Raw genomic sequence first — 72,089 nt, 5'->3', positions numbered from 1 at the left:
CCCATTGAATAAAAATAACTTGACTTGCTCATTTGTACAATATTGGGCCTGTTTGAAACGCGTAGCGCGCACCGTGGTTTTTCAAAGTCTCGGCGCAAGTTAGCTGAAATACCCTACATGTGTGTCCTTTTGCTTCGTTTGCTGTCAGAACTGAATGAAATCGGTGGTTTTCCCAACTCATTTTATTTCTATAGATGCAAGACACGACACAGTGGAATATTGTTTTAATCTCAAGTTTGCATACATATGGCTGCTCCGTCACCACCCGACATGCAGTTAAGGATCACGAATGACAATTCTAGGAAATTGACTCGTATTGCTCTGTTAGTGTGGTATTACAGGTTACCGGATTGTAAACTCGAAACATAGGCCTTCCACAAGTTATCATGAAGGCCAGAACGCAATTGGGGGAAATCCGTTTCAATACGACATCTTGAAACCATCTTTCGAGGTCAATTCCTGCTGAAAATTCTAGCAATCGTTTTCGCCTTCCTGTCAGAATACAGTTTTCATCGATATTAAATATATCCTTCAAGTTATCCATTACTGCCTTTTCTTCTTTTATAATATCATCTTTCAGGTCATCCACTATACTTTTCAACTCGGTTTTTCTCAGCCACAAATCGCATCCTGTGAAAACGAAGAGACAACAATTAATTGTGAAGATCGTACAGACAGTTTTGGGCGACTGGGAAAGAACTCAAACGTGCGAAAGCAAGAAATTCCAAATGAAAAGGAAAGTCAGAGGCAGCGCAGACGAGCTGGTAAAAGTGTATAATGTAAAATAAAACTTTCAGTTGTCAGTAAACTCCCTCTGCTGGGCTCTGTTTTTGGCGCGTTGTTTTTGCTTTCCTTAATCGCGTCGTGACACTAATCGTTACAAAAGGGGAACAAGCTTTAGGGAAAAAAAGTTTTTTTTTATGCTTTTATATCCCGAAATCTTGTCGTTCCACCACACGGCAAAAGAAAACATGGATATATTATTGACTGGGCATCCATTTTCTCTTGACGATGAGAGGCAAGAATAGGCATTGAATAATTTTATTTTATAATTAGAACTCAGCTGACTATTCTGGCACCGCGTTTCGTAATTAAATTTGTATAGTCTGCGAAAACATTATTTTTTCGTGTTTTTTCTTTTTCCAAGATTTATTTGTATTGTGTCTAGATATAACCAAGGCCATATACTACTGGTACACACTCATACAGACACATACACTTTCATGAAACAAACGCACAAAATAACCGATCGCAGAAAATCCGAACACCGTTGTTAGTAAATGTGGAAGGTTAGTACACCTTTAAAATCCATCTCACTCCCGAAAATGTCAACCACCGATCTCACTGCATTATAATTGCTCTGAATTCGCAAAATGGGGGAAATGAACACATGTCTTGCATGTATTGTGGAGACGGCAATTCACACGAGGGACATATGTAAATAACAGTGAAACAAGCATAGGGCAACGTATTCTGCTATGCACACTTTTACACAAAAATGCATAATCTCGCAAAATTCCGGCGCCAGTGATTGCAAGTTTAGCTGTATAACATTGAAGGCTCGTTCACAGACTTGTAACTGAGTACGACCAAGAGAGACAAGACCGGTTTTAAGCCTTTTGCGACGTCTTAGGACTGGATGCGCTGCTGCGCAGCTGGTCCTAAGACGTCGTAAGAGGCTTAAAGACCGGTCTTGTCTCTCTCGGTCGTACTCGATTATAAATGTGTGAACGGCGCTTAAAAGGACAGTGACACCCCCAAAATTGTTTTTTTTGTTAGGCGATTGAGGAGGAGTAGGGAAAGGTACTGAGGGTCACGTGTTCTCGGGGGGTGCTATAATGCGCTTTTGGACTCCCAGGAGACTAGGGAGAAAGAAGTGACGTCAACGAAACAGCAAACGCAGATTGGATGTTGACAGAAGAAAACGAAATCAACACCCAACCTGCGTTTGCTGTGTCGTTGACGTCACTTCCTTCTCCCTAGTCTCCTGGGAGCCCAAAAAGCGCAGCATAGCACCCCTGCTTGACGCTAGGCCTATAGGGAGTATTCGCTGGCGGCCATAGCCGTGTGTGCAAATGCTGAGCGCGTGCGGATGACAAGCTTCCACAGTTCTTTTGTAACGCCGTCAAGATTGCCGCGCCGTCAAGATTGCCGGTCTTAGCAGCCTATTAATTTGAGCTCGTTCTGAGCATGCGCTCTCAACAGCACTCTTCAAGTATGGCGTCCAGTGAATGCCCCCTATTCGCTCAGTTCATCGTCGACGAACGAACGACTCTTCAAGAAATCGCCGAAGTTCTCGCTATGCACTGGACTTCAGTAGGTCATGATTTTCATTCCGCGATAGCATTGATGAAAGGTGGCATTTCCACGGGACTAGTGACGGAGGCTCCGTGATTGAATTTGGCTACGCACCCGTACTCGTAGCCTCTGTACCCCGCAGAAAAGCACGCTGGACGAGGCAGCTGCGGCTTGGTTTGACTTTGAATAAAATGATTGGACACGTTTTCATTTGCGATATTCATTTTCAGGAGCATGGTGGCGCTATAAGCACGAGGAATTCTGCGACTCTGGCAAATTTAACCAAGATCATGCGAGGTGTTCACTCGGAAACGTAACGCACAACTAAAATCAGTCCAAGCGGGTCGTTTTTAGAGTACGCTATACTATTGCGTATTGCGTACGTAAGAGCCAGCAACGCTATACTAAAACTGTCTAATAATTGACACTTCGCCGACGCCTCTAACTGCTCGTTCACACTGGAACCGCTCCGCGTTCGCAAAGCGGTTGCGAACACGGGTGGATAAAGTTTCAGTACAATTGCACGCGCTTTTGATGTCATCGAGTGCGCGTGCAATTGAACTGTACCTTCATACAACCGCGTTCGCAACCGCTTTGCGAACGCGGATCCCGCTTCCAGTGTGAATGAGTGGTTAGAATGCATCATATTGTTATCGAGGTATCAAAACAATTGGTTTAGGGGGATATTTATACAGCGTGTAGTTGGTCAGCCATTAAAGTTGCGACGAGTCACACGCTGTAGATGAGCAATTTAGCCAGTGCAGTACAACCACTAGCCTGGGGTCTTTAACGTGCACCACGCAGTAGTGCTACACGACCGCACGCCGGTACGATGCTCATCCAGATCGAAACGGGCAGGGGTGGGGCTATGAAAACAATCAAATAAGACTGCCTATTACTGCCTTTACGTGAGTTTTGCAGGAGCAAAAGACCACCAATACGCACCGGCAAGAAGTTAGCGCGTTGCGAGCGTGGGTGATATTGTCACGGGTGGTGATTCGTGACCAATAAACGAGAAATAAACAGAAATAAATAAACGTTTAATGTGGCGAACTTGTGCCAAAAATAAAGAAGGAAACAGAAGAAAGCAGAGCGTCGCGGGCGTCGAAGTCGGCGTGTCAGCAGAATCGAGCGCTGGGGCGAGACTGACTCGACAAGGTCGCAGGCGGCCTCTTATCTTGAGTGCGTCGCTATCTCGAAGATTCGGCGAAAGCGGCTCGAGCGTCGCGTGATCGGGGCGAGAATGAACACGCACTTTCTAGAAAACAAAAGCAGGAATAAATGATAGAAGTTACGTGAGGTACATGATTCAACGACAACTTTCTGGAGGTTCCGGATCGAGCGTTGCTTTCTCAGCCTTGCGCGCGGCATTACTCCCCCCTTTAAAAGTGCATCGCCCCGATGCAGTGTAAAACAAATCAAAATAAAAAAGAACGATAAACTAAAGAGTCTTTTGGAGCACAAAAGGTCCACAGTCCTATCGAGCGTAGTACGGCTTCAGGCGCACGACGTGGACGGCCTCAGGTCGTGGTGGGCGGCGTGACGATGTTCGTGTTCCGTCGGGCATCACCTCGTAGTTCAGATCCCCGAGTCGGCGAAGCACTTTGTAGGGTCCAAAGTAACGTTTCAGGAGCTTCTCGCTGAGACCGCGGCGGCGAATCGGTGTCCACACCCACACCCTGTCTCCGGGCTGGAAGTGGACGTCCCGACGACGAAGGTTGTAGCGGCCAGTGTCGACACGTTGTTGAGCCTGAATCCGAAGTCTGGCGAGCTGACGGACTTCTTCTGCCCTTTGGGCAACCACCTGGGCGTCGTCACTTGCGTCGACAGCCACTTCGTGGGGTAACATAGCGTCCAGCATTGTCGTTACCTTGCGCCCATGCACCAGCTGAAAGGGTGTCATTCCGGTGGTCTCTTGTACGGCCGTGTTGTAGGCAAATGTGACGTACGGCAGCACCTCGTCCCATGTCTTGTGCTCCACGTCGACGTACATGGAGATCATGTCGGCGATGGTCTTGTTGAGTCTCTCCGTTAGCCCGTTGGTCTGCGGGTGGTACGCCGTGGTGCGGCGATGGCTGGTGTGGCTGAGACGAAGGACTTCTTGCGTCAGCTGGGCCATGAATGATGATCCACGGTCTGAGATCAGGACTTCGGGAGCGCCGTGCCGGAGGACGATGGATTCAATGAAAAACTTGGCAACTTCCACAGCAGTTCCGGAAGGAAGGGCTTTCGTTTCGGCATACCGCGTGAGATAATCTGTGGCGACGATGATCCAGCGATTTCCCGACGTCGACGGCGGAAAAGGGCCAAGTAGATCCATTCCGATCTGCTGGAAGGGTGCTGTTGGCGGAGGAATTGACTGCAAGAGTCCGGCCGGCCTCGTCGGAGGTTTCTTTCGTCGCTGGCATTCATGACATGATCGCGTGTACAGGTGGACAGTTTTGGGGAGCTTGGGCCAGTAATACTTTTCACGAATACGTGCCAGGGTCCGGCTGTAACCAAGGTGTCCGGACGTCGGGTCGTCGTGGCAGGCTTGAAAGATCTCCTCCCGAAGGTCGGTCGGGATTACCAGCAGCCATGGCGAGTTGTTGTTCCCGAAGTTCTCTTTGCAGAGTACACCTTGTCTAATGGCGAAGGTCGGCAGCGCTCGTGAAAAAACACGTGGCACGGTACTCCCGCGCCCTTCCAGGTGCTCTATTAGTGCGCGCAGCTCAGGATCGTCTCGTTGACGCCGGGCCATGTCGTCGATGTTCACTGCGCCCAGAAAACACTCGTCGTCATCGTCGTCGCTGCTGCTGGAAGGTGTTGCGACGGGAGCTCTGGACAGGCAGTCGGCGTCGCTGTGCTTGCGGCCTGACTTGTAGACGACGGTCATGTTGAACTCTTGTAGTCGGAGACTCCACCGCGCGAGGCGTCCTGACGGGTCCTTGAGGTTCGCAAGCCAGCAGAGCGAGTGGTGGTCCGTGACTACCCGGAACGGGCTCCCGTATAAGTACGGACGAAACTTCGTGATTGCCTAGACGACCGCAAGGCATTCTTTTTCAGTCGTGGAGTAATTTCTCTCCGCCTTGGTCAATGTCCGACTTGCGTAGGCGATGACTCGCTCGGTGCCTTCTTGTACTTGAACCAAAACCGCGCCAAGCCCTGCGTTACTTGCGTCCGTGTGAATCTCGGTTTCCGCATCCTGGTCGAAATGTCCAAGAACAGGAGGAGTCTGCAGTCGTCGCTTCAGCTCGTCAAATGCCTGCTGCTGTTCATCGGCCCATTCGAACTTCTCGGCGTCCTTCGTGAGGTGTGTGAGCGGTGCGGAAATTCTTGCGAAATCTCGAACGAAGCGCCGATAGTAGGCACATAGCCCAAGGAACCTTCGGACGGCCTTCTTGTCTCTTGGCGCTGGAAACGCTGCGACGGCACGAGTCTTCTCGGGGTCTGGGCGGACACCTTCGTTACTAACCACGTGGCCGAGGAACTTCAGTTCGTCATAAGCGAACCGACACTTTGACGGCTTCAGGGTGAGTCCGGCGGTCCGTATGGCTTGGAGAACTGCTCGGAGTCGTCGCAAGTGCTCTTCGAAGTCGCTGGAAAACACGACGACGTCGTCGAGGTAGACGAGACAGCTCTGCCACTTCAGTCCTGCCAGTACGGTGTCCATGACACGTTGGAAAGTTGCTGGCGCCGTGCACAGTCCGAAGGGCATCACTTTGAACTCGTACAGTCCATCCGGCGTGACGAAGGCTGTCTTTTCTCGGTCCCTTTCGTCGACTTCGATCTGCCAGTAGCCGCTCTTCAGGTCCATCGATGAGAAATATCGAGAGTGGCGCAGCCGGTCTAGAGTGTCGTCGATGCGGGGGAGTGGGTAGACGTCTTTCTTCGTCACCGTGTTCAGCTGCCTGTAGTCTACACAGAACCTAAGCGTCCCGTCTTTCTTCTTAACCAGTACGACTGGAGAGGCCCAAGGACTGCTTGAAGGTTGAATTATGTCGTCGTTCAGCATTTCTTGAACTTGCTCCTGGATCGCCTGCCTTTCCTTAACGGAGACTCTGTATGGCGATCGATGCACAGGGCGCGCGTCGTCCTCGGTAACGATGCGGTGCTTCGCAACGGTGGTTTGGCGCACCTTCGACGACGTGGCAAAGGAGTCGCGGTATTCGGCGAGAAGGTTAATCAACTGTCGTCGTTTCGGGCCCGGGAGTTTAGGGTCAATGTCGAGCTGCGCTGGCGACGCACTGTCTTGCTGAGGTGGCGAGAATTCGTCAGTAATGGCGGCGACAGCGGCGGAGTTTTGGAGTTCCTCGACCTGGCCCACGGCTGCACCTTTTGTGAGGTGTTGCGCTTCGTTTCGGAAGTTCGTGACGAGGACCACAGTGCGGCCATCCTGAAGTTCAGCAACTCCTCTTGCGACGCCTATTCCTCTTCCCAGAAGCAACTGGAGGCTTCCTTCGAGCAGAACTTCGCCGCAGAAATCTTCGGTGATCCCGACGGGTACGAAAACACTCGACCGCGGCGGTAAGTTAACGTGGCTGGCGAGGACTCGGACCGCAGATGACGTCGCTTTGGGTTCCTCCGGTGGTGAAACAGGCTTTCGCAGCGTCAACCGGTTTGCTCCGAGGTCGATGACGGCGCCATACTCGCAGAGGAAGTCCATTCCGAGGATAACGTCCCTCGAACAGTCTTGCAGAACGACGAACTTTACAGGGCACGTCTCACCGTGGATCTCGACGCGAGCGGTGCATCGCCCGATTGGTGTGATGAGGTGCCCACCGGCGGTTCGTATTTGAGGTCCATCCCACGGCGTCGTGACTTTTCGAAGGCGGCGGGACAGCCTCCCACTCAAAACTGAGTAGTCTGCTCCGGTGTCCACGAGTGCCGATGCGTCGTGGCCGTCGATGATGACGTTTAGGTTGTTGGACACCGTTTCAGGAGCGTCGTTTCGGTCTTCGGTAGCGTTCGAGTGGAGGCCCTCCGACGTTCGTGGAGGATCTTGGCGTCGGTCGTCTTCGGCAACTCCACCTCCAGGGGTTGCCGCGCCTAGTTTCCCCGGCGTGGAGCAAGGGGTGACAGGCTTTCACGTCGGGGTCGGTGCATCGGCGAAGCTGGACGTCGTGGTGAAGGCGATCGGAACTCTCGGCGGGACGCAGGCTCGGGGGACTGGGGTCGTCGCAAGTACTCCTCGATCTCCCGAGGGCGTTCACCATACCTGGGACGCGGGTCGCTTGGGTGGAATCCGCGCAGCCCGAGTCGTCGGTATGGGCATCGGCGGTACACATGGTCAGCTTCCCCGCAGTGGTAACACAGCGGGCGCCGGTCGGCCGTCCTCCAGACGTCTGTCTTCCTCGGCGCAGATCGGTCTGGGTGAACGTGCGCTTGATCTTCCTGTCGTCGGGGGTAATGCGGCGTTGGGGCGTCTCTTCGGGGTGGCGACGTGGCTTGACGGGGGGCTTGCGGCGGTCGTCGGGCCATTGCGGCGTAGCTCAACATCGGTTCCTCCGGTGCCACCGTGGTGACGGGAACCTCTGGTTGGAGCGCCCGACGCACTTCTTCGCGCACAGCCTCGGCAATGGAGAGTGTCGCTGGACGACTTGCGGCTGGCAGCAACTGGCGGAGTTCCTCCCGTACGACCTCCCGGATAATTTCGCGGATGTCCGTACCAGGAGCGTTCTCGCCGCCAAGCAGCGCGGTTGCAGCGACACTTGGACTTGGATGTCGCTGGTAGTGGGAAGCGCGCGCTTGGAGGGCGCGCTCGATGTTTGTCGCCTCGGTGACGAAGGCTTCGACGGTGCCCGGCGGGTTGCGCACGAGGCCTCCAAAGATGTCGTCTCTCACCCCGCGCATGAGGACCCGCAGCTTCTTGTCGTCTGTGGCTCGTGGGTCGGCACGGGCGCTCAGGCGGAGGACATCTTCTACGAAGCTTGTGACGCTTTCGTCGGGGCCCTGCGTTCGAATTCGGAGGAGATCTTCTGCCTTCTCCCGTCGGTGTAGGGTGGCGAACGTCCGCTGCAACTCGGCCACACAGATGTCCCACGACATAAGCGAAGCCTCGTGATTCTCGAACCAATGCCTCGCAGTACCCTCCAGCGAAAAGTAGAGGTTCTGGAGGCACTGCTCCGCAGTCCATCCGTTGTGGCGCGCCACACGCTCGTAGTGCTTGATCCAGTCTTCGACATCCTCGTGGATCTCGCCGTGGAAGGGTGTCGGCATACGGGGAGCGGCGGGCAGGTAGACGATGGCAGGAGCGGCGGGCGTCGGCGACTGGTTGGCCATCGTCGGCTTTGTTGGCTGCTTGGTCCTGGGCGGCAGAAGTTCGTGTTCCGGGGGTAGACCTCGGATGCGGCGACTTGACCGGGTCTCGATCTGGTCTTCGTCGGGTCCTCGGGAGGCTGGGTCCGGACTTGTACTGCGGGACCTCGGAGGGGTACGCGGCAGGGGCATGCGTTACCCAGCACCTCCACCAGAATGTCACGGGTGGTGATTCGTGACCAATAAACGAGAAATAAACAGAAATAAATAAACGTTTAATGTGGCGAACTTGTGCCAAAAATAAAGAAGGAAACAGAAGAAAGCAGAGCGTCGCGGGCGTCGAAGTCGGCGTGTCAGCAGAATCGAGCGCTGGGGCGAGACTGACTCGACAAGGTCGCAGGCGGCCTCTTATCTTGAGTGCGTCGCTATCTCGAAGATTCGGCGAAAGCGGCTCGAGCGTCGCGTGATCGGGGCGAGAATGAACACGCACTTTCTAGAAAACAAAAGCAGGAATAAATGATAGAAGTTACGTGAGGTACATGATTCAACGACAACTTTCTGGAGGTTCCGGATCGAGCGTTGCTTTCTCAGCCTTGCGCGCGGCAATATCCTTCATCATGGAAAACAGCGCGAAAAAAAACAAAAAAAAAAAAACGATGAGGACGTCCCGCGTGTTTCTTCTACGCCATCGTCGTTTTATTCGCGCTGTTTTTTATAATGAAGGGTATCACCCACGCTCGCACCGCGCTCACTTCTTTTCTCTGAGCATTGGTGGTCCTTTGCTCTGGCGAAACTCGCGCGAAGAAAATAATAGGCACTTTTAGTTGATTGTTTTGATACCTGAGATAACAATATTAGGCACGCGTCGTCGAAGTATCGGGTCTTGTTATCGGGGTAGTGGGAATGATCTACTAGAACGCCCTGATAAAAAAGATGACCCTAAAAATATTTATACAAGTTTTTTTTTTTTCTGCTGGCTCTTATTAGAGAGTTTTAGTAGATCGTTTCGATACCTCCTATAACCCCGATAACGATACTATGCATGCGCAAGGAAGGCGGTGGCAGAGTATCGGGTATCGTTATCGGAGTCATGGGAACGATCTACTAAAACTCTCTATTGCTAGCGAAAAATGCGTTTCGTCACTGGTGAACAGTTTCGCGGTTTCGCCGACCGTTTTTTGCTAGCAGACGACCCGGAAGTGCAGAGTGGTGCGGCGATCGCTAGAGGCGATACGTCTCGACCTCAAGGTGCACTTGTGCTTCAAAGAGCAATCGCCAGGGGGCGCTGATAGTACCGCGGGTCAGGCTGAGCAGTGTTCGCACTCATATTGATCGTGATAGTACACTCGTGGATTTCTGGATCATTCGGCGTAGAACATTCGGAACTCGGTCAGACAAGAATGTTCTCGAACTTGCGAGAAGGTCAAGTTGAAACAATAATTGAAAGGACAGTCGCCTGACTGCAGTCAAACCTACCCCTTCCGTGCAACATTCAAGCGCGGTAACCACTGGGCCACGCACGCGCTTGCTCGCCAGCGCGCGTGGCGATATGCTTTTTGTATCTTGTGGGAAGGGACTACATTGAGTTCGACGGTGTCAAAAACGAAATCCCATACCATTTAGTTCGGCGACCTATCGTGTACCACAACTGTTTTTTTTTTCAGTGATAATTGTAAAAACAATGTAAACATAGCAAAATGCTTGACAAAAATATTAGTACACCCACACCAGGTATAGAACCAGCACCCGATGCGTGTGAAGCGGACGTCTTTCCACTGAGCTACTGAAGGACCACTTTCATGCGTAATAATGCAGCCAGTCGACTGTATGTCGGAAGTTTGTTGCCGATTTCCCTTCAATACATGCACTCCCGGCTTGAAGTCGGGCAGCACCACACATAGGCCACATTCGCACCTCGTGAAGAAACCGTACGCGTGCGTATTCTACTCAAAGTACGCACTTCGTGCTTGACGCTTGAGCGAGCGATGTCTTCAGCCACGAGAAGGGACGACGGCTCGGTGACGTCGTCGTACAATCGGCTTCCTGGTCGGGCGTGTCGTACGGGATGAATAATGCCGCGAGCGAAGCTGACCAAGAAGGTAGCGCGCTCGTGGTCTAACGGTTATCGCGCGTGCTTTCCATGCTGAAAGCCAAGGTTCGATTCCTGGCCACGGAGGCGAATTTCGTTGACTCTGTAAAGTAATGTTCTGGTAAATTCGAGAAACATGTTGCTTGTTCGAGGTCAGAATGGTTCTACGCGCCGAACCTTCTACGCCGAACGATCCATAAACCCACGAGGGTACATAAGGGATTCCGCATGGCGAGCGGAGTCAGTTTTCGCCTCAGCGTTCGACTCTGCTGCAACGCCGACTTCGACGCCCGCGACGCTCTGTTATTATCTTTTGTACCCTTTTATTTTTGGCACAATTTCGCCACATTAAACGTTTATTTATTCCTGTTTATTTCTTGTTTTTTTTTTATCACTACCCGTGACATTTTGGTGGAGGTGCAGGGTACCGCATGCCCGTGCAGCGTTCCCCTCCCAGGGCCCGCAGTGCAAGCCCGATTCCAAGCCCTGTGAGAAGACCACTCAACGCGGAACCTGAAACTCGGACCAGTCGCCGCACCTAGATTATACACCCGGAATACGGACTTCTGCCACCCAGGACCTGGCAGCCAACGAGGCCGACGATGGACGATTAGCAATCGCAGTCCCCGACCGCCGCCACCGTCATCTGCCTGCCTGTTGCCCAGCGAACCCCAACGACCTTCCATGGCGAGACCCACGAAGACGTAGAGGACTGGCTTCTGCACTACGAACGTATAGCACGCCGTATTGGATGGACCACGGAGAAGCGCCTCCAAAACCTCTACTTCTTCTTGGAGGGTACTGCGAGGCAGTGGTTCGAAAACCACGAGGCGTCGCTTACGTCGTGGGACACCTGTTTTGCTGGCCTGAAGGAGACATTCACGAACCAGACACGACCACAGCGAGCGGAAGACCTCCTTCAAGTACGAACTCAAGGGCCCAACGAAACGGTCACCGGCTTCGTTGAATCGTCATCCGCCTGAGCAGCCGCGCCGATCCTCAGTCCACCGAGGAGAAGAAGCTGCGCGTCTTGATGAGAGGAGTGAGGAGTGACATCTTCGGTGGCCTTGTTCGCAACCCACCAACTACTGTCGATGAATTCGTCGCCGAGGCATCTAACATCGAGCGGGCCCAGTCAATCCGAGCCACCCACGACAAGCGACTCGCCGGCACGCCTGCTGCTTCGAGGCTGACGTCTTCCCGAATCGACGAGGGCGGCATCAGCGCTGACACTCTTCGTGCGCCTCCTCACTCCTCAGGAAGCTGCTGCCTGCTGCCAACCAGCCGGCTTCGCTGTCGATAGCCGAAGTGGTACGCGAAGAAGTTCAGCGGGCAATTCAACCGGAGACTCCTGCCAGCGTGGCCGCAGCCAATGAGCCGACAATGACCTACGCCGCAGTGGCCCGACGACCGCCGCCAACTGCTCAACATTACCCGGTCGCGCCACGATGAGACCCATCAACGCAGGTGTACCCCCGACGCAACGACGAAGTACGTCACTACGACCGCCGAGAACAGCCGGCGTCAAGAAAAACCGACGTGTGGAGGGCAGCGGATTGACGACCCATCTGCTACCACTGCGGGGAGGCCGACCATATCCACCGCCGTTGTCTTTACTGGCAAATGGGCCTGCGTGGGTTCCGCCCGAACGACCCACGCCCGAGGTACGGCGAACGCCCTCGCGATATCGAGGAGTACCTCCGACGCTCGCCCTCCCCAGTGTCGTCTCCCCGCCGTGAAGCCCGCTCCCCATCGCCACGACAATCAGCGTCCCCAGTGTCACGACCCCGCCGAGAAAGCGTGTCTCGCCTGTGTCGCCGGGAAAACGAAGCGCGGCAACGCCTGGAGGTGGCGTTGCTGAAGACGACCATAGTAAAGAGCCTCCAAGAACGACGGAGCGCTCGACGCTACGGATCACAACAACGTCCCCGCATCGGTGTCCAACAACCTCAACGTTATAATCGACCGCCACGACGCATCGGCACTTGTGGACACCGAGCAGACTACTCAGTCTTGAGTGGGAGGCTCTCTCGCCGCCTGCGAAAAGTCATGACGCCGTGGGATGGACCCCAAATACGAACCGCCGAAGGACATCTCATCACTCCAGTCGGGAGATGCACTGCTCGCGTCGAGATCCACGGTGAAACGTGCCCTGTGAAGTTCGTCGTTCTGCAAGACTGTTTGAGGGACGTTATCCTCAGAATGGACTTTCTCTGCGAGAATGACGCCGTCATCGACCTTGGGGCAAATTAGTTGACGCTGCGAAAACCTATTTTACCGCCGGTGGAGACCAACACGACGTCAACCGCGATCCGAATTATCACCGACCATGTGAACCTACCGCCGCGGTCGAGTGTTTTCGTCAATGTTATAACCGACGCAGCCGTGCACGGTGAAGCTCTTCTGGAAGGCAGCGTCCAACTGCTCCTCGAAAAAGGAATTGGTGTCGCAAGAGGCGTAACGGATCTCCAAGAAAGACGTACAACTGTTCTTGTGACGAACTTTCGAGAGGAGCCGCAGCACTTAAAGGGAAGATGGGGCACTTCTACATTTGAGAAAAAACGCTTGAATTGCGTTCATTTGGCCTTTAGAATAACAGATATCAAAATTATATTTCAATGCGACGCGCCGGAGAGCCACAAGAGCAATTTCAAAATAGGGCTGAAGCCCCGCCTCCCTAGCCTTGGGCAGCCAAAAGAGCCGTCGATGACGTCACGGACAGCGACTGTCTTTCGCGTTTTTCTCGCGTTTAACAATACTTGCGCAGCAAATGGTTTGGGTATTCGGGTTCACGGGGTAAAAATACACTAGAATTCACTTCTAACTCATTTTTTCCAAGAAGCTCCGTAGCTTCCCTTTAACGAAGGGTACCACCGTGGGCCACGTCGGGGAGCTTCAGGCGCCAGCCGTGGTCACCGCAATCTCCGAGGAAACCTCGTCGCCACTGCAGAAGAGCACGACGCCGCCGCCGCTCGACATCAACCTCGAGCTCCCAGCTACGAAGCGCCGGCAATTGGTTGATCTCCTTGCCGAATACAGTGACTGTTTTGCCACGAAATCGAAGATTCGCCAAACACCAATGGCGAAACATCGCATTGTTACCGACGGCGACGTACTTCCTGTCCACCAGTCGCCGTATCGGGTCTCCTTAAAGGAAAGGAAAGTGATTCAAGATCAAGTCCTGGAGATGCTCGACGACGGCATCATTCAACCCTCAAGGAGCCCATGAGCGTCCCCAGTCGCCCTTGTAAAGAAGAAGGACAGAACCCTGCGGTTCTGCGTGGACTATCGTCGACTGAACGCTGTGACGAAGAAGGACGTCTATCCGCTCCCCCGCATCGACGATACGTTAGACCGACTGCGCCACTCCCGATATTTTTCTTGGATGGACCTGAAAGTGGTTACTGGCAGATTGAACTCGACGAACATGACCGGGAGAAAAGCTGCCTTCGTCACTCCTGACGGACTGTACGAATTCAAAGTGATGCCATTCGGACTTTGTACAGCACCAGCCACCTTCCAGCGCGTCATGGACAACGTGCTGGCAGGTCTGAAATGGCAGAGCTGCCTCGTCTACCTGGACGATGTCATGGTATTGTCACGAGATTTCGACGAGCACCTCAGACGACTTCGAGCCGTGCTTCAAGCCATCAAGACCGCCGGCCTGTCACTCAAGCCAACAAAGTGTCGGTTCGCCTATGGGGAACTAAAGTTCCTTGGCCATGTCGTGAACAACAAGGGTGTTCTACCTGACCCCGACAAGACCCGCGCCGTAGCTGCATTTACGCCGCCGTCTGACACGAAGGCCGTGAGAAGATTTCTCGGACTCTGTGCCTACTACAGGCGCTTTGTTCGAGACTTCGTCAAGCTATCCGTGCCGCTGACACACCTCACGAAGGACGCCGTAAAGGTCGAGTGGACAGAAGAACACCAGAGGTCATTCGGCGAGCTCAAACGAAGATTCCAGACGCCCCCGATTCTTGGCCATTTCGACCAGTTTGCTTAAACCGAGATCCACACCGACGCCAGTAACACCGGACTGGGTGCAGTACTCGTCCAAGTGCAGGACGGAGCAGAGCGAGTTATCGCATACGCAAGTCGGACGCTGTCTAACGCGGAGAAGAACTATTCAACGACTGAAAAGGAGTGCCTCGCTGTCGTATGGGCAATAACAAAGTTTCAACCATATTTGTATGGAAATTCTTTACGCGTGGTGACAGACCACCACTCGCTCTGCTGGCTGGCGAATCTCAAGGACCCCTCCGGACGCCTCGCTCGATGAAGCCTACGACTGCAGGAGTTCGACATGACCTTGGTGTAAAAGTCCGCCCGGAAGCACAATGACGACGACTGCCTGTCAGGCCCCAGTGGAGGCCGGTCCTGCCTGCATCAAAAAGGACGACGATGATTGTTTCCTCGGCGCTCTGAATGTCAGCGACATGGCAGCACTCCAACAAGACGACCCTGAGCTGCGAGCAGTCATCGAGCACCTAGAGGGACAAGGAAGCACCGTTCCCCGCGGTTTTGTACGAACACTGCCAAACTTCTCCATCCGACAAGGCGTACTGTACAAGGAGAACTTCAGCGACAACAACACGGCGTGGCTGTTGGTGACCTCTTCCAGTCTTCGAAAAGAAATGTTTCAAGCCTGCCACGATGACCCGACGGCGGGACACCTTGGTTACAGCAGGACTCTTGCAAGGATACGCGAAAAGTACTACTAGCCCAAACTTGCGAAGAGTGTACACCACTACACCCGATCTTGCCACGAGTGTCAACGACGGAAGAAGCCACCGATGAGACCAGCAGGTCTTCTTCAGCCTATTGCGCCGCCATCTGCCCCATTCCAGCAAATCGGTATGGATTTACTCGGACCTCTCCCACTGTCGACGCGAGAAAACCGATGGATAATCGTCGCAACCGATTATCTCACGCGGTACGCCGAGACAAAAGCCCTTCCATCAGGAACGTCTGTTGAAGTCACCAAGTTTTTCATTGAGTCCATTGTCCTCCGGCACGGCGCTCCCGAAGTCCTGATCTCAGACCGTGGATCATCATTCATGGCCCAGCTGACGCAAGAAGTCCTTCGTCTCAGCCACACCAGCCATCGTCGCACCACGGCGTACAACCCGCAGACCAACAAGCTGACGGAGACACTCAACAAAACCATCGCAGACATGATCTCCATGTACGTAGACGTGGAGTACAAGACATGGCACGAGGTGTTGCCGTTCGTCACATTTGCCCACAACACGGCCGTACAAGAGACCACCGGAGTGACACCCTTTCAACTGGTGCATGGGCGCAAGGTAACGACAATGTTGGACGCTATGTTGCCCCACGAACCGGCTGTCAACGTAAGCGACGACGCCCAGGTGGTTGCCGAAAGGGCAGAAGAGGTCCGTCAGCTCGCCAGACTCCGGATTAAAGCCCAACAACGCGTCGACACTGGCCGCTACAACCTTCGTCGTCGGGACGTCCACTTCCAGCCCGGAGACAGGGTTTGGGTCTGGACTCCCATTTGTCGCCGTGATCTCAGCGAAAAGGTTCTCAAATGCTACTTCGGACCCTACAAAATCATCCGACGCCTCGGCGATCTGAACTACGAAGTTCTACCCGACGGAACGCGCCCATCCGCAAGGCGCCAGCCACGACCCGAGGTGGTGCACATCGTCCTGCTCAAGCCGTATTACGAACGATAGAACTCTGGACATTCGTCAAAGAGTGAACTGTTAAGTGCGACTCGCGAGTCTTCTATCCTTTTGCTGTGGATCTGTGTTTTCGCTTTGTGCTGCATCGGGACGATGCACTTTTTTAAAGGGGGGGGGGAGGGGGTAATGCCGCGAGCGCAGCTGACCAAGTAGGCAATGCGCTCGTGGTCTAACGGTTATCGCGGCTTGAAAGCCAGGGTTCGATTCCTGGCCGCGGAGGCGAATTTTTGTTGACTCTGTAAAGCAATCTTTTGGTAAATTCGAGAAACACATTGCTTGTTCGAGGTCAGAATGATTCTACGCGCCGAACCTTCTACGCCGAACGATCCAGAAACCCACGAGGGTACGTAAGGGATTCCGCAAGGCGAGCGGAGTCAGTTTTCGCCTCAGCGTTCGACTCTGCTGCAACGCCGACTTCGACGCCCGCGACGCTGTGTTATTATCTTTTCTACCCTTTTATTTTTCGCACAAGCTCGCCACATCAAACGATTATTTATTCCTGTTTATTACTTGTTTTTTTGGTCACTACCCGTGACAATATCAGATCTTTTGATCGCTCCAAAATTTCTCTTTCGAAGGACGATAGAATTCGCCAGTACTGTGAAGGAAAATTCTGAAGTGGAGGTCCAACGCCTGTGGTCCGCTGCTATCCGCTAGTCCCACGATACGCGAAACGACACCATGGCGAGAATTGTGCAGTGAACCAAGTGAACGCGCAGAATGCTTCGGTTTTTCTGTGCTACCATTTTTTTCAATCAACGTATTTGCAGCTTTAAAAGCCTAACAAAATGGGTTTCATATCTTTTCTATTTTTAATATTGACTGTGCGTCTTCAATAACCAACGACTTTGATTAAATTTGGTGGTTGTCAAAACCTTAGAAAATGGCCCGTGACCACAGAAAAGAGAGTGAGCGCGACTCAAACCGGCCAGTTCTCGATCGGCGGTTTTCGGGCGTAAGGAAACCGAATTTCGAGCGGCCAATTCTGTTGTAGGTAGTTGGACTCTCATATGTCACGTACAAGTAAGAACCTCGGCGAGCATAAATACCCCGTCAGTGTCCCTTTAAAACGTCGTAAGAGGCTTGAAAACCGGTCTTCTATCTCTCCGTCCTACTCAGTCGCAAGTGTGTGAACGGCGCTAAAGAGTTCAGGAAAAAACGCCCCCCCCCCCCCCCCCTCTTTTCACTTCAGCTGAGTGATGGCAAGGAGTTGACCTCCTCTCCAGCGTTCGCTGTGCTGAAGGAAAAAGAGTTGGGAGGAGCTTCTTCTGCAGGCCGTTTGAAACTGCAACGCCGAACAATAGTTACGAACGCACAATAGAGGCGTGAAACCTAACGAGACATGAAAGCTCTTTAAAAGGGCGGGTTAAAGGTTGTACAAACAGGATACTTCACAACTAGTAAAGCAACACTTCTTCGCCATATGAGGTGGAAGTTGAAGTCCGGCCATCCGTCTTCTGTTTGTATACGAATTCATCTCTGTTACGTCGCTCCGCGGTGGTGTTGCGTCGGGCGCACTTCCGGTCCAGGCTGTGGGCGGAAGTCACCATGGGCGACGTGCATTCCTGTGTTACTTTGGAAGAAACAGGACAAAACCCTGCCTTCTCGTCTAATTGCCGCCGCTGGGGCTGTACCAAAAGAGTCGGGAAATGTTTGAAGGTCAGTTTTCTTGCGTTTTCTGCCTGCTCGGTTCGTCCAAGAACGTGAATGGGGGTCGTGAAAAAGGAAACACAGACGCCGTCGGACCACGATTGCTTGGGCGGGAAGCACTTTGGATTGAATTGAAGGATACTTGTGGTCGTCAGATTTATTTGTTTTGTTCCAACATGAACGCGGGAAAACGCCTTTTGCACGGACCACCTGCGGACTACGTTCAGTGCGTCATCGAGTTCACGCGGCCCCCTCATCGTTCGAGTTGTCGCCTACTTCCTCAAACGTTTCTGCCTGTGGTCTGCTCGTTCAAACGACAGTGGCCCGTAGACCAAACGTTGACTCGGTAATTGCGATAAGAAGTGCAGACCTTAAAAGACGTTTAAGTTTGAAGGGTGCTTCGCGTAAGTAGGCTCGGTGTAAACAATAGATTTAAGGAGATGTTGACAATTGTTACCAGTGACCATCACCCACTTGTTATGCCTGATTCAATCGGTCCGATTCTGCTTGCAATTTTCAGCATCGACTTCGACATCTGAGCTGCGGTTCAGGCTTTTGCAGCCTGAGCGACGCCATGACTGCAAATAGCGAGCAGAACCTCACATTGTGAATCAGGTTTTAGCGTCCGTTCTGCGGCGTCCGCGTGGAATGAATCGTCGCATGTTACGCCAAGCTTTGCGGTGTAACAAGCCTGTTTAATTTCGCTGAGGCTGCTCAAGTGGTCAGACATTGCCAGGAAGACGTCGAATCAACAATTTCAACGCGAAAAAGAGGACGGGGACTCACACCGACGCTGACAATATCCCATTACAATGGTTTGTTTTACGGGTGGCGGCGAGCTTCCTGCCCACACCCCCATCGCGCATGCGCGGCGTCGGTGGTGTCCGCTAGGGGCGCTCCGGTTTGTTTGTAAACATGAGCTGGTGTGTACATACACCAAGCAAACATCACGGCTTTCCTCCCCGCCTCATCCGCTTTCCTGTGACGTCGGCGCCTGTCCATCTGTTTCTGCTGCGCCCTCGTAACCTTCCCTTTCCTGCTTTTGGGATAAGACTTAACAGCAGCGGAGGCCTTGGGCGATTGACCGACTGTCAACAGAGAATGCCCGTGAATGTTCGAACCCACATGATGAGCATGCACTATGCCTCCGTCAAGGAGACAAGCGGACAGTAGCAAAAACAAACTTTCATCTCGACAAAAAAAAAAAAAAAAAAAAAAAAAACAAGCAAAGAGACGGATGGCGGAGAAGTACGTTTCGCGCGTCCTGGAATTTTCGTGTTTGGGCAGTATTTTATACGCAAAAACAAACCCAAAAGTCGCAAGCAAGAACTAACTAAATTTAACTCATAATTAATAAAACTAAGAGATTAATCATTATAAACCCGTAAGTCAGGTAAATATTCCCCTCGCAGTGATTCATTGTCTAGTTTATAAAAAAACAAATAAATAAAAAGGCGCACGATTATTTTGTTATGAAGGGATAAAAAGTGTTTTTTTTTTCTTATTGTTTAGACGTAATTTTTGTAGAACCCTGCATAATAAGATAGAAGATATTTCCTCCTGCAGCTGGCAATCAACATGGGATTGAATCCGTTTGAATATCTTGATATCATCAGGGAACTGAAGCAATTTTAAATGTTTTACACAAAGAGAGTGATTAATGGTAAAAATGTTAACAAGTAAGGGTCCGAGAACAGAACTCCGAGGAGCGCCAGATGATATATATGATCTCGATAACCCTTAAATATATGACTGAAACCACAAACCTACCGGCCAACGCGACCTTCCGATAGCTTGTGCACTAAAAAGTAATGGGGCCCAGGGTCAAATAGATTACTCAAGTCAAAATAAATGGCGTCGACCAGGCCACGGTTGGCGACAATGGGGCCAGAAATACTTTTAGTTTCAACAGTTTTACTTTTAAGAAAACCATGTTGTGATTCATTTAATATTTATATGAAATAACTAGAAAGGTACACTTCTACCACGCTCTCAATCAGTTTTCAGAATGCGGTCAGTATGCATGATATTTTGATTTTAACTCGAACAAACTTATGTAAACCAAAAAAAAAAAAAAAAAACGTAAAAGGTGCACTAATGCTGCTTGTGGGGATGAGTTCTAAAACTATGGGGCTCATATTATGGTGGGCTAAACGTCACAACAAGTCAGATAATCAACTGAAACTTGTTAGGTAGCTTTTTAGTAAGTTATTATGAAAGTATGCTTCAAATTAGAAACCTGCAGAGCTTCATCAAAAACTACTAAATTATGAAAACTGATGGACGTATTGCATAATTAAAGTGCGTGGCTTCGCTAAAGTCACCACCTGTGCAACAGCTGTAAGGCTGGCGGTGCGAAGCGTGGGTGATTATCATCTGCGAAGCCCAGCAACAAACTGTATTATTCATTGTTTCACCTTGGCTTGTCGCAGAGCGAAAACTACGGCACCTTCGAACCAATCAGAGTGATGGTTGTGAAGATTGACAGCCCTTAAAGGCCGACGTACCGCCTTAGTTCCATGCAGGGAAATTGATCCTCTTAGCCTCATACTCTCGAAAACTGCGAGGGGTGCCATGTTGGGGCATGTTGCATAAGGTAGACTGGATACGGGAAAGGAGGTAGCGATAACAAGTAGAAAGCGCGAAGTGCACGTCGGCGTTTAACAAAAACACGGGGGCGAGTGCGTAACCGAAGCAGATGAAGAAGAGGGGAAGGAGGAACTGCCTTCTTAAAGGGTAACTGCAAAGAAAAAAAAGTTTTTTTTTAAACAGCCTAATTGGGACAAGCAGGTCACCAAACAAATGTTCCGCGAAAAAAATGATGTTTTTTATCAATATTTACGCCACAGGACGTAATTTAGTAGCGTCAAAACCTCTCCATATTTGAAACTCCCGCTCTTTCGACCCCCGCGGAAGAGGATACGCCCCGCCCCTCACTCTCCTTGCGTTGCGGAGTTGAACCAACACCTCCTAGAGAAGAAGGCCAGAGCGCTCTGAGCGGTTACGTCACAATGGCGGAGGAAGGAAGTCCATGGCGCAACTACGTGAGAATACGCTATCGACGTGAAAACAATGTCCCTCGACAAGCGGCGCGGTGGTGTTCGTTCATGCGCGTTTATCCGACATTAATATACGTTTTAAAGGCGCAGTCTTGTACAATTTATTATATATATAATATAAACGTATTATATAACGCGCTACCAAGGTTGAGAGTACCAAAATTATATTTATGAGTATTCCCGTAACCGCGGGACTACGTGCAGTTCCGCAGCACCCCACATTTTTCGAAAGGACCGGCTGAACCGGCTGCGATGCTGCTGATCCCACATGGCTCCGATTCTGGTAAATTTACGTTGTGTGTGAGCTGCTGACTGTCTGAAAAGGAACGCTGAGACATCTCAGAAGGGAAGCAAACCGAAAAGAAATCCAGTCGTTGTCGCAGGGAGCGCACACCAGCAAGAGATGGGTCGACAACGTTAAGCCTTTCGTCGCCGCTGCTCTCGTGTGTGGTACTTTCGAGACTTGTTTCCCGTCGTATTTCTGTCATCACCGTAGTCTCGGGTAGTTTTTTTTTTTTTTTTTTTTTTTTTTTTTGTGTTCGCTTGATACTACGGCATTTACGTGCATTCGTGAAACAAGTCCTGCTACGGTTTGAGTGACGTGTGACAACTAGCCAACGAAGGCTCTGGTCGACTAATCGATAGACCTCTCTCTCGACAAAGAGAGGCTTCTTGGAGTTCGTGTTCAAATGTGTTCGTCACGGATATTGTGGGACGTATGGATACGATCGACAGGTGAGAAACAACTTATTTACGGGCTTTCTTGTTCATGTAGGACGCAAGTAAGATGCTGCAATCGTTTTTTTTAATCGCTTGATAAATTGCAATTTTGTTCCTTGTCATTATTCGTATGCAGTTGCGTCGACATTTGTAAATATGCGCGCTAATCTAGTTTTCACTGGAAGATGAAAATCAAGTTTGTGTGATTATTGAAAGTGAGTTGTTTGTGGTTCTGTGTTTATTTATACTGAAGTTATTTTATTGCCTTTTCCGCGTTTATACTAGAATCTTAACAGTATTAAGGTGATAGTATTATTATATACAAAATAAGTTATGTTTTGTTCTAAGGCAGCTCGAGCCCATAAGGAGAAGTAAATTAGTAGACTGAGTAGTAGGTTTAGTACCCCTGCCACAGGGAAACGTTAATATATTTTCATTCGGTGATATAGGATTTAATCAGCTCGCGGTCTTGAGTGATTATACGAGCGCCGCAAGCGGATTTGTAGACCCTATAATGTCATTCGATCGAAATCACATTAATTTTGCCATGTGGCCGGGGTATGATGCAAGAATTCAGTGACTGCACGCGATAACGTCGCTTACATGATCGTGAGAAACGCTTGTCTTGCCTTGTCGGCGTTGACTATGTCTACCTGATTTTTAACTGGTCTGTTTTGCTGTTTCAAAATAACTGCGTGTCTCGCCATTTTGTCAAAGTATTTCTGTATAAAATATGCATTCCTACAACAATAATTGCATGACTCAAGGTTTTCGACTTAAAACAATCACATTTTTCGATAGACGTCTTGTACGCGTACCTCGTGCCATTTCGTACCGATATTTAGCGGTGTAATATTTTGCTCGTGTAATAAAATGTTTTCTAGACCCGTTGCTATCTGCAGCTTTCATTTTAGCTAATATGACACGCGTATGTGACTAAAAACGCTTTACGACGGTCGATCTACGCGCGTTCCATTCGCTTCGACGCGCGCCCCCGATGGCCTTCCTTTGCGACGTCACGAGAAGAGCACTACGGCCTTGTCTTCTAGGAGGTGTTGGTTGAACTGGTTGAACGACGCAGCGTCTCGACTTCCGGCAAGATCTGGCAACTACGCCAGGCCGCGGTATTTTTGGTCGTGTAGTTGGTATTGTTTTGGTTTGACGCGGTTTGCGAGCACATGTAGCGAAGACGTGACCGGAGAAGTGCCCCTGTGATGTTCCCGGAAGACGAAAAGTATCGTTCGTAATCGTCGTGCGCGCTTTGAAAGCGAAGGAAGTCACAGAATTCACGAGTGCGCAACCACAAGCCAAGGTTCACGACAGCGCTGCGTTGGTTTCGGCGATCTCGTTCTGTTTGGTGCTACACGGCGATGCGACAAAGAGCTGAAACGTTCGTGGTGTGTGTAATGCGGTGCCAACACGGAGCGCAAATTGGTTGTTGTGGGGTTGACGTTCAACCAGTTAAGTCCCGTCGTCGTCAGCTGATCCAGTCAAACTGGTCCGGGAGGACGCTGGGAGCGTTTTTAAAAGTAAATCTGCCTCGTTCTGTTTCAAAATGTGGAAGTTTCCCGACGCATACCGTGAGTAAAAAGCTGCGGGTGTTTTCAACAAAATTACGTCGTTTTAATTGAACAATGGACTCCGAATTGTTGTCCTAACTCTGCCGTTTTTATGCTTCGTGTTGGACTGCGTTTGCACTGCGACGTGTTGCATCGTGCGGTGTGAATAAATTTGGGCACGATTTCGTACCTGCCTACAGATGCATGAACTGAGACCATTTTTACGTAGTGGACATAGTGCTTTTTTATTTTCTGTCTAGTCGCGGTCGTTAGATGCACACGGGGCGAATCTCGACGGCCTCCAGAGCGATATGACGAGAACGTAACTAGACACGTTGGTCGCTACGCGAACGCCCGATTGCCTCCAGCCAAATAGTATTCCTTTCGGGGCGACATGGCTGCTGGAAGGCTCACTGTCGGGATCACGCATCTGACATCTCCGAAAAGTCAGCATTTGCACGCGCAAACAAGCAAAACAAAAAACAAAAAAATACGCTAAGCAAGCAAAGAGGAAAACGAAAGAACCGCGCTATGAAAGCCAAAACCCCGCGTCGCTTCCTATCACTAACACCTGCGACAGCTGCTAAACACACACTACTTCACTTCAAGAAGTCTCACTCAAGCACCTGGGTCAGCACGAAACGACGAAACACTGATCACTTCGGCGAAACGATTAGTCGAGGTAGGCGAGACAGACGGGAGCAGAGACTTCGGCGGCCATGAAAGAATGGCGAAGCTTTTGTTTGTATGAATCCAAACGGAAGTGCCCGTCTTGTAAACCTTTTGTAAAGAATAATAACTCTCATCACATGGGTTATTCTTTAAACGTAAAAATATGCGGCTCAAAAGGAAATTGCAACATATAAGAAAGGTTTAACAACCAAGATCTAAGCTGTCAATCAAACTCTTAGCCAATGAGAACCTTTTGGGATTGACGTCACATAATCACAACTTCGTGGCGCGCGATTTAAAACGGACGAAATAGCCGCAAACTAAAATGAGTCTCACGCAATAAATATTGCTGTAAAAAATGAATTTTCTCGCGGAAAAATTGTTTTTTGACATGCTTGTCCCAATTAGGCTATTTAAAAAAATCTTTTTTTTCTTTGCAGTTACCCTTTAAGTCGAACCCTCTTGTGTGTCCCAGACGTCACTGTGGTCGCCCGCGGAGATCAGCCCGTTACTCAAAATTTGTTCAAAAGCGGCTTTTTTCTCTCTCCTGCTCATGGCCTTGACAGCACTGCGCGCAACTAAAGACTAGCAACTTGTATAGTCACGTGTCGGGCTTCACGCGCTGATTGGTTCACTCGGACCTTAGCCTACACCGTTTGTCAACGTGCGGTGAGACGATGTATAGTTGCAGATTTTTCGAACGCCTGGAGGCTACGATGGCGGAAGGTGTTTCTTCATAGAATAAATCTACATGTTATCGCCTACACGGGATTTTCAGTTTTAGGTGTTTATTGGCAGAGGCGATGCATAAAACATCTATTTTTCTGCACTAGTGCCTACCTGTCATTATCAATCAAATGTAAATCATTCGGAGAGGCCTTTTTTACTTGCGAGTCTCCAACTTAGCATCAAATTACGTTCAAATTAGGTAGCACTGAACTTATTTTATTAAAAATCACACACGATACCAGCAGCGTAAGACGTTTCATTGCAGTACTGAGAATTTACATTTTTGTCCAGATTAAACAAATGTTGATTGTGCACGAAACTAGGCACTGTTTGGAACACTCCTTTTTAGTTGGAACAAAACTTTGGTGCCAAGAGTGCCCCTGTTTTCGTGGACGTACCAATGGATATAAGCCTTCGAGACACCGACGATTACCAGCGAATTTAGAGCACGACCTCAGTAAACTGAACATGCCACATAACTTATGGTTTATCGTACACACATAGTACGTGTCTACGTTGCAATATAAATAAAAGCAACGCCAAATAAATCTGTCGAAATACGCCTCTTATGCAGCTTGTTTTATTCTAGATTCCTGTGTTAGGCTACTTCGATTGATCTGTATTTTCTTCCGCCAAAAAGCAAACTGTACTGCTTTTCTTACCACTTAAAGTAGCGGAAAACAAGACAATGTCACATTAACCTTCATGAAGATTTAATGTCCTTACCTCCCAGGGCTGCGGGACTCCTGAGAATGTAACATTGCGGCTCGCTGTATACCACATACATGTCTATATACTGAGGATCTTCCTGAGAACGGAAGAGGCTGTCGAGGATACTTTCGGTTGAATGAGATTCTGCTGTACGCGACTGAGGCTTCGCAGCAACACCTGCGTGGGAAAATAATTTTTGCAATGAAACTGGTAAATACCACAAAAACAAAAATGCTCCACGTTTGTCGAGCATGAAACCTTAACTTACCCCTATCAGGAAATGGAGTACCTATGGAATAGCAGGTGGAGTTATCACACTCCACGTACGTGTAGCTTCCTGGGGGAACTGGAGTAGCACTCGGGAGTGTTCCTGGTTTTCGGGTACAAAAACATTGTATCGCACTTTCAAAATAGTTTAGACGGTTACGCAGCTAAAATCTTCAAGACTGCACACTAATACTGACCTGGCAGTGAAGCAAATCCGCAAAGTAACTAATTACAACTATGTACGTTACTGTAATTGGTAACATCTTTCTAAACTAAATAAGCTAGAATAAATTGTTCGTAACTATAGCGATAACTTCGTTATAACTTGTAACTTGGCATAGTTACATTTAATTTCCGAATTTTCACTTTTGAGCAACATCGCCGAACACTTTAAATCCGGAGAAGCACCTGTTGGTGAGAATGCTTGACTTATTACTAGATTCATTTTATTTGACCATCGAATTTTGTTAATATTTAGTGATAAATAAAAAGCCTGACTTGACTGAAAATGACAATACAATATTATTGCGGAGCCTCGTGGTCATTACTTTTAAAATTGAAGCAATCGGTTGCCACTTTCAGAAATTTGACTCATGCGACGATTGTCTGAAACAGGCTAAGATATAACCACAGTGCAGTAAGTACAGTAAGTACGAAGATGTTGAACAAGACCCGCTAAAGCTTCTTCGCTGCAGGTGTTCTCCAGTGCAGAACAAAATGACAGAACATATTTAGATTCAAATAGAGCGAATCTGAACAAGTTGTAATTCAAGGGTGCCAGCGAGCTGCTTAAGAGCTGCCATGTTTAACCCTAGAGAGTTGGGAAACAGAAAAACAGGACAACACGAATCTCCAAACACAGCTAAAGTTTATTTTACGAAACACAACCTTCAATTCACAAACAAGAGACAGGAAACCAAGCAGACCAAAGGAAGACATGAAGGATAGCGATGACGTCAGGCGTAACTAACCGGAATACACGTATCCAAAGAGGGCACACATCAGCCTCCAAACCAGATTCCGCAACAAAGAGACGATAGACTGCACCGTGCGACGGACAGAAACTGAGGACATAGTCAAAGTGAATAACCCAATGATCACGAAGCAAGAGAAGGAATGAGGACAACCAACTACCACTGAAACCAGAATGAAACGGCTGTAATTAAGGGATGCTTTCATGCAGTTGTCTAGAGAAACGAACATGTCGCTAAAACAACAAGCGTGCCCATGAATCATCAACGACTATTTCACTGAACGTTTGTAACAGTCCCTTTCCCTGTGGAGCACTTCAGTATTTTTCCAAACAACGACGCAATTGCTTCGGAAGATAGATGATTCGCTAATTGTGAACCTTCGGTTTTGTTTTTTACCGTTCGTTTGTGTTAAATTGAGTTGTGATTAAAAAACGTAGCCTTCTGACCCACGTAGCAAGAACCATACTTCACGGGAGTATTTTACATTACACCCAGATCGCAATCCGCCGTAGGGTCCCTGATTTTTGTTACAACCTGCCTTCTGTGACGAAAAAAGTGCAAGCCGGTCGAGCCGAAAATCTGGTTTAAAAACATCTGTGGCACAAAACGTCCGCGCTGGTGCTTTAGGTTATGGGAGACATGCAAATAAGACAAGCAACCCTGCTTTTCTCTGCTAGGACGCATTTCGGCAAGTTAGAATTTGTCAGCAAACGATGGATGACCGAAGACACGAACTTCCTGCTGTAGTCAGTGAAGAACTATATTGTCACGAATGGCGAGGTGACGAAACAAAGGATAACTGAGGAAACTTATATGTTTAATGGGGCGGAATTGTGCCCAAAACAAAAAGGAAACTCAAGATAACAACAGAGCGCCGCGGGCGTCGAAGTCGGCGTGACAGCAGGATCGAACGCATGTGACGAGACTGACTGCGGCTTGCCACTCAGAGCTCCTTTTGTACGCGCGTGGGCTTCGGGAACAATCACCGTAGAAGGTTCGTCGCGTAGAACATTCTAACCTCGAATCATCAACATGGCTTCCAAATTTACCAGAACACCGCATTACAGTGTCAACACACATGTGTACCCGCGGCCAGGCATCGAAACATGGCTTTTTGCGTGGAAGGCAAGCCCGATAACCGCTAGGCCACGAGTGACTTTCTTTTGGCCGGTCTAGATATCTATATTACAAAAGGATCACACTGATAAATTCACTTTATGAATATCATTTATGCGCTATCGTAAAATATAAAATTCTTTCAAGGTCTCAAGCACGTCGAAATTGACACCCAATCAGGCGCACAAACCAAATTGGCGTATAGAGATTATAGTGTGCAGATATATTCTATGAAATACATACGTACGGGCCGGGCATCCTAGGCCACGAGCGCGCTGCCTACTTGGTCAGCTACTCGCGCGGCAATGTACGAAGCTGCTTTTTCAAACCGGCGCCCAAACGGTGAGGACAAGGAAACCTGAATGGGTTTGTTAGCACCAGACTTGACAACTCCCCGCCTTACTGAATGACAACCTAATCTAAAGTGTAATGGCTCCCCCTCCGTTTCCCCACTCTCCAGGGTTATGGTCCCCTCTGAGCAGACAGGTTTTTGAGAACTAAACGGCGCGTCGGCCATCACAGCACTTTTGGCCGTACATCATGGGGTTGCTTACAAGAAACCGCAATGTAAAAAGGAGCCTCCGGTAAGCCTAAGCAGAGCGGCAACCGACGTTCTATTAGGGGCCTAGATTGTTCAGGGTCTCTTGGTTTCACATATGGTACCTGAAACGAGTCTCTGACTGGTCTCTCTAGCGTCCTTTCTAGCCCATACATATGAAGTGGTGCCGAAGTGGACACAAATAACGTTACAGAAGCCGGAGTGTCTTGCTGTCAGATGTCGCGATCCTGGTGGTTGATCGTAGAAAAGCTGGCAAAAAGCACGAGCGAACGCGAGCACCACTGTCGTCGCGGCGTCCCAACTTCTGGCTACCGAAGCTTCCATTGGCTGCCACATTGGAGGGCGATCTGCAATAGAACAGGCGACTGTCACGTCCGCCACCGCTGCTGGGACATTTCCAGGATCGGGGCCGGCGAAAGCATGACACTTGTATGAGGTTATCAGGCGGAAATCGAGGGACCACTTTTTTGGACGTGGTAAACACACCATTCTGAGACGTGTTCCAAACACCGTTGTTTCACTGGATATCCGAGTGAAACGGTGACTGCTGCTCTGCTTAGGCCTACCGGAGGCTCCATTTCAACTTTGTGCTAGCTTCGGACAAAAGTGCGCTTCGGGTGTAACTGCGATGTAATTTGGTTAACAATAGTGAATTTACGGGTAGTTGGTTGTTGACCGACATGATAAAAGAGTAGCAGAAAAAAGGCGAGACACAGATGAAGCAAAGCACAAGACGATGTGGCGTTTTCGAGGTGACGATCTCAGGTGCGAAAACAGGATTCGGGGATGTGGCTCACTGAACGCGTAGCCCCGAAGAAACAGACCTGGAATGGGATTTCTGAATTATAACTTTTATGTACAGACTAAATATACAGATGGCATGGTCGACTGGTTAATCGGCATCTTCGGGCTTTCTGAGGCCATGTAATATAGTCCTCCGAGGTCGGGAAGGCCCGCTGAGTGAGAGGAGCCTTCCCCGGAGTTCAAGTGTTCACGTAATGTTCGAATTGCGGGGGTGGCTGATGCTATTGCCCTGTGTTCTTTCAACGAGGTACAAATGAAGCATGCCGTAGCCGCTCTTTTCATGTTGCGGTGTCTGATTCAAGGTGTCGACGCTTTGCCGTTCGAACTAAAACACAACACCGACATACCCACACATACACACACAGACAAACACACGCACACCGGCGTTTCTCCTTGCAAGGGCTGGCGTTCACGATCCTCTCGTGGCTTCCGGAAGACTTTCTTTTTGTGTTTAAAGCCCTCAGAGAGGGCCACACCGGCCCGGTGTCTCAAGGGCTGGTTTCGGGGATCTGAGCGTGATTCTGCCTAGCGTCGTTGGCCCACGCCAAGCCGAACGCGGTAAGGAGCTTTGCTGCCGTTGACGACAAGTGAAGGCCAACTCCAGGACTTAGCCAGGAAGGTAGTCGCAACAACGAGCGCTAACTTGCAACTAAAAGGCTCACTGAAAAATTGCCCCGTGCAAACGTATGGCACGGATGTCACAGCTAGCTTGAAGAGTAAAAACTACCCAGCGTCCATGCAAAAACCGACAAACTTTCGTAATTAAAGGCGGAAATAGAAATAATGTCATGATTAATGCACGTGCACTGCAGATTAAACAGCATCATGACATAACGGGAAGGGTGCATAAAGTTCATGAAAAATAACCCGGTATATAGAAACATTTTTGGTTACCCTACGCAACCAAAATACACAAAGGGCTAAACCCCACCGATAAAATTGTACTTTTTTATCAAATGAAAAGATGCGATTTAATACACGAGCCTTGTTCACAATGGTGTATCAGAGCCGCTACTAGCATCTACTTTTCTACACCCGGTCAAATACACGTCGTTGAAAAGAGGTCAACATCCACAACTTTGCCATGAATTTGCAGCTCTGAACCAAAATCATTGGTAAGTGAGGCCGCGTGTTCTCGCAATCTGTCATTAAGAAAGCATTCGATTTGAGCTATATACACCCTGCCACACCTGAAATGGATTTTATAAACTGCTTCAGTCGCACAGGGCAATGTTACTGGTTGGGACCCAAAACAGGGCTTTCGATTGGTCCTGCCCGGTGACGTGGTATTGTGTTATTTTCAGCAGTGCCCTTTTGACAGAATCTTACACTTCAAATCAGGCTGGTACTCTGCTGCCCTCCTTCGGCGTCGTTTGCCTCTTTGTTCTCGGCAGTTTATCTGTCGTGGCTTGCGTGGTAGCAGAGATAGTGTGCTCACAAAAAACGAAAGCTGGTATTTATTGCCAAAGAGATAATGAAGTCTCAAAGAGGGAGGTGTTACCTATGCTCCAGGTGAATTTTGCAGGCTTGGCATTTATAGAAAATAGAAAAACCTAAGGTTGAAACATCATATGCATTTCTGTTCTAATTTACTTTTTGGCAGAAAATTTTGTGCGAGAAAATGTATTTTTTAACGTTGAAATGTTTTTGTTATTTTGATGTGTAATTGTATTGTCTATAGAATTGCCTTTTCTCGATATCTAGCTTAACTTGCCGTATGGGCATTCGACATCACATTAATAGACAACATTTGCGGATCGCAATTATAATATTTCTTTAAAACTTTTTTTAATGAAGTCACTTTTTTTAGAAACTTAGGAAACGCAGGATACTATAGAATTGGTCTATAAGGCTGAGGCTTTGAATTTATTCATTTCTAATGGGGGGCATAAATCGCCCTAGAAATTGGAATCACCTTGGATGAGGGGTTAAAAAGTTTACACTCCCAAGCCGTATCCCCCCTCCCCTTCCGAGTGTTACGTACCTTTCAAGTTTGCCCGTATAACGTTTTCAAGCGGGTAGTCAGTTTGACTTAGAGCTCTCACTTGTATTGTGGCATTCTCGCTGAAATGTAAAGAAAAAATATTTACGAGAAAATTAAATTTCAAAATGTATGTAGGGTCAGCGCCTCGTTTTAACGCACGAATTTCGGTCGCAGCCGGACTAGAACATTGGTTCTCTCCCTGTTCTAACGTCCCTCTCTTTCTCAGCCAGTGTTTCTTTGCAATACGAGCTAGATGACTAGGCCTGTATCTTTCCCGACATACGTCATCACCAGTGGCCCCACGCAATGCCGCTTGCCTCGAGTGAGCATCACCTCCAGCGCCGCTTGCAGTATCTCACAACGAGCGCACCCTAGCACGCGATGACGGCCTAAGATGGATCCATCTGGCGCCCTGCGGCGAGAGCGTCAGCGTATTTGCCGCCTAGGGAGGCTCGGGGGTCCACAGTGACGTAGTGCGCCGGCGTTGTCTTCTTGTTCCACGTGGTATTGCTCTTTCGGCACGTCGAGCAAGCGCATACATATACTCAGCGCATTGCCGCTTCTCTTAGGCTATCTCCTCCTCGTGCAGCCTGCTCCTTCCTCTTGAGAGGCGTTGTGAAGACTACGGCGCACTGAGTGGGCGCCTCCTAGCGCAACCCGCGGATGTGTGCGATAAGGAGACGAAGACAAGAGGTGTACCTCGCTCTCCTGCTCATGTTCACGTCCTTCCATTTATTCGCCGCGATTTAGTGATGGGTGAATGAAAAAAAATTAAAGCCGTTTACAGCTCCCTGTAACACCTGCAGCAGTTGAGGAGGAGGATGGAAGAGTACTGAGGGGACGGTATACCCCTCCTCCCTACTCCTCACCCCGTCATCCTGCCTGCTACTCCGCCACAAGGGACACGTGGCCTCACGTGGCCCACGCGACCCCCGTGAGGTCACGTGACCCTCCATAGGTTAAGTGACCCCCTTGAGGTCACGCGGCCCCCGCGAGGTTACGTGACCTCAGGGCGGTCACGTGATCTCAGGCCGGGGGGGGGGGGGGTCACGTGACCTCACAGTTACGCCGACGCCGCTCAAGCCAGAAACGGGCGCCTAAGAGCTGCGCTCCAATATACCTCGCTGTAGACGTTTGCAAGTACGGCCACTAGCGCCGCCATCTTGCTGCTGGTGTGGGCATATCGACTGATGGTCAAGCACTGCTGAGGCGTTTCCGCGGTTTCCAGACTGGTTGCCCAACAAGATGCATGGATGAATGCTATCGGATGTTCCCTTCATTTTGGGCGGTACCTTGCGCCATGCGCCACCTAACTGAGAAGTTAAGACCCAAAAGCATGATTTCTTCCCTTCGCCAATTTGCTTTGTTTCTGCAATTTCGTAACTCTCACCAGACGATGTGGCATATCAACAAGGCGTTTTCCATCCACCGTGGCCAGACTAGCTTTCGAAGCATGGCCGGTTGCAAACGTCTATATCACGCGCTACTTGTTCGGCCGAATGAATTATTTCTGACTGCCTGACAGAACTATCATGTTTTTTGCTCTTAGGCGCCCCTTTCCGGCTTGAGCAGCGCTGCCGTCGCCTTCGGTGTAGCCAAGGTCACCCCAAGGTCACGTGACCCCCCAGATCATGTGACAGCAAGGTCACGCGACCCCGCCCAAAGTCACGTGACTTCTCCCAAGGTCCCGTGACCCCCCCTCCCCGGGGCCACGTGACCCCCCGAAGTCACGTGACTCCCCTGAAGTAACGTGACCCCCGAGGTCACATGAACCCCCAAGGTCACGTGACCCCCCCCGCCGAGTCACGTGAGCCCCCGATGTCGTCATCGTCACTGATGACGTCACCGGCATCCACGTCGTCATCGTAACTGATGACGTCATCAGTGACGTCACTGATGACGTCACCGGCATCCGCATCATCATCGTCATCATCACTGATGACGTCACCGACATCTGCATCGTCATCGTCATCATCACTAATGACGTCATCAGTGATGTCACTGATGTCGTCACCGGCATCCGCATCGTCATCATCGCTGGTGACGTCATCCGTGACGTCACTAATGACGTCATCGGTATCCGCATCGTCATCGTCACTGATGACGTCATCAGTGGCGTCACTGATGACATCATCGGCATTGTCATCGTCACGTGACCCCCCAAGGTCACGTGACCCCTCCCCTCCGGTCAGTTCACCCCCCTCCCCCCCCCAGTACCCTTCCCTCCTCCTCCTCAAGAGCTGTGCTCTATTCGGCGTTACAGGGAGTTGTAAACGGCTTTCACTTTTTTAATTGATTCGTAATGTTTTCTTCTTTCGGCTCTCTGTACCTTACTAATTGTGACTCTGTTCAACGGTCTGACGCCGACACCTTGCACCAAACAATCTTTGTGTCTGATAAAGCAATTTGCTCGCAAGATCATACATTTTAGGAATTATTAAAAACATTTTTTTTTTTAAGTTTTTGCCGTTTCCAAAAGATTCGTCACCTCTCGGCGCACACTGCGTTCGCAACTATACTCTACGAGGATGCCGCCGTTTGTTCGCGCTTTCAGCGAGGCTCTTTTTGCGTACATTGCGGGACGACGGACCAGCCACCGATGGGCGAGCCAAATGCGGTGACGGTCGTCGCCTATGAGCGCGCAGGCGGGCTTTCGAAAGGGTGGCATCGGCAGTCATCGGCAGCCGTGTGAAACCCGTTTGAACAGCTTCACAGTGCGCTCCACGCCGTTCCTATCTCAGTCGTCGACCTGCCTTCACCGCACTGCGGCGTCCGAAAGCACAAGCTATAGCGCGGGAACGCTGGGACCACCATGCGGACGCCTTCCAGATGGAGTCACCGGGGCCGCAGAGCAGGCTAATGAGCAGGGTTGTATGCGGTACCAATAAAAGAAGCAACAAAATAGGTTCCTTGCAATGAAAAGAACGCGTTGCCGACCTACGTTACGTCAAAATAGATATAACGCGTAAACTTTGCCGTTAATAGGAAGCTTTCGTAGATGGTTTCCGCTGTACCGCAATGTTCTCCGCAAGCCGATACGAGATCCGGGATTCTGCATGCAAGGCTAGCGCCGCGCATGCGCAGTAGTGGCGTCTTCGTTGCGGAGAGCGGAGCGGAGGTGAGAAAACGGTCTACGAAAACTTCCTATTTATAAGAAGTAACGCACGTTAGTTGAACGTAACTTTTTAATTATGAATTAACGCGTCTTATTCTTTTCACCTTACGTATGCATATGCATATGCGTCCGCAAGAAAAATTAGGTCAATCCCGAAATTCAATATAGTGACCCTATCTTTTTACGGTTGCACCTAAATACTCCAAAAAAGAAATGCAAAAAACAAACGCTAAAGAGCAAACAAAATAACTTAGATGCTTTGGCGCTTAGAAGCAATAAAATAGTAGTGTATAATTTTGCTTAAGTTTTCGGAAGATATTTAACGTGTAAGGTAACTGTCACCCATTAGTCGGAATAAGTAACCTAAGTACGTTACGCGTTACCGTTTTGAATAAGTAACGAGTATGATACGACGTTACCGATTAAAGCAACGCATTACCGGTAACACCGTTACAAATAACGAGTTACCGCAAACAATGCTTACGAGCAACTTTCGAACTGCCGTCAAGTGCGCCCTCCAAGGAGTATCCCACTCCCATGTTTACTCAACACTTGTTGCTGTCCGCGACTCTTTGAGCGAAAAAGCACTGCGCCACGTTTTAATAAAAATAAAATAAGAAAACGAGGATTTATTTGCGTTTCGTTAATTGAGGATATTTTAGATACCATCGTTGATAAAGAAAGGTTTTGGGTGCGTTGTACGCGAGTTGCTAAAAACTTTACATAGCTCGGCGAGTTTTGTGCTGCGAGGAACAAGGCCAATACCCTCTTACACTTCGCTAAACGGCTTTATTTATAAAAAAAAATGATCAGAAAGTCGTTTTGTTATTTCACAAACTTGACCATTTGCCAAAGGTCTCAAGGCGACCACAGCTAGCGCTCAATTCATGACGTCACGTACAAGAATTTTGCCGACAATAGTAAGAAAACTGAAAAAGCTTAACGTTTTTTTTTGTTTTTTTCTTGCTACTTTGTCAGACAAATATCACAGTGGCGATGTTCAGGAAGTAACCTTGAAATGTGCCAATTACCCTTCTGCTATCTTTAGGATCGGGATGAAGGTTTCCAGTCAGCTCTGTTTAGTATAAAGTGGACTATATCAATTGAAGCCGGTGGAAGTACCGTTAGTTTTCTCGAAAGAAAATTTGTGTCTTTAAACCATATTTTTATTTTTTTTTATGCTTATTGGCTTTATAAGGGCACGTGAGCATACGAAAGAGTTGAAAGTGACATATTTTTAAGGGCGGTATACTAACTTTGATGGATAATTACCGCCCCATATAAATATCGCCTGTCTTGGGGCACCTTTTGGAGAAGCAACCTACTTTCAGTGATGAATAGATTTTTGTACAACCACCCCATGATATCCGAATCGCAACACGGTTCTGTACCTGAGAAGGGTACGCTGCTGTTCTTAGTTGACGTCGAAGATTATTGTTTTTGGGCGTGTCAAATGCCTTTGATCCCGTTAATCACTCTATTCCGTTGCTTAAATTATAAGTTTGAGTTTTGGGGACCCTTTCATTCACTATTGTCAGACATGTTATCTGGACTATCACCGTGTGTGCAAGTGCGCCGGGAAGTGAATAACCTTTGTTTTCTGCGAGCGGGGGTTCCACGGTGTTTTGCGCCATCGCCCCTTTTATTTATGCTTCGTTTCAGCTTAAGTTCGGGCGCAGCCGACGCTATTCGCTAATGGGACCAAAAGATGACGCGTGGAAAGCTCAAGTCACTGGGCCTTTTTTGTTTGTGATTCGTTCAGCAATGATAGAACACGTAAAAAAACACGACGAACATCTTGATGCTATCTTTTTAACGGTGTCTGGGTGGTACCATCAGCTCGTAGCGTCGGCCGTGTATGGACATAAGGTAAAACGAAGTATAACATTTATGTCGACAATCTTGTTTCTGTCATTTCTGGATGTATGCGCTATCGAAACGCTAACGACCCTTTGTTTTTTTTTTGGCATATTAATTTTGATAGCGCCCTTAATAATTTGGAACCTAATGTCAACGAGGTTAAGCATACGAGAGCTATGTTGACGCACTGCCGTAATCCTCTAAAAATCGGTTTCCTAGACACGCCCTTTTTCTTGCTCGGTGTAGAATATGTCCTGTATTCGTGATAGTATTCAATGGGTCGGTAGCACAATGTACGCAGGACTTATGTTTGAACAGATATACTGGAATAAGCACATGGCCCACAACTGTCGTGCCTTCCGGTACGTATCTTTTCTGTTATATAATATTAGCATTTTTTTTTTGTTTCCTTTGGCGTCCCAACAATTTTAGTTCATGCCTCGGCGTACAGTGTACTCAGGTACGGGGCGACTGTGTTTGCTCACGGTGCAGGGCTGCGGCATGCCGAGGTGAACAATATTCTCAAATGCATTTTGAAAAGCGTGGCATATAACTCAGTATTCTCTAACTGCACGAATATTTTTAGCGATATCGAAATGTCAAATTTTTATTGCTTATTCAGGAAAGCAGTCGTACTCCAGTATTTTTGAACCCAGAACTGTAGCTTCATATAAACCGTCTTGCTCTTTAATACAGGCCGCCCGTTTTAAACGTCCTCGCTGTTTCACGAAGTATGGGATGAGAACTGGAGCTTATTATGTTCCGGATATTTTCAATCAGGTCTCAGCGTCTGCCTTCCTTTAAGATTCGAGGACAAAACTAAAAGAATGGCTCTGCTGCTCTATTTTAGACACAGTGTTTCTCCTCGTTTGATTTTCGGTTTTCAATCAGCCTTGAATTCAATGTTTTTCTTCATGTTGAATTTGTTTCTGAATCAGCCTTGGACTCAGCGTTTCTATAAATCGCTATTTAACGTGTGGTATTTGATCTGTACTGTTTTTATTGATGGCTTGTTTTTTGGTGACTTCCCGGGTGGGACCTACAAGCCAATATAGGATTTGCCGTAGCCGTCAGCCCTCCTTAAACACGACGCTTGCAATTAATATTATTATCATTATATTTTTTATAATTATAATATACTTTTAATTTTATGTTTGTAATAATACTGATTATAGAAATTATTATTATAATTATAAACGGCAAATTCTCTTTGAGATATGGTGTCTCGTCCGGGGCCCTCAGAGGTCGTAACTGAAACCTCTATGTTTTTTTTTCTATTTTTGTCAATGTCGTGTCTAAGATTATCGCTAAGTTTCGCAATATGCAGATTATATTAAGATATTTTGTAAAATTCGCAATGCCAGTGATTGTAAGATGCTTCAGGAAGATGCCTGTTCATTCTATAATTGGTGCATGACTAAGAACCTCATCTTAAATAAGGCTAAAACTAAAGTAATGTCCTACACGAGAAGAACGCAGAACACATGTTTTCCCTACGGTATTCACTCAGAGGTTGTAAGTCCTATTAGCGAAGTCAGAGACCTTGCTGTGATATTTGTTTCTTCTCTCCGCTTTGAAGCACATATAGATCACATGAAAATATCCGCCTTGCCTACTCTGGGTGTTGCCGGTAGGATGTCTATAGAGTATTTTCGAACCCGAAAACGTTCTTTGTTCTCTATTTCGCGTTGCCTTGATCCCATCTGGAATACACCTCGGTAATGTGGAGCAGCATCTGACCCAGCACTTCCTTCAGGCTAGAGCGAGTGCCAAATACATTCCTGTTAATCTGCAGACGAAGGTACAGATCGCGACACTGTCAGAGCGAACACGACGTCGGCGCATTACGTTGCATGACTCCAAATAATACTTTCGTGGAAGTTTGTTGTTGGTGCCGTTCCTTAATTCCGCTGAATATGAAGGGGTCGCTGTCTTTTTAGGCACATATCTCTTCACTGATTGCAATGCCAATGTGCAACTTTACGTCATTATAAAAGTGTTTATGTCTTGTCCTATTTTTTATTGGGTTACGCATTTACCTCTTCATCTGTATTAAGTATAGAAAGTGTTTGGATGTGCTGGTACTAAAACCGAATGCTCGTTCTTAGGCACCAAATAAAGCCTATTCTTTATACTTGATGATTAATATTATTATTAATATTATTATTATTATTACCATTGTTATTATTATTGTTATTTTGATATTTTTTGGGTGACTGAATTTGTCAGATCTCACACTCTTGTATGAGGCTCGCTGAACCTGTCGTGATTGTGATGTTATATTCTTTATCAAGGTATATTCGTTCTTGTGGTAGTCTTCCTACTCTGCGTTCGGACCCTGTGTTCCGTTATTTCCTTGTTGTGTATATCGTATCTCTGTGCCACCATGCATTACATGTATCATATCTTTTACTCAATGTTTTGAGTTTTAGAGCACAGCTCTTAGGGGGCCGTTTCCAGCTTGAGCGTCGCCGGCGTCGCCGTCGGCGTCACCGTTGCCGTCGGCGAACCGCGCAGTGCATTATGGGTAAATTTACCCGCTAAATCTAGCGGCAAAATTGCCCCGCTAACTCTAGCGGAAAAATTTCCCCGCTAAAGTTGTCGGAAAAATTTCCCCGCTAAATCTAGCGGAAACATTTCCCCGCCAAATCTTGTGGAAAAAATTTCCCCGCTAAATCTAGCGGAAAACCTTTCCCTCTAAATCTAGCAGCAAACTTTCTCTGGGGGGTCACGTGACCCCCGAGGTCACGTGAGCCCCAAGGTCACGTGACCCCCACGTGACCTTGGGGAGCGGGTCATGTGACCCCACTAAGGTCACGTGATCTACCTTTTTGTAGTGTGTAAGCTTCGGTGTGCCAGTACCAAGACCTCATGGTCGTTCCTAGACACCTAATAAAAATTATTTTTGATTCTTGATTATTATTATTAAGATTAGTAAAGTACTTACTATATTTTTTTCTTTGGATTGTACAATCCGATTTTGTAAGTGGCGGTCTTGTTGGTTTTGTCTGTGATATTTGCTCTTACGTTTAAACATTTCTTATGAGGGAAATCGCTGCTGCGAAACATCAGGAAGTACGTATCTTTCGTTGTTTCCTCCAGGACCTGCAAACGACAAAACAGACCATGTCATTATTCCTCCCATTATTACAATAAGACGCATGGTAGCGCAAAAAAAGGCACTCACTCAGATTTAAGCATTCGTATAGTGTCGACAGTAAAAATCAGGCATTGCTCCACTTTATATTACCGCGAAGTAATGTTTATGCACGAAGTAAGGAGCGAATCGAACACCTGTACCTCTTACATTGGTTTCAACAGGATTACAACGTGAATGTGGACGGGTCATTGCTGTATTGACAAGCGCGTATTTGTGTGGCACTACAACATAAATATATGCTATAAGAAAAAATTCTGCACAGACGCAGCGAATCTTAAACATCCCCAGGACTCACAAAAAAGGTACGATTTTTCCGTAGTACTAAATGTATAACCCACAATTTAATTTGCGTTCGGCCATCCCATGTTTCTAGGCAATGACAGTTAATGAGTGTCTAGCGCTCCCTTGATTATGCTTACTCTTAGTCTAGACTTTTGTTGGTTGTTCATTCTTTTTGGATAAGAAAGTAATATGGTAGTTCAGAAAATGATCGGGCGATAATGGAAGCTTTTTTTTTATTTCGTGTACGTTATTTTGTGTCTATTATGGTTATCTGTGTCAATAATATGGGCGATCCTGTGTACAAGAAATGGTTATCGGTCTTGCATAAAACGGGGGGGGGGGGGGAAGGGGGGGGGAGTGCAGCTTCCTCCGGTGACTGCTAAGCTGGTATCACCTGCAGCAAAGAATCTTGTCACTGCGGCAACATGGAACAGCCTGCTGAACGAAGCACACTGCTCGCACGTGTCGCGCCTGGTCTGGTCCGCGCATCCGCGATGCGAAGAACCACCCGCTTTTTCTTTTTCCTGGGTCTTAATTTATCTTAATTGCTTCAGCCTATATTGACCTTATGCATGCGGCCGTCTTTGCTTTGGATGGACTGGTTTGGACCGGACTGGACTGGCTCTTGAGGCCGATGCGCGACTCCCTCCCGCCCCCCTCAGGGCCGGGGGTGGACGGTGCTCTTTGCATCCCTTGGGCGCCGCCGGCCAGTGTTTGCCCTGCCCTTTGGCTGCTGTTTCAGAAAGGGGGGGGCAAAACACGTGCCTTGCCGCCCCCTTTCTGAGAACTGGGGGTTAGGTGTTAACCCCCCCCCCCCCCCCCCCCCCCGGATGGCGCGCCAATGCAAAAAGTCGTCCCGCAGATTTCCAATTAGCCGCCGCTGTTGGCATGCACTCATCTTACGATGGCACCGGGACGTCACATAGTTTCCTTTCCTCGGTATGCACTACCTACGTGACAACGTGAAAGCCAGGGGCAGCGACGACACCGGTTGATCTAAACTGCCTGCTCCCGGGAGGAAAGATTGGCTCTTCGAAGACATCAGCATGCAAACCGTAGGCGGCGATCGACAGAAGGTGTGGCGGCTGCATCCGAAACCGCCGACGCCCGGAAGAACAGACTGGCTTCCTGAACACAGCAGTATTCGGACTGTTGCGAGATTGAAAATCCCATCCTTCTCTAAGTTGAAACCCTTCAGCAAGATGCTAAATCATGTTGGCGAAAATCAGCAGCGATTTCGGCGTAATTTATTTTTGTTCTTTTCGTAATGATTGTTTTTATTTTTACTTTAAATCGCTATACCTTTTTGGCGTTTTAAAAGAGCGTGCGAGCAGCTCCCGGCTTTCAAAGGTAGCCCATAGCGCCTGCAAAACGCCCCACGTAACTACATTAGTTACCGCGAATGCCGCCAGTATAGCAGTAGTGCGAGAAAACTACACCCTCCCGCGTTATATACAAGCCTGATTAACGCTATACGTGTAATACACTCCACAAAATTTAATGCGTGTACTCTCCCTCTAAGCACTTGGTAAAGCCAATCGCTGCATTCTAGGGAGGCGCTCGGCGAATGACGAGGAAGATATGTCTGGGCGCACAAAAACCGTCTACTTCATGACACTAAAGACTTAATCGCACGATGTATCTTTTCATCGCGCCACGGTTTAGAGAAAACCGAGATTTCGCGAAATCGCGCTTTTTCGCACCTAAAGTTTGACGAGCTAAACCTGTGACGTATTGAATCACGAGAATTTCGCCCAACCTCGTAATCTGCACCAGAAATATCAGGCGTTTCACATCAAAATGATATGAAGTAGGCACAGAGTGAAGAGGCAGTCGTCGTCGGATTCAGTTCACGGGGTGTCCTATATATCCTGCCAGACCCGGGAAAGACCGCGAACGTCAAAGAACAAGCCGATGATCTCGAAGCATTTTAAACATTTTTGAACACCTAAAAGAAAGTTATCCCCAGCCATCCTGTTTATATGCGGTGCTTGCACTCGTCGCGGCTGTTGATGAATCTGTACCACGCCACCAACCCGTATTGCTAAGTTCTAGCACATATCGCCCGTATACGCTGGAACGCACCGATCCTCTGCGTGTCGGTCGCCGTCATATTTGCTTGTCTCTTTTCGGCTTTGGCCCGGTCACGGAATGAGCCAAAGCTCAGACTCCTTCAAAATCTCGCTCTGCCTCGAATGTCAAACGTCAGAGCGAAGCCGCGCGGCCATTGGCACCGTCCGCGTTTCTTCTTCGGGTGATTGACAGGCCTTGGTGACGTTCAAGGAAAATATTGCTCCGAAGCGAGGTGCACACGCATCCTTTCTCAGAGGCGCGCAACTTTTCGGTCGCGTTAACACGGTTCATCTGTTTCCCGAAACCTAGTTTCGCGAGACATGATTTGCCAACAAGATGCATCGTATGAATAGACCTTAAAACGGAAGCTACAGTGCAGATTTTTTTTTTGTCAAGAAGTTTTGTAAGTTTTGACATTTGCCATTCTTTTTCCGCATATTGCATCGACTTTCTCCACCAAGGGCTTTGAAGGAAAGCAGATGCACCAAATTCACGAGTGATGTTTTCTGAAACCAAGCATTAGCTTTGCCACTTCATTTATTTCCACATCGCATAGGGGACATCATTGTATTGGGGTTTCGTAATACAATACAGTTTTTCAAACAAAGACAAAAAAATATTTTTTGAAAGGGCAGTTTTTTTTCGAAAGTATATTATAAATACAGGAATGTTGTAAGCGAGATGTAAATAAGAGGACATATTATAACTCCGGAGAAATTAGAAATATAACAAAAAGGTAGATAACGCTGATTTTAAAGTTCCTCTGACGATGTATTCTGGTGGACTATTTTAGTCATGAATCGATCTTAGAAAGAAGTAGCTTTTGTATAACGTATTGTATGCTGTTGTAAGTTAGCAAGCTGTCCAATTTTATGTTCCCTTTCGACGTTTGAAAAATATTGTCTTTTAAGTATGAATAATTGTATCAACGGAATGTTTGAACACGTTCGTTCTGCACAGCAACTCTTAAACCTTTTTTGAGCGGTCTCGACTGCCAGATATAAAGTGGGACGCAGTATGTAATTGTTTGTGTCCCTATCATAAGCAGTGTACATAGCTGCAATTAACAGACTGGAAAACCCGGGAAACCCAGCGGATAATTTTCTCTACAAAAGGCACCAAACCGCCTGTCAATCTCTAAACTAAGCGGGCCGACGTGATTCCTTTGCAGGACTCAGGACTGGTGCGGTCTGGCTGTACCAGGCGTTACCAATAAACTTCCAATTCGGGGACATACAGCAGACGACACCACTGGCATCATCCATTCACTTCTTTTCAGGAAAGATCACTAGATGGGTTGTTTCGTGTGCTCAGTGTACTGGAAACAAGCTTATTGAGAACTATATGCCCGATGGGGTGGTTGTGTTGGAACAATCATCAAAATTACAAACGCGCTTTTGTCAAGCGCTTACTTACGCCTTGAAAAGAAAGTAGTTTGTGGTTTGGATGAATGACGTGCACCAGGGAAAAAGGTCTCTTTTTATGTCGAAGATGGAGCGAAAAACCACTCTTCAATAATACTGCCACAAAATCTTGTCCAAAGTAAATGCCCCTTTGAGTCCCACCCTTACTATTTCCTGTGGAACTTGGCCGTCGAATCAGTTTAGCCGAGTGCTCTGAAGCTTCATATCGTGAACCTGCTCGTTATGAACACAGCTACTGGATGCAGTACTAGAGTAGCGTCTGTAACCGGTATGATATATCTTAATGATCTGGGGGAAGGTTATGGTTTTGGTGTATTTATATTTCTTCTTTTAACCCTATCTCTTCAATATGAAAGGTGCACATGATTCACACTTCATTACAAAAAAAGAAACTGCAAGTATTTTAAGATTTTAATTGATAAAACACGGCAGAACTATGGGAACTTTGTGGTTTCTGTGACGCAACCTAAACCATAAGTGGTGCGCGTATCAGGTCTTACGTTATTGTCCAGTTTCAGCCAGACGTAAAGAGTAATCTGGCAACCTCAATAAACCAGTTTCTTTAGAAGACAAACTCAATACATGGTGTCAGAAGTGACTCGTTCCGCGAAAAGAGCTAGCGATAAACTAAGAATGAAGCTGAACTATGGACGTGCTCAAGACTCCCGAGGGCCCGAACTCGGCAGGAAACGTACCGGAGAAACGGCAACGGTTCAGACAACGTGTGGAACTGTACCTAAGGGTGACAGAGACCATCAAGCGAAGCAACAAACAAAGGGCAGCCATCCTGCTTCATGTGGCGGGACCCGATGCCATCAAACTCTACAACACGTTTACCTTCGCACTTCAAGAAAAAGATGACTACCAGAGAGTACTGCAGAAGTTTGAAAAGAACTGCAAGCCCCGAAACGATAAAACATACGAGCGGTACGTTTTTCATTCACGAAAGCAAGAAAGCGATGAGCCGTTTGAACGGTTCGTGCGAGAGCTACAACTGAAAGTGAAATCGTGCAACTTCTCGACTTTGTCGGACTCCATGGTACGATATCAAATCGTACGTGGGGCAACGGACAAAAACTGCAATAGCGTTTGTTGCGTGAGGAAGATCTGACGTTGGAAAAGGCCATACAGCTCGGAAAGGCCTATAAAATTTTCCAGGCACAAAATGAAACTCTTGGCGGTCCCCGACGTGTCAACGCAGTAGACAAAAAGAGGAGAGCGGACATGCTTGAGCGGAACGTCCAGCCGACGGGAAAACAATTGTCCTATGTGCGACCGCAAGCACGACCCACGGAAGTGTCCGGCATACAAGACAAAGTTCAACAAGTGCCGGGATGAATCACTTCGCTGTGTGTTGCAAGACGAAGGCGGTGGTGGGTGACATAAGAAAACAGGACGACAGCGACTGCTGCGTTCTTCAAATCAGCATATGCAAGATTCGAAACAGAGATGATGAGTGGCTGGTCAAGGCCCTTTTAGAAAACAAAGAAGTGGAACTCAAAGGAAACAGCGCTTACATTCAGTACTTTATCGTGAAAAAAGGACGACAGCCCATAATGGGATTAGCAGCTACTGAACTTTTGGGGCTGGCCCAGCGAGTGCCCACGGCGGAAGAAACTATGGCCGGAGAAGTAGAACACATGTTTCCTAAGCCGTTTGAGAGACTGGGGTGCGTGGGACGGGAGTGTAAGGATTCCTTAAAGAAGGAGCAGAGCCAGTGGTTCAGCCGACGAAAAGAAAAGTTCCACAAACTCCGAAAGAACCGCTCAAGAGAGAACTCCAGAGAATGGAAGAGACTGGAGTCATCGCCCATGTCAATGTACCAACTGATTGGGTAAGCCTAATTGTGATACTCACGAAGAAAGTAGGTGCTCTTAAAATCTGCATAGATCTAACATCCAAGGCAAGTGAATGAATCCATCAAACGGCAGCACTACCAAATGCCACGCCATGAAGACAATGAAGCAGAACAAGTTCTTCTCAAGGATGGATGCAAATCGTGGGTACCAACATATACCACTAAACTAGAAGGTCTCTCTAATATGCACGTTTTGTACGCCATTTCGAAGTTACCGATTTCGTAGACTAACATTTGTCATCCCATCTTCATTGGAAGTATCAGTCCAACAGATCAGGACCGAGGTTTTTGATGGACTTGAAGGGCTAAGAGTGGCGTTGATGATGTACTCCTATGGGGTTCCTCCATGGAAAAGCACGACAAGGAACCATTCGACAGCCTAAAGAGAACGCCGACTAACAAGCCAGTGCGAACAGGATTTGAACCCGAAAAGAGGACAAAACGGACGGGTATTGCATCACAGTATGGATTAGGAGCGGCAGTCCTACAGCTCAATGTGGCACTCCTACAGCTGAATGATAGAGAGCGGCGTACAGTAGCATATGCGTCAGGAGTGATGACCGACTGTGAAGTGCGACATGCATAAATTGAAAAATAGACGCTCTCCATAAAGTTTGCCTGTGCGAAGTTCTATGACTTTATTTACGGTCGTAAATTCGCACTGGAAACCCACCATCGACCATTGATCTGGATAGCAAAGAAAAGCATTAGAACCATGCCACATGCCACCTCGGCTGCAGCAATCTTGTATTCGTCGGATGAAGTTAGAGTTTGACCTGCGCTATCCACCTGAAAAGAACGTTGTGCTAGCCGACACATTGCCTCGGGCACCAGCGAAAGACGCGAAAACGAAAGCGGTAGAATTGGATGATGATGAAGTATACGCTGTCAACATAGTGTCCACAACACTGAGTCAAACGACATTTCAGAAACTGCAACAGGCCACGGAGAATGATGACGAACTAGAAGAAGTTACCGCACGCATCTACCAGGGTCAAGAACAATAGGGAGACCTCAAGGGCTGTACATCAAAGTTGACTCTGGTCAGCGGTGTCCTCTTAAGGAGCTCAAAAGTAGTTGTTCCTAAAGCTTGTCGTGCAGAGAAACTGAGAAGACTGCACGAAGGACACTTTGCCATGAGCGAATTCTGGCCAAGAATGAATGCCGACATTAAGTCATAGATATCAAAACGTGCAGCTTGTCAAACATTTGAATATCAGCAACCTGCTGAACCACTAATCATGAGAGATCTCCCTAGTGAAGCGTGGAAGAGGGTTGGAGCCGATCTGGTGCCAACATGCAGAATCGTCGTACCTCGTGATATACGACGCCTACACAAATTAACCTGAAATTGTGCATGTAACAAAATAGTGCTGCTGCAGTAATAGTCCATATGACAAGCGTTTTCGCCAGGCATGGAATCCCCGAAGATGTCTGCGCCGTCAATGGTACAGAACTTACAAGCAGAAAATTTGCAGCGTTTGCAAAATGGTACCATTTCGAACATATAAACCCGAGCCCAAGGTTTACAAGAGCAAATGGACTCGCAGAAAAAGGGGTCCGAGTAGACAAAATGAGTCTAAAGAAAACTCAGTATGCCAAAGAAGATTTTTGGTTAGGGTTGCTAAACTACAGGTGCACACCACTCGGGAATGGAGTTATCCATGGGACGACGATTGCGATCTTGATTGCTAGAATTCTCAGCAGCACAAGGACAAAAAGGGGTAAAACAGAAACAAAATGTCGGTACTGGTAGGCATTTGGAGCCACTCGGCACTAAACAGATTGTGCGTCTGCGCCATGACGAAACAGGGAAAGTCCAAGCACAAGTCAAAGAGCAAGTGGCGCCAAGATTTTATGTCGTGCAAGTTGAGAATGGCGCTTTGTAACGACGAAACAGGCAACATTTACTTGTAAGCAAGGAAGCATTTGAAGAAACCATCTCTCGGACGAAATGGACGTTCAGCCACAAGTGCCCAACAAGGGCAATGTGCAGCACCAGGAAAGTCATGATCATGAAAGTGAAATATTATATTCTCCTCCAGACCATCCAGCGCCGTTGGCTATGCAGCCTAGCACTAGAGTGTCATCGAAACCAAAGAAGAAGAAAGTAAAGGTTACGTATAATGAACAATTCAACCAGGCACGTTAGTCAAGCTGTGTTCCAAGTTTGTGTATTAGAATAGAAGATACATCATATCTGATGTTAATTTTCAGTTTCAGCCAGCTGTAAAGATCAGTCTGGCAACCTGATTAAGCCAGTTTCGTTACAAGACAAAATCAAAAGAGTACGGTTTAACGGGGTACGCAAATTCACAATATATGCTAAATGTTCCTAACAGCTCATGAGACAAAAACTTCAATTTATTACTGCTTGGGTATTTCCATAGACAAGACTAACAATAAAACTATTAGCCTCATAGAGGATCCAGGTATTTCCAGTGATCCCTGTCCTTCAGGGACTGTTACTGTTGACATGGTTTTATCAGAAGTGTCCAATTTTTGTGAGCGAGGAATACCAGATATGCTTGCGGACGAATGGCACCCTATTTATGCTTGTTCCTCCCATACCACCCAGCTTTCAATGGGACAGCCGAGTATGCGGAACGGATGATAGAGTAGAAGTCGAAGATGGCTGCATTGGGTAACTTTCATTTACAGATAGCCTGACTGCTGCTGTCGTACAAAACATGCCACATGAGGTGGTGGGCTGTAGTCCTGCTGAACTTTGATTGGTCCTGAGGCTCAAGATAGCGCTGGGCTTTCAGCGGCCAAATGTTTTAACCACAGCGAGTCTAAAGTAGCTTCATCACAGCGTGTAGAGCAACGGAACGTTGACTTTCCAAAGCAGGCATATACTGCGTTTACCGATAAGCCGGTAGTGTGGTGAAACCCGCACGCTCCTTGGACCAGTCGTTCGTCTCTCTTTCACCATGTAATCTCGCTTCCGTCCACGCACCCACGCAGATAGCACGTTCACATGACGAAAAATGTATTTATGAGATGTCAAATACTTCCACTGAACAGTCTTCCTTAGGGGTGAACTGTGTAATGGCGATTATCCTCACGTGTTTTTTTTATCATACATTCACGGTTTCGTGTTTAGACCACCAGGGGCTGTGAATATCTTATTCGCTTGAGAAGGCTGGCAAACGAACCTGCCACCACAGCTTTCTGTTCCAGCTGTTAGGTTCCATCGATTTTGCTGGAGTCGCCAATTGTGTCGACGTTCCTGCAATGGATACTAACGAAGTCGCTGTTGACACTAAAGCTGCTAGAAATGCGGTTCAACTGCAGTTCAACAGCAGCTCCTCGTGCGGGAAACGATTCCACCGCACTCTAACTGCAAATGTCATGGGTACTGACCTCGCAGCCTGTGCAAAGCCGTTGGTACAGCAACCGACTACAGGCCACCGATGTAGCTGAATACAGATGCCAGCAGTGCACATCGGTGCCTTTTTTATTTTCAGAATTCTTTGTTTTGTTTTTTAGTCTTTTATAACTGACAACTGTTTCTTGTTAGGGGGTAACAAGCGTTGTGACCTCGCTACTGCCGCAGAATCTCCAGGTAACATCATCGGCGATCTTTAAATAAACATGCCACAGCCGTGGATCAGCTGTGAGCAAGTTTTCTGGGACTCGCGTATTTCTTCAGTATTGATTTTAATCATACAATCATGACATTCGACTTCAGTTAGAATGAAAAAAAAATACCGTATTTCCCGGGCTATGGTCCGGGGACTATACATGATTAGAAGTTGAAACATTAGGGTGTGCGGAATATCTACGCGTGCAGACTGTGCAAAACTTTTGTTTTTCAAGATCGTTCATTATGACCAGACGTGACAGATCTTCTAAATGAGAGAGTATGTTAGCTATTATTTATTTGTAATACAAGCTGTTCTGTCAGAAACCTCTAAAGGTGTGCCGCCTATCAGAAGATTTTCGTGTCCACTAAGCACCAAATGCGGACTATGCACGGCGTACGAGCTACGCACGGTGAGCGCACTATCTAAGCAAAATCTTTCATTTTTGACCCCAGATTTGCCCCTGCGTTTGCGGACTATAGCCCGGAAAATACTCTGCAATGGGGATGATGGACAACTCTGGACATCCGCGGTATGTCTGATATGAGCATTTATTACATTCATCTGAAGTGTATCACTTTCTTAGTCTCAGTCTAGCATGTTCGATGCTGAAGACGGAAGATATATGGTGCGTCCGACACCGCGTTTACATGTGCCCCGAGGACGTTTCAAGAGGTCGTGTTTCCTACACGTGGCGAACACGCACGTAATACACCGCTCACCCTTTCTCTCCTTTATTCATGACGGCCTTGAATTGCAGAAGGTACTTGTAAGCTCACTCATGTCGTTGCTACTCGAAAAGAAATGCTCGTCGCCCTTCGTCCCTAGTTTGTATTCTTTCTGAGTCAATAAATTTTACCAACACGCTCTTCAGTTAATGGGAGGTTTCTGAGATTGCCTAAATATGGTGATAACTCCCTTTGTTGGCTCGAAGCATCCTAAAAATTCCCAGATCATAACGACACTTGGCCGATTTCCCGATTAAAAAAAAATTGCATTAGGCAGTTTGAGCTTCGCCTTCAAGAGTGGAACGCGATTGCTAAACATATAAAGTCGCGCTCGTTCCCAAGATGTGCAGCGCGTCGGCGTGTCCTAGCCGGTATCTTGTCTGGCGTCTTGTGACACCAGGTGTGACGTTTGACGTCACGTCTAACGTGACTGTGACGTCATGACCTTGTCGACCATAAGGATTTTCCGTCCCAGCGACACCGACGCTAACGCCGGCACCGGATTTTCTGTTACACGAGTTCCTAAACGCTGTCGCGTTAAAAAGTAATCAAAGATCGCATCACACCGAATTCATCTCCGACAATGGGAGGAGCATGTTCCGAAACGAGGACCACTGTCAGCCAATAGCAAGCGAAGGATCTTCGCGCCTACGACCGGCGGGACCGCGGAGTGATATCTCGAATGCGCGCTGCTCGCTGCCCATACCGCCCGGACTACGATTCAATCCAGCGAGCGCCTGCTCGAGCTCTAACAAGCAGAATCATCACTCGCAAAAAAGAAAAAAGATAAAAAAAAAACATAACGCGCTCTTTTTGGGATGGTTATTGCAGTATTATGTTCCCTCTCCTCCCAAAAAGGGAACAATTTTATCCATGATTGTAAACTTGAGACTGGGGCAGAAAAGAGAACACAACAGGAGGTAGTAAAAAAGGAGGCAACGTCTCAATGTTGAGACGTTGCCTCCTCTTTTACTACCTTCTGTTGTGTTCTCTTTTCTGCCCCAGTCTCAGGTTTACAATCATGTTCAACTTACACCAGCTTGCCTGCACTCTGACTATTTTTTCGTTAATTTTATCCAGTCTTTTTTGCTTTTATCTTCTACAAAAGCACACATATTTTGTAATAACGGCCTTTGCAATCTCAACAAAACGTCGTGTTTTCATTGGTCACATGTCATCCTGGCTGCCGGAACATTGCTCCTTCCGTCCCCGGAGATGATCTCGCTGTGTTCAATCTTTCATTGTTATTTTCATAGCAAAATCGGTCGCGCATCGATCTGATCTATGGATTTCTAGGATGCGCATAGCCCGCAGAGTAAGTTGTCGCCATATTTAGGCGATCTCAGAAACCGCGTTTAAAGGGCACATGAAACGAATTTTGGGTTGGGATGAATGATTTTAAATTGGGACTTTACTAATCGCATATCGTTTAGTTGGCCAAAAGAAAGAGGCTAGAAAGTTAAAAGCCAGCTTTTCGGTACGAAAATATGAAAATGTAGCGAACTATTTTGTACCTTCTTGCCTTCGAAAGCTCTCCGCCTTTTCACTATGATACATCCGCGGTTCTAAAAGCGCGTCACCGGCGCCAAACGGACGTAAGCAGAGCCCAGCTCACGCATTGGACACGAGAACTGCGTCACTCGGACGTATGCGCTCGTCAACAATAAATCCGTTGACGAATATTCGGATTTGCGTTCGTGGCCAATGAGTGCCCAGACGGAACTTATCGTTACTGGGGAATGACAAGTTCTATGGTGTGCATAAAAAGCACGGTGGAAGCTAGGAGTCATCGCACCAGTGCCGAAGGAATGTCCCGACCACGTGATTTCAAAATTCGCATTTGATTTGAGGATTAAAGCTAAGGAGGAAGAAGCACGAAAATCGTTTCATGACCCCTTTAAGGCCGGTTCTCACATGCAGCGAAGCGCTGATGCAGCGATGCTCACGTGTTGTCAGCTACTTATCGTCTGCCATGAGCAACGGTTTTGACGGTGGGATGCAAAGCTGGTGAACGCTCAGCACACGCTTAGCGCGAGGTCAGCGCTGCGCTTGTAGCGCTACGCGGTATGCGTGAACAGGTCTTTAAGTGAAAATATTCTGTTTATTCTGGAGCCGCGGAGCTCGAGCCGATGAGTAGCTCTGTCGCGTTCGTTGGTGCCGAGCACCGCTCTCTAATGTAGTAGGCGGGATCGCGGTTCGGGAGCCCGTCGGTGCCGCCACCGGCGGCCATTGCATGACACCAGGCAATACACGCCCGCCTAACGGAGAAACGCACAAAAGTAAGAATACTGAAGCATGTACGCTGTGCTCGGAGGCGAGTATTTTAAGGTGCGCTGTGTTCCTTATATCGGGTATTTGGAAATCAAATTGGTATTTGCCAAATGTTCGGACGCTGATTAAAAAAATCAAATGTACCGGAGCACCTACGGCTGAGCTGGCAAGCTTGCTCTCCTAGTGGAGTAAACAAAGGAACTTTCCGTCATGGAGACCGTCCTCGGGGCAGCCTAGAAGTTGATGTATGACCAAGAAGTTCCATCTCGACAGCGACTTTCGGGGAGTGAGCAAATTCCGCGTAGCAAAGCCTTCGAGTTTGTCGACTGCTAAACCCAACACAACGAAACCGCCACCGACTCCGCGGTAACTCTAGGTCTGTCACTATTGAAACTCTCGCCTCGTTGAGCTGAACTACAGCGGAGCCACTCTCCACCACAAAATATTTATTGACAAGAACTGCAAGGGGCTGTCAGTTTTAATGTTTTTACGCAAGCTATTTGACGGGCTTATCGAAAAGCAGCCAAAAGTTTCACTGCCGACAAAAACTTGGAAAAGGGAGAAACGGCATTTTTTCTCGTTCTTCCCATAGAGTCCCACGGATTGGCTGGTGTCAATCAATGGCCGCCGGTAGCGGCACTCGGCCCCAGCTGCCAAGGCCGCGGTCCGCAATCCAGCCTATTGCAAGAGAGATCAGTGGTGCCGAGTCTACACGTCTAAACTAATGGGCGCCCGAGCTCTGTGGTGGCCATCTGCTCGAGCATGTTGTTACCGAAATCGCAAATCTCCCGTTTTTTTTTTTGGTGGTTTTTAGTATGCTTACTAGGTGGCGCCAGAAGCAGTCCAGTTTTATTTTAGCGTTTTTTATACGTCCACTTACTGCGTAAAAAAACCATACCCACTATGGCTAGTAGGAAAGTAACCGCTCCCTAAAATGGCGCTGCTAACACAGCCACTCAGTTCTTTCGCTGCCTCTTTCAAATACCGATTCCTACGAGGAAAGCCGCGTTGCTTCCGTACACACGAAGTACTGATGGATACGCCGAAACCGCGCGTTCTCGTGTCTAACGCTGCTTCTTGCGTGAAAGAGGTGAGAGTTACAGTCCGGAACGACGGCCGGGTCGGTGTCGGAGCGATTTGTCGTGCTTCAAATTTTTAAGCCCATGGGCGATAACATATTTCTTTATTTGAATACTATCCGGTCTTGGTGAAAATGCAGCCGGAATGAGGTCCCGGAGGTCGGGTGAACCGATACGCCGATTGGAACTTGTGTACAGAGAAAGACGTGGCATGATGCAGTCTCTTCCAGTGTCGCGTAATCGCCGTACTGTATATGGTGTCGGTGCTTCGGGGCGGGTGCCTGCCGCGGTTTAGCGCGCATGGAAGACTAAGGATGGCCGTGTGCAACCTAGGCTTTCACGCTGGCGAAAAGACGTTTAATACGCTGGGCCTCACTCCTAGCTCCCGCCTCACGTCAAGCGGCCGCCATTTTATGAGGACGTCGCAAGAAGCAGCCGTATAGATGTGCGACCGCGGAAGGAAGTACACGTTCAAAGGAGTTTATTTCACATAAGACCTCGCGCATAAAAAATACACCAAGCCATACGTGCCCGCCCTGTCAAAACCGTTTACGCGTCCAGAGGTGCCGATTTTTGCTAACCATGCAGTCTTTCTGCACGCGCAACAACCGCGCTAATGGCGCATTCACACTGGAAGCGGATCAGCGAGCGACCCCGTTCAGACACACCGAGAGGCGGTTGGCGGTTTCTCGGCGATCACGCGTAATCTTTTGAGACTTGCGTTTGGCAACCCTGTTGTACAATTCAAAATCCACTTTAATTGAAGATCCAAAGCCAAAGTTTTGCTATTTTTTCACTCGGAATATTTTTCTCCGGGATGTTCGCGCGCATCACGAGTTCAGGCAGCGAAAAAAGAAGCATGGACACGACAAACTCGCCTGTGATTCCCTCGACTTCACCCACAAGCAAAGCCAAGCTAGGCGCGCCTTGCTGACTCAGAACAGGATGCCCCCGACCTTTTCTTCGAAGCGGACCCTACCCGCATGAATAGCTGACCTTGTTTTCGGGATAGAGGGCCAGTTTTCCCCCCCTCGGCCCTCGTTGTTGTGAGCGGTGGGGTGAACCGTGGTGCGGGGGAATGTGTTCGTTGCTAGCCGGTCGTGGCTTCGTTGGTGGCGGAATCTCCTCTCGTCACTCGCTCGTCGATCGAGTCCACTGTTTGCTTGACATTAAGCTCAAATAAACGCCGTATGGATTACCTCAGCATTGTCTGGTACGTACGCTTTATTCCTTGAGTAGGTTCCCTTTATTTATTTTAGTAGTAACCGTTACAGCTCGAGCTAGCGCAGGTACCCTGCCCCCTCCGCGGTAATGCGTTGGCTACTCAATCAAGCTCACGACGTCTCTATCGGCCTTCGTGGTGGTCATGGACGGTGTCGAAGGCTTTCAATAGTTTACGCGAATGTCCTAGTGGGTAGAAAAGCTGACATTTCGGTCGACCAGGGGCGGGCTCCGACGTTCTACAGGCAGAGATTAACAAGGCAGCCAGCTTGGGCTATGACACCCGGAATAATAAACAAACGCTTACCCGAACCAAAATACCGGTGCGAAGCCCGTTAAAATTACTAGTCAATTCTTTTTGCGGCGGATTCAAGTGACAGACGTGAATATCAAGTTTCTCCGTTGATTTGTCGAAAGCTAAGACTACAGCGCTAGGACTAGAGCGCCTTGGACGCCTCACCAGCGACAAGTGCCATCTTGTTTCGAAAGTCACTGACGTCACGTCGCGTTGTGATTGGTTGCCGCTTTGCGGTTCGTAAAAGCGGTTGGGAGATATCGGCCCCGAAGCGGTTGGCAAAAACGCGCTCCAACCGCTCGATCCTAGCCGAGTTGAGAACGCGAGGATCCGCTTCGCGAACGCGGATCCGCTTCCAGTGTGAACGCACCATAAGAGTCTGTGCGAGCAGAGCACGAGGTGGCACTAGATACCTCGTGAACTGGCGCCTGCCCCCTGTGAACTAAAGTCATGGCGGATCATGGCACTGGAAGCGGATCGGCAGCCGCAAAGCGGATCCGCGCATTCTCAACCGCAAAGCGCCTGGAATTGAGCGGTTCGGGCGCGCTTTTGCAGACCGCTTCGGGACCGATTTCTCCCGACCGCTTTCCCAAAGTGCGAAGCGGCAACAAACCTCAGCTCGACGCTTACGTGACTTCGGTGACTTTTGAAACAAGATGGCATCTGTCGCTGGGGGGGCGTCCAAGGTGCTGTAGTCCTAGTGTTGAAGCAGGTAAAGAAACAAAGAAACGTGATGTTGACGTCCGTCACTTGAATCCACCGCGAAAAGAATTGACTCGTAATCTCAACAGTCTACGCTCCGGTTTTTATATTCGGGTAAGAGTTTTTCTTTTTTAATTTTTTTTTTATTCGAGGTGTTAAAGCCCGTCGCCCTCTGCCTTGTTAGTCTTAGCCCGTAGGAGATCGGAACCCACTCCCGATCGATCGAAATGGCAGCTTTTGTGACCACTAAGACAGTCGCGTGAACTACTTAAAGCCTTCGGCACAGTGCGTGACCACCACGAAGGCCAAGAGAGACGTCGTGAGCCCATTAGCGTAGCCAACGCATTACCACGGATCTGGCAATAACCTGCGCTAGCTCGACCTGTAACGTTTACTACAACCAAAAGAAGTAAGGGGACCCACTCAAGAAATAAAATGTACTTGTATGACGATGTATAAGAAATCCATACGGCATATATTTGAACTTAATATCAGACAAGTAGTCTCGTTCTGCGTACGAGTGACAAGAGGAGAGTCCGCCACCAACGAAGCCACAACCGGCAAGCACCGAACACATTCCTCCGCCCCACGATCCACCAGTGCCGCTCATAACTCCGGAAATAGTAAGAGCGAACAATGCGGAGGAAAAGGTTTCCTTTTATACCCCCCTGCCCCCCCCCTCCCCCCCCCCCCCCCCCCCAAAAAAAAAACAAAAAAAAAAAATGTCTGCTATTCATGCGGGAAGGGCAACTTGGAATAAAGTGTCGGGAGCATTCTCTTCTGCGTCAGCAAAGCGCACCTGCGCCTGGCTGGGCTTTGCTTGAATACGAAGTCGGGGAAATCGCCGGAGGGGTTTGTGGGTACACGTCTCTTTTTTCGCTGCCCGAAACTCGTAATGCGAGCGAACAACGACAACCCGGAGAAAAATCTTTAGAGTGCTGAAATAGCTCTCTGTGGTCTCCAACCAGTCTCCGACAGCGTTGCGAAAAACTGTCGGTCGTCTCTTCTCTCCTCCCTTCTTTCTCTCTCGCTCCTTCAGCGCTCTCCTCCTTTTCATTTACTTTTCTCCTCTCCGGCGCATTCGCCGCCACACCCACTGGCCAAACTCTCCTAATACACGGCTCTGCCGCCAACGACCGGGCATACGGCGCCGAGAGCCGGCGTCTTAGGAGACGATCTTTTTGACTCAAAAGCGGGGCGCGTTCCGTCGGCGGCGACAGTCGCAGAAACAAAAACAGGCGCGGTAACAACAAGGAACTACAGTGGCTTAAATCGGGTAGTGTGGTTATCGCGTAGCATCCACCATGCATCGGGAACGGCCGCTCCTTGGGAGACGGTGTAGGTGGCGCTTCGATCCGCAGCTCCTTTGGGTGCCTCAATCGGCCGGCAGATAGAGGAATCCTAACACGCTTCATAACTAATATAAATACCTCAAAAACAATTATTTGTTTCCAGCGAACTTCCAACGACATGTTTTGTGTTTGAAGGAGAATAAAACTGTGAAGCTAGAAAACGACAGTGTAGTCGACAGTTGCGAATCGGCCGGAGCTGGCCGGAGCCAAGCTGGCCAAGAGGCCAAGCCGGAGCCATAGCCGGAACGACGGTGCTGCAAGCGCCAGCGCCACCCGCGGCCGTCTTCCAACGCTGTGCCGCTTCTCCGGTTTCGTTCGTTACACTACCCTGTTTAAGCCACTCTAAAGGAGCTGCGGTTCTTTGTCTGCTAAAGACGCCGGCTCTCGGCGTCGTATGCTCGTTCGTTTGCGGCAGCTGGCGTCGCGACCGCTTGCGCCATCTCTTGTCTCCCGTGCGAAACGGTACCGTGTTGTTTGAAGACCGGTGGCGTCGCTGCGTTTCCATAGGAGCTAAGCATTTTTCTTTCTTTACTTTTTCCTCAGTAAGTTCGCTCTAAACAAATTTTAGAAAAACAAAAAAAGCACCATCTGTGGGCAACGCCGCACAAAGTCGTAGCGCGATAGGTTAAGAAACCGAATTTTGCGGCCGTTTTGAAGAGCCTGGCGTCTTCTTGAATCACCCTGTAATATTTACTCATTTAGTGGTTTTCGTCGTTCGATGACATTCAGAGAGTGTCTGATTGGAATCATATATTTATCTTCAATCATTAAAAAGGTCATCAACATATTTTTGTTAAATGACTGATTGCTCCTGAGAATTATCGACCTATAATATGTCCCCCCGACCGTAAAACTCACATGTACAGTCCGCATTAGAGTAGCTTTCATGTCTTTTTTTTTAAACATATGTGTAAGGCCGTAAAGAAATCAGCCTGTATTTCTTAATCACATACCTTCCATGCATCTTGCAGGGGCCCAAGTCCTGGGTAGTTGAATGTCGGTCGGTTATTTGGGTTTCTTATGGTCATATTTTTCGTCCAGTGAAAGCTGGGTGTCCAGGCCTCCATCGTAGGCCACACCGTAGTTGCGATGACACACGCGAACAGCACAGCGTAATGCAAGCCCATTGCAGAGGAGGCTTTTCACATTCGCTACAGCTTCGAGATCGACTGAACAGTGCTTAAGTAATATAAGAAGTTTGTGTTTTTTTTAATTTTTTTTTAATTTTAAAGTACAGCTGTATCGGATATAGCTGACATGTTTGACAAGACTCCGTTGAGAGCTAAGCATTCTTCAGAGAGCGCCGTTGGTTACGTCAGGAGCGACTTCACAAAATCGATGAAACAGGTGTTCGCCATAAACAGCAGAATACAAAAAAAAAAAATATTCCAGAAGTAGCTTTGTAAAGCAATTATGAATTTCGTTTTTACCGACGCCGTCGTTGCTTTGGTGTCTGTGGTTGCGGCAAACACAAACGCCTGTAACAGCATTAAAGCGACATACCCGACATTCATATTTCGCCGTACACGTTTGAATAAACCCAAAAATTAACTGACGCGATGAAGAAAAAAACTGTAATTGTGCGGCGGATGGGCGTATTCCAGATCAAGACAATCACCCTAAGTCTTTATCGCACCCCGGCTCGCACTGGCGTGGGACATTTATGATCAGGAACAAGGAAACGAGATACGACGTGGCTAACTATGGACATGAAGTCCTATGCAACACAATGCTTGGCGGAACCCAATAGCCTTATTACCGCTCAGGAAACCGATTACATTTCGGTATTTTTTCTGATATCAACGCCCACGAAGAAATCATAACACGAGTACAGTGAGCGTAGTAAGTCACACGCCTAGCATTTCTTAAGCCGTCAGTGACTACATATAGGCTGTCCCAAGTCACCAGGCTCGAGCTAAAACAGACCGTAAAAATCGACGCCTGCATGCAGCAATCTAATTTCCTTCTCTTCGAGTTCACAATGTTTTAGTGAATACTGAAATCTAGTTTGATCTAAGTGAAGAAGACCATGCCACACAAATTGGAGTTTCAATGTAACAGTAGTAACCAATTACTATGCTCCAAGTCATTAAAGATATTTAAAAATCGCATGATATCGCATGTGATACACCGACAAAATTCAGACTTCACTCATAACACCATATATTTAAAAGAAATACTAAAGTAAAAATTGGAAGCCAAGGAAGGAAATTCATCCGAAAGTAATTTTTAACTTGTTACTTAGACCTGATATTTTAACTCGCAAATGACACCAGTAATAGACGAAGTGAATGGAAGTTTATACTTCACACATGATTTGCTGACGTATGCGTATGGCCCGCCGTCTCAGAAGTAACCATCTTGATACCGCAGTCTACATCGTCTCTGACAAACACAAAACAACTCGGCGTTTGCGAATGCATACGCTCGCGACCAAGTGCACATATTCAACATGGTCAACCCTATGTTGGCTTTCTGCACCGAAGCTGCATTTAGGCCCAGGTTAGTATATGTGAATCATGCATCCGCGGCCCGTCGAGGCCGTCACAAAACATGAATGTCACGGTCCTCTAACCAACGATGCTAGATTCGTTTCCAAAGAAGCTTAGCAGACATCCACGAGGTGCAACTTTCTAAGAGTTTATTGGTTGGAAGATTAGTTTTCCAGCACTTACCAAGAAAATAGTGATGCTTCTGGGGTGCTGATATAACAGAGGCCACCTCTGAGCAATAAAGTTAGAGTTAATACTCTAAAACTTTTAAAGTTCGCGACCCCTTCATTTTCATGAATTTCGCGAATGAAAAAATCCTTGAAATTTAATAGCACGCAAAAATTTCGGTCCTAAAGAGTTTTACGGCAGGCGTCTGGAATTCGCGAAATTTAGTTGCGCGATTATGTCCTCTGTGACACCTCTAAGGACGCCTCCAACGATCTTTCGACTGGTTAAAAACTTGAATTGAGACTGACCTCAGACAAAATATTAAAACAGAGAAACAGTCACGTTGGCCAAATTCGCATGATTTTGTAAGTTATACGCAAATTGTAACCACGAAACCCACGATGTGCATGGCACCACCGTTGGCAGGCGCGAAGCGAACTGCGCTCTCTCCGAAGACCCACCATATTGTCTCTATACAATAGTGACTCTAACTTTGACAGGCCTTCCTCATATTGAAGAAGGTGTGGGAGATGATAGCCGAACTCGTTTTGGAAAGGTCACCGCAGTAGCTGGAACTCGGCTCCGCTGGGTGGTGGGCTTAATGAGGTGTTGTTTATTTTGTTTCCACATATTTCGAACTTAATTTTTTTAAGTTAATAACTCTCAAAGATCTATATGAACTACTTTTATAAAGAATTAAGATGGTTAACACAATTATACTTATTATTTTTCTTTCAGAAGGAGGTAGGATAATGCCATCAGCCGCGCGCGTTTAACGCCACACAGCTCCACCATACATCTAAGTGTTATCTACCCCATCGTATTAAAATGTGATACACTACTATTTTGTGTTTGGTCTTTGTTCCCTCAGTCTCCCAAACCACTAAGAAGGCGAATAAAAAAAAGGCTAAGAAATCATTGCAGGTGAATTTCAAGGAGGAAGATGCATGCTCAATACTTCAGCTTGCTGGTTTCTCTAAATTAAAATATGGAAATTGAGATGCGTTTTTAACCACTTTCTTTTGAAAATGCTCCAAAGTGTTACTGATTAATATTTTGTACCTCATTAGGACAGAAACGACACAACACCATGCTTCACTGCTTTTTGTTTACCCGGGCAGTGTTTTTTCTGGTTTCAAAATATCTTAAATAGCCATGAATAAGGGCAGCCATTTTAGCCTAGTGTGTAGAAGGTTATATAAGAGACTCTGGTATTTATCACGGCATTTTCAGCGCGGCCATTTGACGGCTGAGAAAGCCTCGTGGTTGCAACAGGGATGCTTAATTAAGTGTGAAAATGGTCGTATTCTTCGTTTGTTTTTGTCTGCTTGGTTGTGAGGAAGAATTCGAGAGCGGCAGAAGCTTGTATTCAAAGCGCAAAATGCCGTTTGTGAGAGGTCAGTTACTTGCATAGTCTCGCATTTTACTTTCGCTTTTCACTTTTTTGGCAGAGAACAATAATTGTCTGTCGCAACTTAGATGCCAGCATTAAAGCTGTCCCGAGGAGGTTTCTGAGATCGTCCAAATATGGCAATAACTCACTCTGCTGGCTCTAAGCATCCTAAAGCCTCTAAATCATGACGATACGCGCCCGACTTTCCTGTTTCAAAAGCGATCAAAGCTCGCAACACACCGAGGTCATTTCCGGCGTTGGGAGGAGCATGTTCCGGAACCAGAACCACTGCCAGTCACAGGGCGTGTTTCTCTTACACTCGTCCCCAGCCACCTGGTAGGCATACCCGGAAAGGGCGACAAAAAATTGTGAAACATTTGAACCTGCAAATGGTAAAAAATAGAAGGCAGACGAAACTCGGATGAGTGATGGCTATGCTTCTATCCTAAATCCATCATATTGGCGTGGCGACGGCAAAACAAAGTTTTCGCCAATACTACAAGTGACGATATTTGAAGATGACGGCGCCTTTGTGATATAGGCCTGTAGCAAGCGAAGGATGTTCGCGCCCCCAACCGGTGGAACCTCGAAGTATATCTCGAATGCGCGCGGCTCGTTGCTGATACAGCCCGGTCTAGGATTCAACCCAGGGAGCGCGCGCTCGAGAGCTGGCGAACGGACACATCACTCCCGCGGAAGACAAAAAAAAAACAAAAAAAAAAACAGAGTGCATTGTTTTTGATACGATTGTTGCAGTATCATGTTCGCTCTCCTTGAAAAATTAGATCTTTCGACTGCTCTTATTTCCTTTTATCATCTACAAAATCATACGTGTTTTGTAATAACAGCGTTTGCAATCTCAACGAAATGTCCCGTTTTGATTGGTCACATGTCGTTCTGCCTGCCGGAACAATGATCCTCTCATTGCCGGAAATGACCTCGGTGTGTTCGATTTTTGACTGCTAATTTAATAAAAAAATCGGCCACGCATCGCTATGATTTCACGATTTCTAGGATGCTTATTGCCCGCAGAGCAGACTCGTGCCAATCTCAACTACTCTACTCAATATAGTGTATTTCAAATACACTTTCAAGCATCTTGGTATCTTGTAAACACCTTTGTTGGAGAGTATTTGATACTCTATTTTAATTAATATTCTAAGTATCTAGTACTAATTTTCTCAAAAACATTTTTCACATTCCGCCATTTTCCGAGTTTTTCCGCATCAAGTGGCATGGGCGTGGCGAGCAAAAGTAAACATTCTTTTGAGCAACCAAATCCTCTTGCTAGCTCCGATAAGCTACGATGACTTAAACTGAGCTCGTGAAAACATCGCTATTGTGCCAATTGTTACTCATACTTCACAGCAAAGTTCGTACAATGAAGGTTTCCCCCTCACCTTCCCAAAGGCGGGTTTCGTTTCCATAGAGTTTCCCCCCAAAAAATCCTCAAAGTGAACGTGTGGTTTTACGGAAGTAAATATTCTACCCTGAGTCGCATCCCAGACCGGGAATCGACCTACGACAACCATGCAGACTTGAGTGTCAAGAAAATAACAAATAAGAAAAAAGAGAAGTGAACAAAAAAAAAAATTTTTGTTTTGTTTTTGTATATTTAACCCGCTAGGGGCAAACGGCGAGGTTTTCTTTAGTTTCTTTTCTTTTTCTCTTCACTCTGTCAACTACTGCTCTCGCGAACACTGTCGGTGAGCAAACACTGATAACTAGAGAACAGCACAGGAAACGCATTAAAAGCTGGATGACCTCTCAAAATGCCAACAAAGCGTCTCGCAACGCTCAGTGCCTTTCTGAATTCAACCTAATAGAAAAAGGTGCGACCACTGCTGTGGCTATTATGTGGGTTTTCTTTGTGATCCATTCACTCATATCTGTATCCCAAGTTCGTTTATAGTGAACTCCCCATATGGGGAATATGGATTGTAGTTAAAGGATGCGTCTAAGGTGCGCCCATTACGTGATATTAAGGGATGTCACTATTGGCGAGGCGCTCTGACCCGTTTGTCACCCTCACACATCGATTTTTATCCAACACAAGGACTGTGCACAAGCCCGCAGGCCTTGTGGGCACGTTCATGTCGTATTTTTTTAATAGAGCGCGGGGCACAGTGTAATGTAAAAATAACAACAATTAGAGAAGTGCAAAAATACTCCAACAGCCGGGAGACGTCATAATTAAAGTAACAGCACCACCTTGAGATAAAAATTTAATAAAATTTTTTTTTCTGCTATGTCAGATCGGTGGTCTTAGTTTAATTATAATTAGTGAAGTGATGTTAAGCGCCGGATCTCTCCCGAAAGCAGTCGTCAGAGGATGCGAGCTTGACCCACATGGGCTTTTGTGCTGAGCTGGGCACCGTGCATGTTGCATTGTTCATGTAGGCTGGAGTGGCAACCAAAAAAATGACGGCATCTCCACGCGGTGAATGATGCTGATTGGGGTGAAGCTCTGGTGGTGCTGATGATACTGATTTTATTGTTCGCAGGTAGTGCTAATGGTGCTGATTTTTTTATTGCTCATAGGCAGTGCTGAGTTCCGGGTTGCGTTTCGACTTCATTATTACGGCTTTATGGACGGTGAAATCCAGAGACAGTGGTTCTAGCGGATCAACTCGGATCCGCTAGAAGCCGTGGGAACGCATCTCCACCGCTTAAGTCAGCGGTCCATGTCAGAAATAGATTGTGTGGTATGAAACCTGGTTATATACGCATTTGAGCATTTGACCGCAGCGCCCTCTCGTCTATAAACGTTGAGCCCATGCATGCAAAGTTTAACGCGACTATATACGCATTTGACCGCAGCGCCCTCTACTGTATAGACGTTGAGCGGCTCCATGCAACGTTTCGTCCATGACAGAAACCCCAGCTCTTCTCTTACTATCACATCTACTCGTCGTGCAGTCGTGGCCGAGTGGTTAAGGCGATGGACTAGAAATCCATTGGGGTCTCCCAGCACAGGTTTGAATCCTGTCAACTGCGCAGACATTTTTTTCTTTTTATGTGAGCACGGACGCCGGCCGGACGGACGGACTGACGGACGGACAAGGCTAGACCCTAAAAAGCTTCGCCCCTAAAAAGCCTTTCCTCTCCCTCACAGGGGAACACAAACTCCAGCCGAACGCTGACACCGCGTTTGATGAAGTCAGCCGAGCGCTGAGTCATTGTATTTGTTGTCCCCATCCATGTAGTTCTAAAGTTAACCGCTTGAGGCGCCATGGTCTGATTTCGTCCCCAGTAGCTAGAGCAACCTCATTCTTTTTGTCCCAGAAATGTTTTGTAACGTCTCTCAGTGATATTGCCACGCGCGTTGCCTAGCGAGCGCGTGGCCGAATGATCACTGCGCTTGGCTGTCGCGCGGAGGTTCTCGGGCGGAGGCTCCGGTTAGGATACCAGAGAGCGGACTCCTCTTTTACTAATTCTTTCAAGTTGACATTCTCGTAAGTTCGAGAACCTTGACGTGTGATCGAGTTACGAATGTTCTACGCGCGGAAATTTCTACGCCGAATTATCCAGAAACTCACACGGTAAGGATGGTCGCCGTCAAAATGGTCCCGGCCAAAATGGTCCCCGACAAAATAGTCCCGGACAAAATGGTCCCAAGTGCCAACCCGGACAAAATGGTCCCAGGCGAATTTATCAATACTTCGAGAGCTCTGAATAGGACAAAATAGTTTGGTACTTTGAAATTTATTTCGTCACACGTTCAAGAATAATATCAACGGTTGCATTATAATCATGTGAAACAAATTTTTAAGCTCTTCTATCTATACCATGTAGCTCCATTTCTCGAACGTTCTTGATTTCTACCGATACATCCCACGTGCGTAATAATATTTTTCTATCGCCAGAACCTGTTCTTTCAAACGGGCCTTGAGGGGGAGGGTGTGGGAGCCGAGGGTGAAAGACGAGACAGAGGGCTCGTGACCGGCGGTCGGCGGAGAAGTCACGAGCTGGCGCGAGAGAGTGCGTGCTGAGCGAGGCTGGAGCTGGGTAAGAACGACGGGGCCAGGCTGCTTGGCCTGGCCCATGGCGAACCCCGGGGCGGTCCACCAGCGAGGTTCCAAGTCCGGACCGGTGGAAACGGCGAGCCCTGGCCATACCGACCTGAGCTATGACGATCCCCGGGTGGTTCCGCAGTGATAATCAGGCTGTGATATCCCTGGACAGCTAACCTACGCAGCGCTGGAGTGGGAAGGACGATCCGCAGGCCTGGACACGGACTCCGACTGCGAGCTCTGAACGACGGGCGACAACAAGGGTCGCCGTGTCTGGACTGCCTGCTCTCGACGACGAGCAACCGGGAGGTACAGTAAACCCATTCGCTGTCTTCTCATTGAGTTATGTCACTCCCTGGGTGACGAGTGAAACTCATACCGATTGGGCGGCGAATATTAGGAGAGGGACTTCCAAAAAGAACCCCACAACCTTTAAGAGAGAGAATTTTGACCAGGATATGATATACAATATTTTCGACTCCATTTTAGTTTCAAAGCTATCTTAAGATTTTTTCGGCACCTGTACATATTGCAGATCTTTAAGTACCCAGTTTTTTTCTTTTGGCAACACATCTTTTTTTCTGTATCATAATTTAATGAAACCGAGCATTTTTTGAGTTCTGCATGCTCAGTCAAAACTTAGAAACCACTAAATTGTTAAGATGGAAATTGTTACGATGCCAGACACTCCTCAAAAAATGTCGGAACCAATTTCATCTAGTGAGCACACGTCACATGAAAATAAACACCATGACTGGCAAGGTAAATGGAGTAACTGCAACTGCCGTGTTCATTGAAGAGCAATCGCACTTGCCGAAATTTGTTTTCTCAGGCATGTCAAATAGGTCACACATTCTTCTTAGGCTTTTTATATATTTTTTGTAATCAGTTTTCCTTTTTCCCGACAGAAAAGTATGCAATCCTGTGATGCATTTCAATTATTTTTAACCAGACAATCCCATTTTGCAAACAGAGAGGCGTCGCTCGGCGTCTGGAACACGGAGTTTTTCTCTTTGCATGATTTGTAATAGACGTTGCACTCTGGTCCAAATCACCACCACTCTGTAATTTTCTTCGCAGTATTTGACACCGTAGAGAGTCCCTTGACTCTTCGCCACAGCTAGCATCCACAGAATAATGCCTCGCTTCACACTCAACAAAATCAAGCAGAAATAGTCACCACCACCCCCAAGTCAGCCTCTCTAAACGCAACCCCACCGGCCTCCTGGCCCCGCTGTGCCTGGCAGCACCACCTCAGGCCCCTGTGGCAGAATTGGGTTGCACAAAACCCAGCTCCTTTGGAGAGGCCAACCCGGTCGGCCCATCTCCCAGTTCTAGTACACCTTACCAGGGATCATGGGTAAAATCTCCACCACTGCGCGTTTCATTCCGGATCAGTTTCGTATCAAGGTGCGGTCCTGTATCACTACAGCTTCATGCACGTTAAAGACTCTAGGCTAGAAGTCGTACTGCGCTGCCTACATTTATCACCTACATTGGCTACCAATGTCGCCATATTGTTTCAAATTTAAACACATGCTCTCTAAACGATTAATTCGCTTTAATGTTTTTCCGCATTTAAATGTATTCACATGCTGCAGCTGTGTTATTTAACTATTGATTTATTTATTTTTATTTAGAGTGCTGACTCTTGTACAAGACTGTTGTCTAGGTGGTTTCAAAAATAACAATGCACAACAAGTCTAACATATCATTAAGGTGTAACAAAACATATATAAAATATTAAAAAAAAATTTAATTTTGAGTGGACCTTAAAAGTCCGTGTTTTTTTTATAAGAATACCATACACAAACTAAGAAAAAAAGGACGACGACGAACAAGATACAAGATTTTAACTGGCGACAAACTTGTAATGAAGGGGCGCGCCAGAAATGCGCAGTAGACATTGAAATGCCTGCCGGTTGGCAATCTGTATTTTTTTCCGTCATTGCCTTTTCTTTATGTCTGCACTAATTAAAATGACGAATTCGTGACGTAGCCTACACTGGAGACACAATAAAATCTGCATATTTTTTGTTCTACTTTAGGCTCTGCAACATTTGATTATTTCTTCCAGCTGACCTGAATGAAGAGCTTATTTGCGCCATGTTCTGCCGAAATGTCATTTATGCTGGAAGCATGTTACGCCTGAAAAAACTACTGGGCAGAAGCATTCAAAGAGGTCATTATTTAACTTTTGAGAAGATTGGAGCTTCAATTTTCGATCAAGTAACTGCCAGCATTGAAACATTGATGGACTATCAGGTCAGAAACTGAGAAGAGGGCAATATATAAACAAGGTACACAGTGCCTTGTTTATATATTGGCCTCTTCTCAGTTTTTTTTTTTTTTCTTCTCCGCTGTCGTCATTTATAACTCTCGTTTTCCTCTTGCCTCTGATTTCTCCGCATTCAAATTTGCATACGTACGATCGAGGCATTGCCAACCCCTCCGGGTGCTTACAAATGTTTCGTTGAATGTCGCTATCTTTTCAACATTTGTTGACTCATAAGGAATCTGTAAACACAATGGCTTTTACGAAATCCATCTCCTGTCATGAAACCTCTGGGCGCAGTCAATTCTGGTATGCAACTAACTTCTCAACGTTCTGAAAACAAAGCGGGCAAAAATACCAGAGGCACGTCGCACCCTCCTGGAATTCGAGGGTGGGGAAGCGAAACGCTAGGCTTCAGATAAATTAACCGCACGATCGTGCAACAATGGCAGTACATCTGTACCAACGCATCATTTCGTTTTTTGTTACGAATTTTGTTGAAAACGTATTAAGTAGAAAAACGACAACATTGTGTTGGATTGTCGCTGCTCAATATTATCTTACGCGCGCACATGTGCTGCCTTTTAAGAAAAGTGTTTTGAGTGTGCTTGTTTGTTTTTTCTATTTTTTGCGCGCATTATTGAACAATGATACTTCTTTTAGTGCACAGCGCTTGTTTGCGAATTATATTCCAGAAACCACAGTATTGGATAATTGCTGTCTATTAAAAGTGAATTCAAGAATTAAAAAAAAACGAGAACAAATATTAAGAACTAATGTTAATTTCGCACTTTTTTATTCTTTTTAGGCCGCCTGACTTTGAAAACAAAGAGGCGGTATTCTACTCGCGTCGTATAGCATGCTGAAAAATGGCGTCATCTACTGGGCTGCATAACAGCGCACGACACGAGAGCGCCGACATTAGAGCGCCCACAGTAGACTGCCACGACGTCAGCGAGCGCGACTCGAGAGCGCTGCGGCGTTAGCACGCTTGTCATTAGAGCCTTCACAAGAACCCACAACCAGCCCGGCGCGAGTGGCCCGATCTGACCTACCACTTCTTCGGACATCATGTGCTTTATGTGAAATTGGCAGGGATTTACGCCCGCGGCATTCAGAAAAAAAAAAAAAAAAGCTGATTTACGAATTTTACTATAAATTCTTTCAATTTACTACCCGGGACAGTATCCTCAGGTAGGTTTTCGGTGTCTATTTCTGTCTCAAAGTTTTACCTTCGAACTTTTATTCGTGTTTGTGCTGCGGTTTTCTCTTGGTTGGTATTAATATATATCTGAATCGAAGCACCCTCGTTTGACCCCAGAAGGTTGAACGACTTTCTAAAAACAAAGGTGGAGAAGCTACGGTTCTGTAGAATGCAAAGAACGGGCAAAGTGATGGACAAGTGTTTTTTTTTTTCCTTTGCAGACTCCTTTCTTAAACATGCAGAACGGGTATCGCCTTGATGTTGCGTTCTATCATCAAGAGAAGGTGACGTCGTTACCGTACCTGACGCGTGAACGAATTAAGATTTTGGAAAACAAACCTCAAATATATTTCACAAATTTACAGGAGAGGTTTTCCTTTATCGACAAATGGTGAAGCTCTGCATCCGATAAAATTGGGCTGAGCTTTCCTTCGATGAGTTTTTTACTGAAAGTTTTATACTTAGCGGTGAGCCTTCCTCCTTACGGTCGTGGACGTCACAAAAATTGAGGAACGTCTAAATAGCCAGCAAATATTTCGGAGCCCAAATGCCTGTCAAGAATAGACTGAATATAGCAAGAAGTAACACATTGATAGTATATCCGAGAGACGCACGGGGGGATCGGTGGCCAACAATAAAGAAAAAAAAAAAAAGAATCGGTGGCCGAGTTGTCTAGCGCACACCAGCTCGGAGCACGTGGAGCGAAAGCTCGCGCTGCACAACCCAGGATCCTAGGCTCAATCCCACCCCTGCCCGTTTTGATCTGGATGAGCATCGTACCGTCGTGCGGTCATGTATCACTACTGCCTGATGCACGTTAAAAACCCCAGGTTTGCGGTTGTAGCGCACTGGCTAAATTGGTCATCTACAGCTGAGACACCAGACGCCCACTAAGGCAGACTAACTTCCGGTTGTATATACATGCACACAACAATTTGACTTGAGAGGCGCACCGCAGCACCGTGAAGAAATCTTAGTCTCGCTGCACCACCCAACTGGAGACATGCCCGGCACCTATATGGCCACACTCCCCTGCCCCCTTTTTTCTACGGTGTCAGTAAACAATTGATTAGAAATGATCGTACCCGTTTTATGTTTATTTTTTATTAAATGGATATTCAATCAATCAAATATCACCAATGCTCCGATCCGATGAGTCGCCCATTTTTGTTCTGTCTGTGGAGCACGGTTGTGAGATAATACTCTTCAGGTGAGGGCAGCGCGCTCCTCGCGCAGTGCAGATAAAATTCGCTTTTTACTCTCTCTCTTTTTCTCTTTCACTATGGTTTCAAGCGGCGCCGGCAGATGACTCGTCGACCCGTGGGCACTAGAGTTCCTGTATAGGGAATATTCACTGGCGGCCATAGCTGTGTGCGCGAATGCTGAACGCGTGCTGATGGCGAGCTTCCACAGTTCTTTTGCAACGTGCATTCCGCACCATCTAGAGTGGCGGTCTTAGCAGCCTATTGAGGTGAGCTCATTCTGAGCATGCTCTCTAAACAGTACCCACAAATATGGCGCCCAGTGAATACTCCCTATAGGCTCCCTACGGGAGCCAGATTTGCGCGTTTGATTCCACGTGCCGCGTGCCGCCCTCGCCGCTATTCGCCGAGATCCGATCACGTGAGGAGCCGTATCAAGTGTCGTGCAGCAAAGTAGACGTTGCACGCGCCCCGGCGTACGTTCCCCGGCTTTTGAGCGCGCCGCGCGCCTCGAACGCGCGGCGCTGCTATTCGCCGAATTCAGTCAGGTGAGGAGCTGTATCCACGTGCCATGCATGACCGCACAACTCTGGCTCCCATAGGGAGCCTATACAGGAACTCTACTGGGCACGGCATAAGACGGCTCCTGCCGCCCCATGCTCCACACGCGCAGAGCTCCAGCGAGGTTGTCGCTCGTGCAGAATGACCACGGCGTACCGGGGTGTCACGGCAACGAAATAATTTTTTTCGCTCTCAGACAGTTTCGCCGTTTGGCCGCCGGCGACACTGTCAGCCGCGGCACGGAGGCCGCAGAATAATGCAGCCTTTCGGATGCCCGTCGAACAAACACTATCTGAAGGCCGGTTCAGACACTTGCGTTTGAGTGCGTTTGACTGCGTTGCGTCGAGTGCGGAAAGCTAGTCACCGGCACATCTGTGCTTCGTATGAAGCGTGGAATCCAATCCAAGGAATCATGTTGGCACGCGATATAAGCAGCAGGGATGTCCTGGTTTCTCGCTGCCGCAACGCAGTCAAACGCAGTCAAACGCAACTGTCTGAACCAGGCTTGATTCCTCGAGCCTCGCGTTCAGCTCCGCCGTGTCCTCATCTAAAGAGTGTATCTTAAATCGTGCTGTGGAGCCGCGGGTGCATCACACATTTTGCGGTGCTCGCTCAAATGAGGTGCGCTCTCACGTCGCGCGCTCAACTGGTCATGCGCTCTCGTGACGCGCGTCCTAGTGTGTAGCGCGCTACTGTCGCAGCACCCTCGTGTCGCGCGCTCTAATGTCGGCGCTCTAGTGTCGCCCGCTCTAAAGGCGGTTTCCCCATCTACACATATTACCGGCGAGCTAACGCAAACAGACACATATTTTGCGTATTACCCATGCGTATTTTCACGGCGACATATGTGTACTTCATGGAACATGTAGTGTGTTCTAAACGTTCAGAATGAACCTATGACTCTGCGAAGTCGGCGTTACCTGAATTCCCCATGTTCGCTGGAGGTCGAGGAATCCTATAACCTCCGTTACAAGTAACAAGATTACTGGTAATACCTACATTTATCAACATTTTAGTAACGAATGATTACTTGTTCACTTGAGTAATTTCAAAATAGTTTTCTTACATATTTGCATTACGGATTCGTTGTAGACCCTTGAATTTTTATTTTTTATTCCCTGCACATCCTCCCCCTCCTCCTCTCACCCCGAAAGGGTGTTCATTTTGGTAAAGTCCATTCAGTGGCGCGGTCAGGAGCACTAACCAGCACAAAAGGAGGTTCGTCACTCTGCGTTCGACAAATCCTTTCTTTATGCAGCCTAACCCCTAAACCTTTCTTCTTGTTTTTTTTCTCTGCAGACCATATCGAAGCAAAAAGAATCCAATAAATATTTAAAAAAAAGTGAAAGCCGTTTACAACTCCCTGTAACACCGAATTAGAGCGCAGCTCTTGAGGAGGAGAAGGGAAGGGTACTGCGGGGGGGTCAACTGACCGGAGGCGGGGGGTTACGTGACCTTGGGGGGCCACGTGACGATGACAATGCCGATGATGTCATCAGTGACGATGACGATGCGGATACCGATGACGTCATTAGTGACGTCACTGATGACGTCACCAGTGATGATGACGATGCGGATGTCGGTGACGTCATCAGTGATGATGACGATGCGGATGTCGGTGACGTCATCAGTGCTGATAACGATGACGATTCGGATGCCGGTACGTCATCAGTGACGTCACTGATGACGTCATCAGTGATGATGACGATGACAATGCGGATGCCGGTGACGTCATCAATGACGATGACGTCATCAGTGATGATGACGATGGCGATGCGGATGCCACGGACGTCATCAGTGACGATGACGTCATCGGGGGGGTCACGGAACCTCGGCCGGGGGGGTCACGTGACCTCGGGGAGGGGGTCACGTGACCTCTGGGGGAGTCACGTGACCTCCGGGGGGTCACGTGACCTCGGGGTGTCACGTGGCCTTGGGGGTCTCGTGACCTTGGGGGTTGTTTGGGATCTGAAGACAGTACAACCCGATCGACGAGATGGTAGCGGTTTATCAGAACATGGCGGGCTTCCTTGGCGCGTGACCCCGTTGCCCACTTCTTCGTTGTCCCGTACCCATTCTCCAACATCCTCCCGCCCAAAAAAGTCAAACCGAGTGTTTAGTCGGAATTTCTAGACGGTAAAGAAGTTGAATGGTCTTCTTCTCTTCACCCCCCTACCGAGTCGAATAGTGCAGGCACGAACGTTCCCATCTCGACCAGGAAAGTTCTTGTCGACGACGGCCAGATATCAAAATGTTCTTAGGGGATGGTTGTTCCTGAGAAGCGCAACATCTCTCACTTGAATGCGGCTTGAGTTAGATGAGCCTACCGTGTGATGAGCCTACCAAGTTGCAACTCCAAGGGGCTAAATCTGAAATATTTCACATTACACGTTCTTCGCCGCTGGCTTCGCGTGAGCATTCGCTTCTCGGGAACGGGAGTAGAACATTTCTGCCACTTCCTGGTTATCCTGGGTAAAACTTTGAGCCCGTGATCGGATGACGACCCGTGGTCCGAGATACCACGGCGACGCTTTCCCATGGCAATATCTTGTATTTCCATGAAAGGCTGTTCAGAAAGGGCACTTAAATTGAGCTCCGCTTTGTCATTTACAAAGTCCTGGTAGCGGTAGCCGTT

At 47.8% G+C, this 72,089-nt stretch overlaps 1 protein-coding gene across 1 annotated transcript; it reads right to left on the bottom strand.

The window, feature by feature from the left end:
• Nucleotides 1-25,427: 25,427 nt before the first annotated feature.
• On the bottom strand, nt 25,428-57,273 carry LOC115320871. Its single transcript, XM_040214584.2, has 5 exons — nt 57,100-57,273; nt 39,062-39,219; nt 31,140-31,219; nt 25,704-25,805; nt 25,428-25,612 (listed from the first exon to the last, which is right to left on the bottom strand). The coding sequence occupies exons 1-5, from the start codon at nt 57,271-57,273 to the stop codon at nt 25,428-25,430; spliced, it is 699 nt and encodes a 232-aa protein (XP_040070518.2).
• Nucleotides 57,274-72,089: the final 14,816 nt, after the last annotated feature.

Source organism: Ixodes scapularis, unplaced genomic scaffold (genome assembly GCF_016920785.2).
Source record: "Ixodes scapularis isolate PalLabHiFi unplaced genomic scaffold, ASM1692078v2 PGA_scaffold5__190_contigs__length_132052651, whole genome shotgun sequence".
In the NCBI taxonomy this organism is placed as follows: Eukaryota; Metazoa; Arthropoda; class Arachnida; order Ixodida; family Ixodidae; genus Ixodes; species Ixodes scapularis.
Note: the sequence above shows the minus strand (reverse complement) of the source record. Positions and strands in the feature narration are given on the sequence as shown.

Coding starts and splice junctions, on each gene's coding strand:
- LOC115320871 (XM_040214584.2), bottom strand. CDS start 57,273: ATGGGCTTGCATTACGCTGTGCTGTTCGCGTGTGTCATCGCAACTACG. Junction 31,220..39,061: donor AATCCAAAGAAAAAAATATA/GTAAGTACTTTA, acceptor TTTACATTTCAG/CGAGAATGCCACAATACAAG. Junction 25,806..31,139: donor TATACGGGCAAACTTGAAAG/GTACGTAACACT, acceptor CCCGAAAACCAG/GAACACTCCCGAGTGCTACT.